At 44.6% G+C, this 71,849-nt stretch overlaps 3 protein-coding genes and 1 long non-coding RNA gene across 5 annotated transcripts; 2 read left to right on the top strand and 2 right to left on the bottom strand.

Annotated features, from left to right (window-relative positions):
• The first annotated feature begins 36,330 nt into the window (after positions 1-36,330).
• On the top strand, positions 36,331-39,581 carry LOC127330605 (uncharacterized). Its single transcript, XR_011751113.1, has 2 exons — positions 36,331-36,605; positions 39,314-39,581. It is a non-coding gene; the product is annotated as an uncharacterized lncRNA (long non-coding RNA).
• A 21,215-nt stretch (positions 39,582-60,796) lies between these two features.
• Positions 60,797-62,920, top strand: LOC127335787 (probable serine/threonine-protein kinase PBL19). Its single transcript, XM_051362519.2, has 4 exons — positions 60,797-61,337; positions 61,429-61,689; positions 61,920-62,042; positions 62,172-62,920. The coding sequence occupies exons 1-4, from the start codon at positions 60,900-60,902 to the stop codon at positions 62,724-62,726; spliced, it is 1,377 nt and encodes a 458-aa protein (XP_051218479.1). The 5' UTR covers positions 60,797-60,899; the 3' UTR covers positions 62,727-62,920.
• An 881-nt stretch (positions 62,921-63,801) lies between these two features.
• Positions 63,802-65,311, bottom strand: LOC127335786 (small ribosomal subunit protein eS28). The gene is made up of 2 exons (XM_051362518.2): positions 65,158-65,311; positions 63,802-64,265 (listed from the first exon to the last, which is right to left on the bottom strand). Exon 2 carries the CDS (start codon positions 64,262-64,264, stop codon positions 64,067-64,069), a length of 198 nt encoding a protein of 65 aa, XP_051218478.1. The 5' UTR covers position 64,265; positions 65,158-65,311; the 3' UTR covers positions 63,802-64,066.
• A 1,298-nt stretch (positions 65,312-66,609) lies between these two features.
• LOC127335785 (uncharacterized) lies at positions 66,610-69,685 on the bottom strand. 2 transcript variants are annotated; one of them, XM_051362517.2, is made up of 8 exons: positions 69,344-69,685; positions 69,169-69,234; positions 68,965-69,042; positions 68,739-68,807; positions 68,400-68,471; positions 67,261-67,878; positions 67,108-67,179; positions 66,610-67,024 (listed from the first exon to the last, which is right to left on the bottom strand). In XM_051362517.2, the coding sequence occupies exons 1-8, from the start codon at positions 69,494-69,496 to the stop codon at positions 66,788-66,790; spliced, it is 1,365 nt and encodes a 454-aa protein (XP_051218477.1). In that variant the 5' UTR covers positions 69,497-69,685; the 3' UTR covers positions 66,610-66,787. The 2 variants fall into 2 exon arrangements, with proteins under 2 accessions (XP_051218477.1, XP_051218475.1); XM_051362515.2 differs by having other exon boundaries at positions 68,739-68,813; positions 69,344-69,684.
• Between the last annotated feature and the right edge of the window lie 2,164 nt (positions 69,686-71,849).

Raw genomic sequence — 71,849 nt, 5'->3', positions numbered from 1 at the left:
CTGCATCAAGTAGGCGAAGGGCAGAGCTGAGTCGACAATCTAGAACTTCGGGTGATAGCCACAGGGAAGCTCGGAACAGAGCAAGATCAAGGTTACAAAACGTACCTGAAGGAGAAAGAGAGCACTTAGTTCAAAACCTCGACATGTCTTTTATGTCGATAGACACGAGAGGGAACATCATGCCCATGACACCAGAAGCTGGGTATATGGCGACACAAGCTTTCATCCTTGCATCCAGGCCACCCCCAGGAGATCCAAGGGAAGCACTGTACAACATGGCGATGGCAGGAGTTGGAGCCATGGGGACGGCGTTTGTATCAACACCTCCCGAAGGAACGGCAAGGCAAAATAGTCCACGACCTGCGGCAGCGACAGCAGCAGCTCCCGAAGGACCAAGTGGAGCAAGGGACACGGCAGCACAAGCAAGGGTCGACAGAGCGCGACAAAGCAGAAGGGAACATCGGCAGTCCCCAGAGTTAAACGACGAGGATATGTGTGGTTTGCCGTGCTTCACAAGGAGAGTTCGAAAAACTCGAGTCCCTTCAGGATTCAAGTTACCTGATAACTTCAAGAAATTCGACGGCCTTCAAGATCCAGAGGATTGGCTAGTTGACTACCTCGAGACGGTGAAGCTCACGGGAGGAACCAGAGCAACAGCTATGCAAAGTATCCAGGTGCATTTGAGTGGAGCCGCACGATCTTGGATAAAGAAACTTCCTCCAGGATCTATCGACAGCTGGGATAGCTTCGAGGACGTGTTCGTCAAGAATTTCTGGTCCACATGTAAAAAACCTGCGTCATTAGAGGAGCTAAGAGCGTGCCGACAAAAGCCAGACGAGCCAATGAGAAAATATATCCAAAGGTGGAATATCATCAAAAACTCGGCAGAAAATATATCTGACGAGAGAGCAATAGATGCGTTTGTCGCAGGGATCAGGCGTGGAGATTTTGTCGAGGATTTGGGGAGGACCAATCCAAAGACAGTATCCGCATTAATGGAAATAGCAAACAGATGGGCAGATGGAGAAGATGATGTTCACAACAAACGGCATAGGTCACCAGAGGAAGACCGCGGTCGAAATTATCAACCAAGGCGACGATTTCCTCGGCAGTACTCGAGTTATGACGCTCCAGGTCAAATCTCGGCTGGCTTCCGAGCAAGCGCCGGAGGAAATAACAGAGATGATTACCAGAGAAGCAATGAGCAACGAGGCGACAATAGAGATGATTCTCGAAACAATAGGCAAAATAGCGGGCCAAGGTTTCAGAGACCTTTCGTGTCTCCCGAAGAGATGATGAACGGGCCGTGTCAGATGCATTTTTTCCTCAACAGCAACGGGAAAAGACAATCAGGACATCTGCAGAAGGATTGTAGAAATTTCCAGGCAATGCTAAGGTATGCAGGGCATGCTAATGCTCAGGCAGCACAGAGAAATCCTCGAGAACCCAGGAGTGAGATTCACTTGCCACCTCCTCCCGCGATTACGGACGACAATCGACATCAGCTCAGAATAGCGGCGGCACCTGCACCACCGCCTTACATTGATCCTAACTCTAATGGAGCGGTCTCGATGATTCAGAAGGGAAGGCCATCCAATAGAGCTCAGAAAGTAATCTCGCGGCAGGTGTTCATGGCAGAGAAAATGCCTCCACCAACAGTCGAGTACCTTAATTGGTCAGGGCAAGACATTGGCTTCACCATAGCGGATCATCCACAGCAAGTTCCTCGGCCAGGGCAGTCAGCACTCATACTACCAGCAGTTATCGCAGGATTTGACGTATCTCGCGTGTTTATAGATGGCGGCAGCAGCTTAAACCTCATGTACGCAGATACATTAAGGAAGATGAACATATCCCTAGAAAACCTGAAGCCAACAGATACGAGATTCCACGGTATCACACCAGAGAAGCCAAGTTATCCGCTGGGGAAGATTAATCTCGACGTTCAGTTTGGGACCCGAGAAAATTACAGAATCGAGAACCTGGAGTTTGAAGTCATAGATTTTCCGTCACAGTACCACGCTCTGTTGGGACGACCAGCATATGCTAGATTTATGGCGGTACCACATTACACGTACCTGTTGTGGAGGATGCCTGGACCTAAGGTACCAATCACAATCAAAGGAAGCTTCGCCATAGCCGATAAATGTGATAAGGATTTTCATCGAATATCAGAAACTTTCGGGATGCAAGCTGAGTATTTGGCGTCAAGGCTCATGACTGACTACGACGTGCTGCCAGACGTTGGAAGGCCAAATAAAGAATCAACTTTCAATACTGAGAAAAATTCTAAGGAGGTGCAGATTCACCCGACAGACCCGAAAAAGACGACGTCCATCGCAAACGACATGGACCTCGCATAGGAAAGCGCGCTCATCGAGTTCCTCCGTGAGAACTGGAAAATCTTCGCATGGTGTCCAGCTGACATGCCAGGAGTACCCATGGAACTTGCCGAGCACCACCTAAACTTGGATCCACTAGCGAGACCAATCAAACAACCTTTGCGACGTTTTTCGGAACCAAACCGCAAGGCTATGCTGTCAGAAATTGATCGATTAAGAGAAGCTGGTTTTATCAAGGAGCTGCACACAGAGGCCACATGGGTAGCAAATCCAGTGTTGGTGCCGAAGAAAAACACTAAGGTTCTTCGCATGTGCGTCGACTTTACGTGTCTCAATAAACATTGTCCAAAGGATCACTTTCCCCTCCCGAGGATCGACCAAATTATCGACTCCACGGCAGGATGTGAACGTCTTTCCTTTTTGGACGCATATTCTGGTTATAACCAGATCAGGTTAAAAGAAGAAGATGAAGTAAAAACAGTGTTCATCACACCTTACGCCGTGTTTTGCTATAGAACAATGCCCTTTGGTTTGAAAAACGCGGGAGCAACATATCAGAGGATGATGCAGAAGTGTTTGGCGACACAGATTGGAAAAAATGTGCAAGTATACATCGACGATGTCGTCATAACGTCAAAAAAGGGATGACGTTGATCGAGGATCTCAAGGAAACCTTCGACAACCTCGACAAATTCTGCCTCAAGCTGAACCCGACGAAGTGCTCCTTCGGCGTCCCAGCAGGAGAACTTCTTAGGTTTCTAGTTTCAGCAAGAGGGATTGAAACAAATCCCGACAAAATACAAGCTATCGTAACAATGAGGAAACCAACAAAGTTGAAAGAAATACAGCAATTAACTGGACGAGTCGCAGCTTTAAGCAGATTCGTCGCCAGGCTGGGAGAAAAAGCGTTATCGTTCTACGCTTTAATAAAGCAAGGGGAGAAATTCCAGTGGAACGAAGAAGCCGATAGAGCTTTTGAGGATTTGAAACGCACAATCTCGACACCACCAATCTTGGTGGCACCGAAGGAAAAGGAACCTCTCCTGCTATACATCGCAGCCACACCCCAGGTGGTTAGCACGGTGTTAGTAGTCGAAAGAGAAGAAGAAGGGAAACTCCATGGAGTGCAAAGGCCGGTATATTTCATCAGTGAAGTTTTATCACCTTCCAAACAGCGGTACCCGCAGTACCAGTAACTAGCATATGAAGTGATTACAACGGCAAGAAAGTTGCGCCACTATTTTTCGGCACACCCGATAATAGTAGTCAATGAAGAACTTCTTTCAAATATACTGAACAATCCAGAAGCTACAGGGCGTGTCTCCCTTTGGGGAATAGAACTTTCCCCTCGGGACATCACGTATGAAAAAAGAAAGGCAATCAAGTCGCAAGTTTTGCCAGATTTCATTGCAGAGTGGATGGAGCTACAAAACACGGGACCCCCAGATTTGTCGAGAACTTGGACCATGAACTTTGATGGATCGAAGAGAGTAGAAGGAGCTGGCGCAGGAGTGATACTTATATCACCCGAAGGCGACAAGTTAAAATATGTCCTACGGATGACGTTCCCAAACGCATCCAACAATGAAGCAGAATACGAAGCCCTCATACACGGGATGAAGATGGCGAAAGCTTGCGGTGCAACTCGACTAAAAATCTTTGGCGACTCACAATTGGTGGCTCAGCAAGTTATGAACCAATGTGATGCAGTCAATGATAGCATGATAGCATATAAGGAGGTGTACAATGAGCTTGAGAAGCTGTTTGATGGATGCCAGGTAAATCACATCAGTAGGTTGAGCAATGATGAAGCCGACGTTCTCGCAAACATCGGGTCACAGTGCCTTCCAATCCCGCCAGGTGTATTTTGGGAAGAGATAGCTGAGAGATCCACAAAACCGAAGAAGGCGCAGAAAAAAAACAAAGGAAGAAAAAACTTCGGCACCCCTCAAAGAAGCCGTGGAGGACGAAGAGGACCAAGAGCTTGTGATGATGGTAGAAGTTCATTGGATGCAAGCGTACGTATCGTATATCCTTAGGAAAGAGATACCCGACGATCCAGTTGTGGCCAGGTGAATTATTCGACGATCCAAAGCTTTCACAGTGGTCAAAGGGGAGTTATACAAGCGAAGTATTTCAGGCGTCCTGCAAAGGTGTGTCACACCCGAAGAAAGAAGGATAATCCTAAAAGATGTGCATGAAGGAATATGTGGTCTCCACGCGAGCAGCCGAGCTATTGCGGCCAAGGTTTTTCGGGCAGGATTTTACTGGTTGACAGCAATCGAGGATGCAAAAGATATAGTACGAACCTGCGACGCGTGCCAAAGATTCACCGCAAAACCTCACTCTCCGGCGGCAGAGCTGATGTCAATACCATTGTCATGGCCCTTTGCCCAATTGGGACTTGATATGGTGGGCAAGTTGCACAAAGCTTCGCCAGGAGGATATGAGTACCTGCTGGTTGCTGTCGACAAATTCACCAAGTGGGTAGAAGCGAAGCCAATAAACTCACCAGATGCAGCGTCGGCAATAAAGTTTGTCAAAGGCCTTGTTTTTCGGTTTGGAGTGCCTCACAGCATTGTCACAGACAACGGTACTAACTTTACAGCTAAGGAGTTTAAGGCATACTGCGCAGAAGTAGGCATCAAATTACACTTTGCGTCAGTTGGACACCCGCAAACAAATGGCCAAGTCGAAAAAGCCAACGGTATCATCTGCAACGGCATTAAAAAGCGCCTACTAGGACCGCTCGAAAAGGCTCGACATACCTGGCCAGAAGAATTGCCAAGTGCTTTGTGGAGCATCCGAACTACACCAAATACGGCGACACAAGAAACTCCGTTTTTTCTCGTCCACGGAGCCGAAGCAGTACTACCAATCGAAATAGAGCATGATTCTCCAAGAGTGATAGAGTATGACGAGGAAACATCACGAAAAGCTCGGGAGGATGATATGGATGCACTCGATGAAGCTCGAGATGAAGTACTATCATGAGTCACCAAGTACCAGGACCTGAAAAACTACCACAGTCGACGATTGCGGCCCAGATCTTTCCAGGTCGGTGATTTGGTCCTACGGCTTAACCAACAAAGTACTGAAAAGCTCGAGTCACCATGGTTGGGACCTTACGTCGTCACGGAAGTCATCGACGGAGGAGCATACAGGATCAAGGACAAGAAGACAGGGGTTCCCGAGAAAAACCCCTGGAACGTGGCGCAGCTCAGGCGGTTCTACGCCTAGAGTCGAAATATAGTCTTCCTCTGTAAAAATATAATGTACTGAAACGCCCGCGAGTTTTCAAACGCACTCTTTTCCTTTTCGGGGCACCGAGTGGGGCCGGAAAGGTTTTTAATGAGGCGGGCTCGCGGTGCTGCAATATAATAAAGATAGTGGAGATATACTTCTTATTCTTTGATACACTCGGGGGCTCAACGGCTTCAAGTTACAAAATATACACAATATAGATAAACTAGACTTACCGAAATATTTCGCCTTGGTACAAGAATACCTCGCCAAGTAGAACATCGGAAGCAAAAAAACTATAAATATAGTGTACTCGTCAAAATTTTACTGCTTTGGTCTAAAAACCTCGCAACAAAATATAGAACGTCACCACCAAGACACTCGGGGGCTCGTACCCATCGACAGCAAAATATATATATCTTCTTGCAATAAGAGAAAAATCTTCGGGATAACAAAACAGTATAAACTCCAGCCAAAGGCTCGGGGGCTCGACGATCAAAAATAGAAACAATACATATTTTCAGAGTTGACAGCTTTACAATATAGATCATGTTTACAAATACACAAAGACGTATCAATGGTGAAACTACAGCAAGAAAAAGGAAAAAACCCTCAATGGATACCTAGCACATGGTCTATGGTTATTCGCTCATTGGAAAGACGAGTACTATGCTCGGCATAGCTACCCTTCACAAAGAACTCAGCATCCATCCGAAGAAGTTCATCCATCATATCTTCGGCTACAGGAGTGACCAGATCATCAATCTTGCCCATGTTTCTCTTTTTCTTCGACATCTTAGCCAGGCACGTGGAAACAATTTGATTCATGGGCAATTTTGGATAGCAAATCTTTATCATCATCATAGCAAATCTTGTGCCAGCAGAGAGTTGAGCCCGCACAAAGCCATGGATTCGAGGAGCATCTCGAAATTTTTCCATTAAAGCAGGAAGAGTTTCTGGCATCTTGTTGCGAGGGAACATGGTTCCATAAACTAAAAATAAAGTCTTCGTACAGAAGTCAAGGAAGTCACGGACCTGAGCCGCGCGATCTTGGAATCTGACAATTTGGCGGGTACGCTCAGGAGTAACCCAAAAGTTAGAACCATGTTGTGCAGCCAGTCTAAGCAGAACATTGGCTCGAGCTTCAACACGTTGATCTTCGGCAGCAGTATCCAAAAATGAGCCTGGTACAGCAAATAAATTGTCAAGGAAGGAAAAATAGCAAAAACAACGTCCAGCATTGTTATGAACAGGAAACATACCTGTCATGTCCAGACTGGCGTCAGTCATTAGCTGAAGCATATAATTTTCTCGAGAAGAAGCTTCGGTAGCCTCAGCAACAGCAGCATCCTTTGCAGCAATGGCTTCTTTCGCCTGTTGAAGAGCAATTTTCTCTCTCTCGGATGCTTGTCGAGATTGCTCCATCATCGCAAGAGTTTGTTTCTTCATGGATTGGAGTTGTTGGCGCAGTTCTTGCAAATCTTGCGACAAATGTTGTCTTGAAGAACCTTCGATGAGGTTATCATTGACTAGTGTTTTCTTCGAGAAGGAGGAAGCGGGAGAAGTATTGGCAGAATGAGGATTGGCAGAGTAGTTATCAAATATCAACTGGAAAAGAAAATTTCAATATCAAATGAGTGCACAAGAAAGAATTCCATTGATCTTCAGGAAATTTACATGGATATTACAGAAGGAGTTCTTCAAAGGGACTGCTAAGGTAATTGTCACCAAAGCTAATATGGCGACAATAGCAAAATAAACCGAAAAAACAAAGAAATAAAAAGAAGGAGCATTCAACTAGACCTCCGGCTTCGACGAGCTAGGAGTCGAAGTTGGCTTGATTCCAAGATAGGCAAGAATTTTCTTCGTATTGGGCTTTGCCGCCCTGATCAGTGCCCGCCACTTCGTGGTCTCCATCTGTTCGGTGTCACCAACCTTCATCCAATCGATAGTTTGTTGGCTGTCAGCGACCAAGGCAACAGTGCTTTCGATAGCAATCTTCATGTTTTCTTGGCGCATCTTCAGTCCAAGATCCTCTGGTGGATTGAAGTCCTTGGCAAGAGCAAGGAAAGTCTTGGGTTCCGCTTTCTTCGGGAAGAAGTAGGGGAACAGCCGTGACAATCCTGCGTCAGCCTGTTCAATGCCTTCGCGAGCTTCGGTTCCATGAAACTCAAGGACAGAGAGCGCGTCAAGAAGAGGATCGTTGTCAGGATCTTCAAGCTCAAATTCTTGGTTTGTTTTACCTGTCGTAGAAAATATATGTTGGTCGACAGTAAGTAAAGAAAAGCAAGTCTAAGAAAAATGGAATGGATCAACAAAATTACCGACAAAGCGCCGATTCTGCGTGTTCAAGCGCTTGATGATCGCCTTTTCACGAGTAGCCTGCACGGCTTTGTGCTCGTTCAAAGCAGTTTCGGCATCATCAAGTCTTTTTTGCAGATCTTCGACACCAGCAGCTTCTGCCTTGGCTTTATCAGCCTCCGCTTTAGCTTTGCCAGCATCAAGTTCAGCCTTCTTGCGAGCCGCTTCACTTTGCTCTAATTTCTGAGCAAGCGTGTCGACAAGCTTGTTGGCTTCCGCAAGTTTTTCTGCCAAAATAGTTAAGAATCGTCAAAATTGCGACAAAACAGGAGCAAGAAGTTATAAACAAGGGCCAGCAAAAAATTATTACCTTCAGTCTTGCCGGCATATTCACGGTACCCAATGAATTGGGCACCGATGCGAATAAGCTCTTTGATCATAGGCTATCAAAGAAGGATAAAGAAAGAAAACGTCGGTATGGGGAAAATATGATGGCATAAAAAGGCAAAGAGAGGAAATATAGACAGTTACAAGAAGATTAAGAACTTACATCATCCAAGAGAGGACTTGAGGAGCTACCCAATTGGAGGGTAGGCTCCGGGATAGTATCAACCCTTGTCCTTTTTGGTGAAGGGACAAGGGGGCTTGAAGGAGGAGTAGGAGCATTGAGGTTTTGTTGAGGAGGCGAGGATTCCTCTCCTTCAACTGGCGTCTCCGAAACAACTAGAGTATGTGACGTACTCGTTCGAGCAGCCACATCAAAAGCTGGTACTTCTTCCTCATCATCACTGCGATTAAATGTCGGCAGCATAAAAAGCAAGATAGACAAAAATCTTCGAGTACAAAAATAAAGGGAAATAAAAAGTGACTTACGAGCTGATGAGGGCCTCAAGGTATGGATCATAAGCTGCCTTCTGGCGTGAAGGAACAGCTTCTTCGGCTTTGGAGGTGCCGGAATCTTCGACATCATCCCTTTTCCTTTTGTTCCTTGGAGAAACAGCAGGAGGAGGAGATTGTGCCGATGCAGTGCCTTCGGAGACAGCCTCCTTTTCAGAAGATCCCGCAGATTTTTGAGAATCTACAGGTTCATTCACAAAAGAGGGGGCATCTTGGTTGTCGTCGGTGACAACGGCCCTTTCATCGACTTCTCCACCTTTAGGAAGGGGAGGAAGCGAGACAAGATTTGGATGGTTCTATACAAAAAACAGGGGAAGATGTCAAAAAAGGAGTTACAAAATGATAGCAAGGCAATAACAAATCAATCCACAAAGGTTACCTTGGGAAGCGCATTGGTGGCGCTATATGGTTTTACACGGCAAGAAGAAGGGACAGGATCTTTTTTGCTGAGGGAGGAGATTTTTCGGACAAGCTTCTCTAAGTCCTTGACCTCTAAATCCGCCGACAATTGATCTGTGTCCTTGTCGCCAGCGTACTTCCAGAGAGGGTATTTGCGAGCCTGAAGAGGCTGCACTCTGGTTCTAAGAAAATACGCCGTGATTTGAATACCTGACAGCTCTTTGCCGCGAGTATTTTGCAACTCATGGATGCGAGTCATCAGGGCTTCTGTCGATATTTTTTCTTCCTCGGTAGCCTCTGCATCCCAGGAGCGGCGGCGAAGGATTTTCTCGGCACCATCAAAAGGAGGGATCTTGTCTTCAGCACATCCATGGTTCTCCTCCTGAATGTACAACCACTTCTTGCGCCACCCTTGAACTGAGTCAGGCAGTTTGACGTCGAAGTAATCGACTGTGGGGCGAACGGAAATAACAACGCCGCCTATATTGTAGGCGACATTGGGAGAGCCATTGCGGCGACAAAACAAAATGCGCTTCCATAGCGCCCAGTTAGGCTGGACGCCAAGGAAGGCCTCGCAGAGGGTGATGAAAATGGAAATATGGAGGATAGAATTGGGCGTGAGGTGGTGAAGTTGCAGACCATAAACAAAAAGCAATCCATGAAGGAAAGGATGAATGGGGGCGGAAAGACCGCGGATGAGATGGTCGACGAAACTTACCCGATACCCCATTGGAGGGGTTGGGTAGCTTTCTTCACTAGGGAAGCACAGCGCTTTGGGCTTCTTGCTGATCCCCAGCTTCTTCAAGAGATTGATGTCCTGGGTGGAAATTTTGGACCTTTCCCACTCCGCGCTTCCCAGATCTACGGCAGCCATTGACGATTCTGGCGTGCTGTGTTTGATCAACCGACGCGGTGGCATCAACAATGGCGCAGGAATGCAGCTTGGAGAAGATGAGCTCAGGGAGTTGTGGGGCGCAGGAGGAAGTTTTGCAGAGGAAAGCAGGAGAACGGCGCGAGCGGAAGTGCTCGAGGAAGAAGAAGGGGATCTTATATAGAGGTGCGGCGAAGCGGCGGACCGTTGGATGGAAAAAGTGTGCGGCAGATGATAACCACATGGAAACAGGGGTAAAAAAGTATTTTAACATTGGAGAAGTTACGGTACGTGCGCCAGGAAAAGTGGAGGACGTGTGTCCCCCACCTACACGACGTGTCAAGATAATGTATAAATTGGGCCCGCAAGGCAGCGGGAGAGGACTTCTCGCGATTTTCGGACTTGCAATCGTGGCTATCGTAAGCAATAACGTCACTTTGGCAGGAGAAAAATTCGATTCAGCAGCTTCATAAAAAGGCGACATGGAAAAATATTGAAGAGCCTTTGATCAAATACAAGTTTTTGATCAAATGCTCGGGGGCTACTTTGAAAAAATGAAAAGACAAGAAAGACAAAATAGAAATGGCGTGAGCCTATGATCAAATACAAATATTTGCTCATAGCCTCGGGGGCTACTCCCATCGGAAGCGCTGTTCGCGCACCCGAGAAATTATAAAACTTCGGGAGAAGAAAGAAAATATAGCAGCATAAGGCGCGGAGCCTACACCCAAGCACAAGTCCTTGGTTGTAGCCTCGGGGGCTACTCCCATCGGGAACGCTGTTCGCGTGCCCGATGAAATTATAAAAAAGAAAGAAAGAATGAAAAGAAGAAAGATAGAAGAGCAAAAGAGTATATTTCTAGTTATAAATAACTCTGCATATACTCCCATCGGGAGAGCAATATAAGTCATCTTTGACTCGATAAAATGTGCCATTCCAACAGCCGAATAAGCACTCGACAATATATTCTCAGAACGCCAAAGTTGCGATCAATTTCTGAATGCCGCAAAACTTTGCGAAGGTAAGACCCCAGATCCGTTCTGTGTGGCGTGGCCCCGTCTCTGACGTCGGTTTGCTACTTTTATCCGTATCAACAGATACGAAGAAAAATCCTAACGGACGCGTTAGGTACCCAATAAATATGACTGGGACTCGACAGAATGGTAAGACCTTAAGCGGCACCTGTCGAAGTTTACACCAGTATCCCGAGATCATGTCCAGGGACGTGATCTTGAAGTAGGTTTTTGCGGATTGCCACTAGAGCAGTTAAATAGTACCTGATCCGTCAGATGAACTAGCCCCAACTACCATTATCCCTGTACAATATAGAAATTTATGTGAAGAAATATAGAAAAGTTTTAAGTTGTCGAGTAAAAATAAACAGTGGAGATTTTCCCTGACTCTACGATTCAAGCAAAATCTCGGGGGCTACTGACATAGGCATCCCCAATGGGCCTGCCGAAGATAGTACCCGGGGTTTACTGAAGGCCCACTACCCGAAGAATAAGAAGATTCGGAAGCCCAAGATATTGTTAAGGAAAGCTAGAGTTGTAATAGGAAGCATTATTTGTAATCTTGCGGGATGAGTTAGAAACCTTCCCGGACTCTGTAACTTGTACAATACGAATCCCTCGGCTCCGCCTCCTATATAAGGGGGAGTCGAGGGACAAAGAAAGCATCGAATCATTGTTTCTCAAACCCTAGTTTCATAATCGTCGAGTACTTTTCGGCTGAAACCTTCGAGATCTACTTGCCCTCTACTTCCAACTAAACCCTAGTCTACAACCCGTAGGCATTGACAAGTTGATACCTTGTCACTTGGTTTCTTACTGAGGGAAAACTTGCCGCTGTACGCATCACACCTTCCTCTTGGGGTTCCCAACGGACGCGTGTTGTACACGTATCAGTGGACGCTCCCGAACGTCATGTCCAACCCTCCTTACAGATCCGAAAAGGTCGGGCGAGAGGAGCTGTCGTGCGGTATGAATTCGAAGGACCCGAATCAAATCGAGTTCCCCGAACTTGGTGATGAAGGAGCCGATGATACCGTCGGTGATGATGACGAAGTTGCTGATAGCATGGCTGAGGGAGCCGATGCCGAGTCTTGTGCCAACAGGGTTCCCACAGACGACACCAACTGTCAAGGGTACACCTCGGCAATGCCCACCTTTTGGTGCTTAGGGTTGACGGAATCCTGCAGGCTAACACGAGACATAAGATACTAAACAAACGGGGAGAGAGATTTACCCAGGTTCGGGGCCCTCGGTGAGGTAAAACCCTTACTTCCTGCTTGTCTGATCTTGATTATTGAGAATATCGGGTTACAATGGGGTGCTGAAGGCTTTTTCTACGATCTCGTTGAAAGGATAAGGTTTCGTGTGTTCTAACTCTCGGCTTGTTGTGGTTATGGCGGAGTTGATTGTGTGTCCCTCGGAAGACCCTCTCCTGGCCCTTATATTGTGAGCTAGGTCTCGAGAGATCTGTCCGGGTACGACTAGGTTACAAAGAGTCCTATGCCTTAACTTTCCTTGTTTTCTTCATCTTCTTGCCTTGTTCTTCAAGAATCCTTCTTTGGAACCGACATAATGGCCCACCTTGATCGATGGATAATCTTCATGGGCCCCTGGTTGGGCTTTAGGAGGTAGCGTAATATTAGTTACCCGAAGGGTAACGCCCACTTTCGCGACCTCAGGATCCTAGATGGGAGAAGGGTTGTGACCCCCATCTTTCAATCTTGGGTTTGACAGTCCATAGAAAAGTCAACAACAAACTCCTGTAGTTGCATCATCTGCTGGGATAACACAAAAATCCTTTAGGTCCTTTGGGTCACCAATTTTCGATGATTATGAAGATAATTGGAGTCTAGAACTGGAGGAAGAAGAAATTGCTTTATGTACCAAGGTAGAAATGGAGAAGGGATACCTGAGGGCAGAAGCACATACAATGGGTGTAGGGCATCAATCTGAAGCTGAACTCCAAACACCAACCCCTGTTGCCAACAGGGTCACACCTTCCAAGGATGCTTCTGGAAGCAACTCAGATGCAGCTCCTGGCCGGATCATCCGACAAGCCGCATGTTATAAGTCACCCTACATAGACTTTTCAATCAAAAACACTTATGCCTGCTCAGCTGATGTGAAAGAAGTCTATGATCTAGTTACCTCGGGTGCTAAACGAAATGGAAGGGGTCAGCACAAGGACAACACCCCAATCATTGTCAACTTCGAGAAGTTTTTTGTGTCCCATCAAGAACTGGCAAACTCAATGATGCCTCGTGCTTAGTTAGATAACACAGTTTTCGAACTAGGTCTCGAATCAATTATGCTGAGGAAAGATAAGAATGACAAGAAAGTTGTGATGCCTTTAAGATTTATGGTTAGCACCACAACACCTATTTGTGTCTTTTTGTTTCTTTTTACTTGTTAAGCACAAATATTCCAAGCAAACTAACTACGCCCTTAGGAATTTCTAAAATGTTTTCTGTAGACATTATTGCAAGAATATGGTTGGAATCACAAGGATGTCAAGAAATACTTGGCGAAGAAGGATGCACATCTCGACAAGAAAGACTTGGTAATCTTTTTTTTTTCCTTTTTTTGCCTTTTTGTGTTCCTATTCTTTTGTAATCAATTTAATTTGTTGGAGCTGATTTTCTTTCTCTGTCAACCACACAAATAGGTGCTGATGCTAGTGTTGGAGAACATGAGCAAAGACAACTGTGAAAGTGAACCATTACTGGTTGCTTGTTCTCAACATGAAAGACAGAAGATTTGAAGTTTTTGACTCTATGAGGACAATAAATGATAAAAAACTGGCCCTGCTTGTGAAGAATCTTCAGGCAGCAATAACGTCTCTATGGAATGAACACTACCCAAAGTCGCACATCAAGCTCGAGAAGTTTGACCTCAGCGACATTTTTGCTCCAAAGCAGAAAACTAAGTAAGCAAATAATACCATTCCTTATATTTTTTGCTTCAAAGCAGATAACTTGCTTTTAGTATTGTTCCTTTATTTGCCTATTGCTGCTTTGTTAAGTACCTTTTCACTATCCATAGTTAAGTTATTACCTTGCTTTATTACCATCTAAGTTGCTCCTACCGCCATCATCATCATCAAAGTTGTGGTACTAACCGCATCTAAGTTACTTTCCAAAAGTAGGCTAGTTGTTTTTATTTTGTTAGCATGTAATTTCCTTTTGCTTTTTTTTACTGCACATCCAAGGTGCTTCCAACAAATACCTTTATTGTTTCACTAAAAACATCTTAGTTGTTTTAAAAGAAGTTTACCTTAGTTCTTCTTCGGTACCATCTGTTTTGCTGTCTTACACTCATAATCCAATTTGCTTTTCAATTTTAGCATAGTTGCTTGCTATTTTTTAGCTAGGGTTGCTTCTACTAGCCTCACAAAATTTCTTCTCAAAATGTGTCCAAATTCTCCTTACCTAAGTTGCTTCCGCACAATCCATTTTTTGCATCCTATCAAATGCGTTTTTTGCTCTTTAGTACCACCTAAGTTGCTTACTCCGCATCCTCAAAATAGTTTGGTGAAGTACTTGAACTGAAGTAGGCTAAGTTGTTCTTTTACTTCATATAGGTTGCTTCTTACTAGCTTCATAAAAGTTCATTTCCAATTCCTTTCCAAATACATCTAGTTTTTCCAAGCATAATATCTAAGTTGCTTACTTTAATTGTGTTAAGTTGCTTTGCTGGAAACATAACTTATCTTCATACTTTTCTTTTCGCAGCAAGGAATGTGGTGTCCACGCACTTATGAACGCTGAGCACTGGACAGGAAGGTCTCTCCCAAACTATGGAGGGAAAGATATATCAAATATCAGGAAAATCATGACACACACATGAGTTACTTCCACCCACAACACCATCGACTGGAGGAAAGCTCTCAAGAAGAAAGGAAATTGATGTTTATTTTCTCCTTCTAAATATTGCAGTACTGAAATTCAATTTCAAGCAGAAATTACATCTTATTACTGATTTTTGTAGACTGTGCCATAAGTGCCATGTCTTGCAACACTTTTTACAATCTTACACACGCATAAAAAATCTGGAACAAACATAACTTTTGATTATCCTTTCAAAGAATTAATGCATGTTGCCGAATTATGTCCAGGCAAACTGCACACCGAACACATAATTGTCCTTTTTTGCTTGCAACTCAATCCCACTAGGGCATCAATTCTTCTTTATTCCTTTTGTATTCGACCTAGGAGGATCAAGAATAACCATAGGTTCTTCACTTGGCCCAACCATATCACTTGCATGTTGCACATATGGAAAGTCGTGCTCTGTGGTTTTCTTTTTCTTTCTTGGACGTCCTTGGCGAGTAGGGGCAGACGGTGCAGACTGTGCCATAGTAGAAGAGTGAGGAGGTGTTGTAGGACCTTGCTGGGAAGTTAATGGTGCGCGTTGAGCTGCTGATGGCACATCACCTATAGCATGTGTTGTTGGCACATGGCCTAGAGATGACCAAGGTGCCTGTTGCCTGGTTGATGTTGTAGGTGGAGGTGCTGGTCCTGTTCAGGTAGGCCCTGAAGAGTGTTTCTAATGCGTACTAGGTGCTGAAGTAGATGTCCTATTAGAATTAGGATTTGCTGATTGTTCATGTGCATTAGAGGTTGTTGATGCACTAGTTGTTTTCCTCTTCCTCTTTACCTTGTTTAGTTGTGCAAACTCAGTTGTCATTTCCCTGATGTGTCTACGAGCAATCGCGTCATGTTGGTCTGAGGCACTTGCTTGCTTAGCCAAAGCCACAAACGTAGTTGACAAGTTTGCAAACCGTAGTTTCTGGCGTGATTGTTCAGGCATAACATCATCTTTTGCTGGGACAGTTGTCTGAACCACAGTTTCCAATGCACCTGGAGTCCACCTTCGCAATATGTATTGCTCTGGTATAGCATTAACACCAATATGTGTAAACACTTTTAAGACATGACAACATAGCAAACAGTCACGCTCAAACTTGCAGCACTCGCAGTTGAATTGCCCACCATTAGCATTAACCATGTAGTACCTTGCACCATAAGGATAGCACTTCTCATTGTTAGGAACTAGTTGGTAGAAGTTATTGCCCTGTGGTTGGACATTGTAACAACCAATGAGCGCGAACTCCAGCCTGAACTTATGGTAGATGGGACGTGTGTACACAGACAAGGCTTGCTTCTCAATCGGAAACATGGACCATGGCTCTAGCTCAAGCTCATCTGTGTGAAAATCATTGTGGGCCTCCTTACCCAATATCCTTTGTTGTAGCTTCTCATATTGTTTAACAAAATGCTTGATTGAGTTGTGAGGGTTGATGTAACGTTTTAGCATAATGTTAAACCCCTCACTCCTCTGAGTTGACTGCAAGAAGGGGAAGAATCAATGTCTGTAGTAGCATGGAACCCAAAATTTGCATACTTCTTCAACCATAAAAATGTTTCATGCTCAACTAACTCCCACTTTGCAAACATGTATGCCCATCTTGCTTCAAATTCATGCTCACTCATACTTTGATTGATGCATTCATTAAAGTGTTTAGCCAAACCAGGGTGCCTACCTAGAAATGGCCTGAGCTTCTCATTTTCTTTCTTCATAATGTGCTAGCGACAGTTGCGGTGCACGGTGTTGAAGAAAACTTCACTGATTGCATTCCTCATAGCCTGGTCCTGGTCTGTTATAATATTTGTTGGCTGCAAGCCATGCATAGCATCAAGGAACTGGGTGAAAAGCCATGTAAAACTTTCCTCTTTCTCATCCCTTAGGGAAACCACAACGTAGAATGAATGACTGTCCATGCCTATTTATCCCAATAAATGGAGCAAAAGGCATATTGAAGAGGCGGTTCCTCGACAATGCCCACCATGAGGGGCTTGGGTTTTAGAGAAAGGCGACGATGGAAGTTCCGGGAGCGAGGCGGTACACGACGTACCCAGGTTCACGTCCCCGCGGTGGAGGATCGCTACGTCCTGCTAGCAATCCAGTATATGAAAATATGTGTACAGGGGGCCGCCATAGGCGGAGTTGTTGTATCTAGTCTAGTTCTAATCTGCGGGTTGCGATGTCTAGGCGTGTCGCCTCTAAGTTTTATGTTTCTGATTGTCCATCCCTAAGGGGTGCCCTTACCTAGCTTTATATATCAGCCAAGCTAGGGTTTACAAGAGTCCTAGTAGGTTTCGTATTGGAGCCTTCTTTCCTTGTAGTCCAAGTTGAAGTGCGTGCAGGTCTAGCTTGTCGAGTCCTTGTGCTGGTCCAGCTTCATAGTTTGCACCGGGTATGGCAATGTCAAGTACCCAAAGGGTTATGCCCACATCACATATTGAATTGATTAGTCAAGAAAATTGTATCAAATGACACACAATCATGATATGCTTATGTGCAAGCCTTCCTTGCAGCACTGTCAACCCAGAAAATGTGTTCAACTCTGTTCTCTTCATCAAAAGAAATTTGAGAGTAGAAAATCGGGTCCTTATCCTTCAACTCTGCAAAATAAGCCACTATCTCAGCAATGTCCCATTCCTTGTTCTCCTTCCTCAAACTTGTTCGCAGATTTGTTATAGCCTTGGGATCATAGGGGACAAAACATTCTTCACCATCAAAAGAAGACATCACTGTCACCATACGCCCCGTTTCTAAATTGCAATCATGTATGCATTTAAGGAACCCCCTTTCATCTCTAGGTATGCCTTTGTGTGATCTCAGGTACTTTGACAGTGAAGGCTTCACACACATTGGGTGATTGTGTTCTGCAACAAAATATGTCACTTCACATTTGTTGTTAATCAACTTCACAAACATTTTTGCAGGACACTTGATTTGCTTTATTTTTTCCCTATTGCGCTTAACTCCTGCAAATTTTTATTTCTTGGATGGTCCAGCTTCTTCTCCGTCCCTGTTTTCATCATCTAGCTGGACAGGGCTAACATCTTCTAGAAATTTGACTCTCTCCTCTTGAATTTGCTCTTCTGTTTTGGGTGGCTGATACTTGTTGCACACAAATTGTTGCTTTCACAGTACCTTAGTAAAAGGTTGTCTCTACGATGTGTTTGATTTGATAACAAACCCCAGCCTTTTCGAGTAAGCATTGTAGTGCTCTATGGCATCTTCGATTATGTAAAATTGCATACCCAGGAAGGGTTCTTGAGGACTAGATGCAACTTCTTCATTAGGAGCAACTCCATCAGCACCATGATCCACCAAGTCAGGGTTAGAAGAACTAGAAATGGTTGTAGTAGGCATAGTTGTGGTGTTGAGGTTTTCAGTGCTAGGATTTGCTGGAGGTGGTGCCGCATTGAATTGCTGCCCTCTACCGATGTGCACATCGGAGTCGCCACCTTGTCCACCTTGGTCAGCAAGGAGTGGGTCTGGAGACTCATCGACAACCTCTGTCTGGGAAGCTTGAGTGCAGAAAAAGGGCTCACTGCCATTTATTTCTGCATCTTCCATGTCGACATCATCTGGTTCTAGGTTCTGGTCCAAACAACTCATCTGCAAAACAAAAGTAATTTCATTTTGTAAGTAAACTTGAAAACTTTGTTTATGAATGCATATAAAGTTGCTCCTCTGACTCATCTAAGTTGGTATACTAGGGCCATCTAAGTTGTTTTTCTCTGGCAACTATTCTTTTCTAGGGCCATCTAAGTTGGTATACTAGGGCCGTCTAACCTAAGTTACTTTTCCTTAATCATATAATTTTCTACCCCAGAACTACTGAATTGCTTATTCAAACTTGCATGACATAGGCTACCAAATTAATTGTTGTCACCACCATTCACATCTTTTCTCTTACTTGCAATTTCAGGTACTGGAGGCTCACATGGACTAGATCAAGGGTCACTTTTGCATCACCGATCAGCTACGGAGAACGGTGCAACATCTCTGTTTAGCACTATGACGGAAGAAACAAGACCTTTTTCTTTGGATGTCAAACGGTAGCTAAGTCGAACATTTTACTGATTAGTTTTGTTATGTGACACTACTAGTTCCTGTTCAAACATAGTTTGTTGTTCGGTGAACTGGTTGTCTAGATAGTTTCGAAAAACTATCAGTACCTAGTCTCACTATAGAACCTTTTTCAGTACTATGTGACCATCTAAATGCATTGCTAGTTCTTGCTTTTTATTGTGGCTTATTCTATGGATAGTTATGCATCAGGTCAACTAACTTAGTTGCTTGCAAGGTGGTAACTTGAGTAAACCTTAACACAAAGCTTGCGATTTTTTGATCTACATGTTCATGATGATATGACAGGTTTGTGCCCACAAAGTTGAGATTTTTTATCTACATGTTCCTGTTACAAGTATTTTGCTACATTTTTGGTGTACATGCTGCTTTCCTGATCTACAAGTCTGTAAAGATCTACATGTTCATGATGATATAATAGTAAAGCTGCACTTTTTTCTCAATTTGTATGGATGAGGAAGATTTTACAGGTTTCTTGCCAAATACTTATGCATCAGGAAGCTATTTTGTGTATGAATAGTTGTGTTTATGCATTAGGCAGAAGCTGCACTTCTATTTTTTTGGTGTACATGCAGCTGGAATTTCCTCTTTGGTTCAGATGATATGGATCTGAACATGTAGATCTGCCTTTTTTGTTTGGTGAATTTGTGTTCTTGCTGAGAACATGTTCTTTGCTGTTTGGTAGGGAAGGAGGGGTGTGGGGAGCGTGCAGCTGGGGAGAAGGAAATAGGGACGGGGGGCGATGGGGTGGGCCTATCGGGAATTGTTTTCTATGCGGCTGGTCGGGCGGGGGTCCACTTTCCTTTTCTAGAGCGGGTCGGGCGGGCGAGGGGGGGTCCACTTACCTTTTTTTGGACCGACGGCTGGGTGGGACTAACAAACCAACGATTGCTCCCTAGACGCGTCCAAAGAAGATTTGTAAACTTTCCTCCACATTTTTTTGTTTTGTTTTGCTAGTTACCATCCATCGAGATATCTCCCACATTTTACATACATCTGAATTAAAGGGACAATTTATATTTTCTGGAGATCAAATTATAAGTTTATTAATCAATGAGTTACATCAGATAGAGTGAACCGCAACAGAAACTGTAGGCAAATTACATCGATAAAGTTACACCAAAGCACTGCATTGACCATCTCTATCTCTGCCAATCATATTTCGATGTTCTTGCATGCACCATGGTAAGGAATCTGTGGAAGGTCATGCCTACACAAGGTTGACTAACTTCAAGGTTTTGAATAGCCCCGTGAATCTGAATCACCTAACACATAGGGTGGGAATCTTAGACCGTTCAACCCACCATGGCCGAGAAAATGCCCTCACGAGACTATTTGATAACCTTCTACTTCATCACCAGGATGTCGAAGGAGAAAACCATGATGATCATAGGATGAAACGAGAAAAATTGTCACTAGTTCCCCAACATAAGATGTGAAAGCTAGGCTAGGACGGGATGGAGCAAGGAAATCATTACATCACAAAACACCGCTTGGGCAAGGATGGAACCAAAATATCATTATTTCACTCAAATGGTGCTTACACCATCGAGTTGTTGCCGCCAAGGGGAGACAAACTAAGACCAAATTGCACTGCATGTAAGGGTGGAGGCTGAAGAACATGGTTGTTACAGTTTGATACCAACGATCGTTCGTCTTTCAACAAACACAAACTAGGCTGAATCTCCATAACTCGCTATACTATAGCATGTAGAGATAACATACAACTAGTTAATGAGAAAAATAGACACACATATGATAGAATTCTCAGAAAAATGTGTTTTCAGTCATGGTTCCAAGCGATCGAGATCCATATGAGCACGACAACACCATCCAATGTTTTGTGACCATTTCGTCAGCACATGCTATTGACGTATGCCCCATTTGTGACCATTTTGTCTAAGCATATTTAGTCTTATATTCTCTTGATCCATAAAGATCACAAAACCTAGGTAGTGGGCTATTATATTCAACAAACATGCACATCCTTCAAGGCCACAGAGTATCTAGTGCCCAACAATTAAACCTTGTGGATCACATTCAAGTGTGGCACGCACACACGTGTGTCTTCTAACGTGTTTTTATCATTTGTATATGCTTAACCTTTCACCGGATTTAAATTTTTTTGGTGGCTTTTATGCTTACTGAAATTAAGATCTTGTTGTGAAATATTATGAATTCTAATGTAAAATTTACAAAACACACGCAAGCAACACGAAAATATAGTGAAATTTTTATTTGTTTTAAACTTCATTTATTTGGTTTGTATGTAGTCCCAAAATATAAGGTGTCCTTAAATTTCGCTAGTCAATGACTTATAACTTTGACTATGATTTATATTTATAAAATATACATAAAATTGATATCAATATATATGAAAGGAAAGTGAACTCCAAGAGAATGCAACAATGATGTTTATACATTCCCAATCCACATATTTTAGTATATATTAGTGATCAAATTTTTGCATCAAAGACTTGTGAAAAAAGTGTGCCTTATATTTTAGAATGGAGGGAGTAATATAAGTTTATTTTTAAGATAATTCAAAAACACAAGAAAACATATTCTAAAAATTGTTCTATAATCCCTAATACTTTTTACATATTTTCAATTATATATATATATAAGTTCTATAAAAACAATTGCATAATATAGTTAAACTATTGCTATACGTACTAAAATCTTTCAGCCATATTATAACTAATCAATATGGTGTCATTAATTTTTCACAAAAATGTAATAAATTCCGATTGTCATTTTTTCAAATTATATATAAAACAATGGCTAAACAATTTCTTAAGAAAATCATATACTAATAGAGAACAAGTGCCTCACGTGCATTGATTATGCTAGAGAGAAAACATTTACTTTATGTTTTTTCAAACAAAATCCAATAAAAAATAGACAGAAGAAGGTGTATCGTGTCATGTGCATTGACTATCTTTGGGTGGGTGAGTTACTATGTTCGTGTGTGAAGGGGTGTATGTGTGGGGGCGAGAGGGAGGGGGTGGAGGTGAGCGTAAAGCACCGGCCCAACGTTTAAGTTAGAGGTTGTCCTTTATGTTATGAATAAATCTTGCTTAATGGAGTATTTGACTGTTTTGGGACAAGCAATACTAATATGTAATTCAGTTCATGGATTAGTGACTGCTTACCTACTCGTGGTAGTATTATTGCATGGTTGTCGAACATGATGATGTCCGTATCTGTTAGTTTTGATGGTACATATCCTACAAGTCAGTGTATTCACTTATGTATTATTTATGGTATCTCTACTACATCATCTCTTACAACGTAACATGTTGTATTGTGCCCAATTCTCAAAGTGTGAAATAACAACCTATATTATCCTGGTCTAGAACCATGATCTAAAAATATGGTTCGAAGCATCTAACCTCCAACTAACAATGAGACCGTAGCCAATGGCAAAACCCGGATCTTCTTTATTGACACACGCAAGACCACAAAATATTCCACGGTTTGACCTCAAATGCTACTCCCTTAATTTGTAGTCAGCATACAACCTTGATATGATTATCCATAAAAACAATACGTGCCTAGGATACCTCTTGATGCTTCTTGTTAGATTAAGATCTTAATACTATTTACAACTTTGAGGTTGAGATCTAATGATTATAAGTGGTCATTTTGCATGTTGTCTTGTAAAGGTTGTGTTGTTGGTGCAATGGTTTGCCCCTTTCAAGTTTGAAATTATTGCGTTGAGCAGATCATACGGCCCATCGATCTTTTTTGGTTAGTACATCAAGTACATCGTTGGCCTTCCACCCCATTGAAGAACAACATCACTCACCTTTTTCTTTGACATTCATTTTCATCTCGTGTCAAGTGACTGGCCTTATTATCGTGATGATTACATTTTAGTATTTGTGGCCACAATAATTTTTGCAATTTTATAATTATAAGGTCTATAAACACAATTGCATAATATAGTTGAACTATTGCTATATGTACTAAAATCTTTCAGACATATTAGAACTCATCAATATAGAGTCATTAGTTTTTCACAAAAATGTAATAAACTCCAATTTTTATTTTTTCAAATTATTATAAAACAATGGATAAATAATTTATTAATAAAATCATATACTAATGGAGAACAAGTGCCTCATGTGCATTGATTATGCTAGAGAAAACATGTATTGCATAATTTTTCAAACAAAAATCAATAAAAAATACACAGAAGAAGGTGTACCGTGTCATGTGCATTTATTATATGTGGGTGGGTGAGTTACTATGTTTGTGTGTGAAGGGTGTGTGTGGGGGCGAGAGGGGGGGTGTGTGGAGGTGATCGCAAAGCACCGGCCCAACTTTTAATTTGCAGGTTGTCATTTATGTTATAAGTAAAGATTGCTTAATGGAGTATTTGACTCTTTTGGTATAAGCAATACTAATATGTAATTTAGTTCATGGATCAATGTATGCTTACCTACTCGTGGTAGTATTATTGCATGGTTTCCGAACATGATGGTGTCTATATCTGTTAGCTATGATGATACCTATCCTACAAGTCAGTGTATTTCTTCATGTATTATTTATGGTGACTCTACTATATCGTCTCGTACAATGTACCATGTTGTATTGTGCTCAATTCTCAAAGTGTGGAACAACAACGTATAATATCTAATATCCTGGTCTAGAACCATGACCTAAAAATGTGGGTCAAAGCATATAATATCTAACCAACGATGAGACCGTAGCCAATGGCAAAACCCGGAACTTCTTGATTCGCACATGCAAGACCACAAAATATTCCACAATTTGACCTCAAATTCTACTCCCTTAATTTGTAGTGATCATACAACCTTGGTATGATTATTCATAAAAATAATACGTTCCTAGTATACCTCTTGATGCCTCTTGTCATATTAAGATCTTAGTACCATCGACAACTTTGAGGTTGAGATCTAATAATTATTAGTGGTCGTTTTGCATGTTGTCTTGCAAAGGCCATGGTGTTGGTGCAATAGTTTGCCCCTCTTAAGGTTGCAATTATTGTTGAGCAGATCATACAGCTCATCGAACTTTTTGGTTAGTACATCAAGTACATTTTTTGGCCTTCCACCTCATTGAAGAACAATATCACTCACCTTTTTCCGTGACAATCATTTCCATCTCATGTCAAGTGATTGGTCTTATTATCTTGGTGATTACATTTTAGTATTTGTAGTCACAATAATTTGTGCAATTTTATATTTATAAGTTCTATAAAAATATATGCATAACATAGTTTAACTATTGCTACAGGTACTGAAATCTTTCAGACATATTAGAACTCTTCAATATAGTGTCATTAATTTTTCATAAAAATGTAATAAACTCCGATTGTTACTTTTTCAAATTATATATAAAACAATGGCTAAAATATTTCTTAAGAAAATCATATACTAATAGAGAACAAGTGCCTCATGTGCATTGATTATTCTAGAGAGAAAATATGTAGTGTATAATTTTTCAAACAAAAATCAATAAAAAAATAAATAGAAGAAGGTGTACAGTGTTAAGTGCATCGATTATATGTGGGTGGGTGAGTTACTATGTTTGTGTTTTAATTTGCAAGTTATCATTTAAAGTTATAAATAAAGCTTGCTTAATGGAGTATTTGACTATTTTGGTATCAACAATAGTAATATGTAATTCAGTTCACGGATCAATGACTGCTTACCTACTCGTGGTAGTATTATTAAATGGTTTTGCGAACATGATGGTGTTCGTATCTGTTAGCTTTGATGATACCTATCCTACAAGTCACTGTATTCACTCATGTATTATTTATGGTATCTCTACTATATCATCTATTCTGCCCAATTCTCAAAGTGTGAAACAACAACCTATAATATCTTGATCCAGAATAATGACCTAAAAATATAGCTCGAAGCATCTAATAGCTAACCAACGATGAGACCGTAGCCAATCGCAAAACCTGGATCTTCTTGATTCACACACGCAAGACCACAAAATATTCCACAGTTTGAGCTCAAATTCCACTCTCTTGTAGTGAGCATACAACCTCGGTATGATTATCCATAAAAATAATACATGCCTAGGATACCTCTTGATGCCTTTTGTCAGATTAAAATCTTAATACCATCGACAACTTTGAGGTTGAGATCTAATGATTATTAGTGGCCGTTTTGCATGTTTTCTTGCAAAGGCCATGTTGTTGGTGCAATAGTTTGCCCCTCTTAAGGTTGCAATTCTTGTGTTGAGCAGATCATACAGCTCATCAAACTTTTTGGTTAGTACATCAAGTACATTGTGTGGCCTTCCACCCCGTTGAAGAACAATATCACTCACTTTTTATGTGACAATCATTTCCATCTTGTCTCAAGTGATTGGTCTTATTATCTTGGTGATTACATTATAGTATTTGTAGCCACAATAATTTGTGCAATTTTATATTTATAAGTTCTATAAAAACAATTGCATAACATAGTTGAACTATTGCTATACGTACTGAAATCTTTCAGACATATTAGAACTCTTCAATATAGTGTCATTAATTTTTCACAAAAAATGTAATAAACTACGACTGTTATTTTTACAAATTATATATAAAACAATGGCTAAAACATTTCTTAAGAAAATCATATACTAATGGAGAACAAGTGCCTCATGTGCATTGATTATGCTAGAGAAAAAACATGTACTGTATAATTTTTCAAACAAAAATCAATAAAAAATACATAGAAGAAGGAGTACCGTGTTAAGTGCATCGATTATATGTGGGTGGGTGAGTTACTATGTGTATGTGAAGACGGTGTGTGTGGGGGGGGGGGGGAGGAGGCGAGAGGGGGTTGTGGAGGTGAGCGTAAAGCACCGACCCAAATTTAATTTGCGTGTTGTCATTTATGTTATGAATAAAACTTGATTAATGGAGTATTTGACTGTCTTCGTATAAGCAATACTAATATGTAATTCAGTTCTTAGATCAATGACTACTTACCTACTTGTGGTAGTATTATGTCATGGTTGCCGAAAATGATGGTGTCCGTATCTTTTAACTTTGATGATACTTATCCTACAAGTCACTTTATTCACCCATGTATTATTTATGGTATCTCTACTATATCATCTCGTACAACATGACATGTTGTATTGTACGTACCCCAATTCTCAAAGTGTTAAACAACAACCTATAATATCCTGGTCTAGAACCATGACCTAAAAATATGGTTCGAAGCATCTAACCTCTAACCAACGATGAGACCGTAGCCAATGGAAAAACCTGGAGCTTCTTGATTCACATACGCAAGACCACGAAATCGTTTTGCATGCTGTCTTGCAAAGACCATGTTGTTGGTGCAATGGTTTGCCCCTCTTAAGTTTGTAATTCTTACATTGAGAAGATCATAAGACTCATAAAACTTTTTTGTTAGTATATCAAGTACATCGTTTGGCCTTCCACCACGTTGAAAAACAATATCACTCACCTTTTTCTGTGACAATCATTTCCATCTCGTATCAAGTGATTGGTCTTATTATCTTGGTGATTACATTTTAGTATCTGTAGCCACAATAATTTTTGCAATTTTATATTTATAAGTTATATAAAAACAATTGCATAACATAGTTGAACTATTGCTATACGTACTAAAATCTTTAAGGCATATTAGAACTCATCAATATAGTGTCATTAATTTTTCACAAAAATGTAATAAACGTCGATTGTTATTTTTTCAAATTATATATAAAACAATGGCTAAAAATATTCTTAAGAAAATCATATACTAATGGAGAACAAGTGCCTCATGTGCATTGGTTATGCCAGAGTGAAAACATGCACTATATAAATTTTCAAACAAAAATAAATAAAAAAATACATAGCAGAAAGTGTACCGTGTCATGTGCATCGATTATATGTGGGTGTGTGAGTTACTATGTGTGTGTGAAGGGGGTGTGTGGGGGGAGGCGAGAGGGGGGTGTGGAGGTGAGTGTAAAGCACCGTCACAAATTTAATTTGCATGTTGTCTTTTGTGTTATGAATAAAGCTTGATTAATGGAGTATTTGACTGTTTTGGTATAAGCAATACTAATATGTAATTTATTTCATGGATCAATGACTACTTACCTACTTGTGGTATTATTATTTCATGGCTGCCGAACATGATGATGTCCGTATCTTTTAACTTTGATGATACTTATCCTACAAATCACTTTATTCACCCATGTATTTTTTATGGTATCTCTACTATATCGTCTCGTACAACGTGACATGTTGTACTGTGCCGAATTCTCAAAGTGTGAAACAACAACCAATAATATCCTAGTCTAGAACCATGACCTAAAAATGTGGTTCGAAGCATCTAACCTCTAACCAACAATGAGACCGTAGCCAATGGAAAAACCCGGAGCTTCTTGATTCACATACGCAAGACCACGAAATATTTCACGGTTTGACCTCAAATGCTACTCCCTTAATTTGTAGTGAGCATACAACCTTGCTATGATTATCCATAAAAATAATACGTGCCTAGGATACCTCTTGACGCCTTTTGTCATATTAAGATCTTAATACTATCAACAACTTTGAGGTTGAGATCTAATGATTATTATTGGTTGTTTTGCATGTTGTCTTGCAAATGTCGTGTTGTTGGTGCAATGGTTTGCCCCTATTAAGTTTGCAATTCTTGTGTTGAGCAGGTTATACGGCTCATCAAACTTTTTTGGTTAGTACATCAAGTACATTGTTTGGCCTTACACCCCGTTGAAAAACAATATCACTCACCTTTTTCTGTGACAATCATTTCCATCTCGTATCAAGTGATTGGTCTTATTATCTTGGTGATTACATTTTAGTATCTGCAGGCACAATAATTTTTGCAATTTTATATTTATAAGTTATATTAAAACAATTGCATAACATAGTTGAACTATTGCTATACGTACTGAAATCTTTAATGCATATTAGAAATCATCAATATAGTGTCATTAATTTTTCACCAAAATGTAATAAACTTCGATTGTTATTTTTTCAAATTATATATAAAACAATGGCTAAAAATATTCTTAAGAAAATCATATACTAATGGAGAACAAGTGCCTCATGTGCATTGGTTATGCTAGAGTGAAAACATGCACTATATAATTTTTCAAACAAAAATCAATAAAAAAAATACATAGCAGAAGGTGTACCGTGTCATGTGCATCGATTATATGTGGGTGAGTGAGTTACTATGTGTGTGTGAAGGGGGTGTGTGGGGGGTGGCGAGAGGGGGGTGTGGAGGTGAGCGTAAAGCACCGTCACAAATTTAATTTGCATGTTGTCTTTTGTGTTATGAATAAAGCTTGATTAATGGAGTATTTGACTGTTTTGGTATAAGCAATACGTAATTCAGTTCATGGATCAATGACTACTTACCTACTTGTGGTATTATTATTTCATGGCTGCCGAACATGATGATGTCCGTATCTTTTAACTTTGATGATACTTATCCTACAAATCATTTTATTCACCCATGTATTTTTTTATGGTATCTCTACTATATCGTCTCGTACAACGTGACATGTTGTATTGTGCCGAATTCTCAAAGTGTGAAACAACAACCAATAATATCCTAGTCTAGAACCATGACCTAAAAATGTGGTTCGAAGCATCTAACCTCTAACCAACAATGAGACCGTAGCCAATGGAAAAACCCGGAGCTTCTTGATTCACATACGCAAGACCACGAAATATTCCATGGTTTGACCTCAAATGCTACTCCCTTAATTTGTAGTGAGCATACAACCTTGCTATGATTATCCATAAAAATAATACGTGCCTAGGATACGTCTTGACGCCTTTTGTCAGATTAAGATCTTAATACTATCAACAACTTTGAGGTTGAGATCTAATGATTATTATTGGTTGTTTTGCATGTTGTCTTGCAAATGTTGTGTTGTTGGTGCAATGGTTTGCCCTTCTTAAGTTTGCAATTCTTGTGTTGAGCAGGTTATACGGCTCATCAAACTTTTTTGATTAGTACATCAAGTACATTGTTTGGCCTTACACCCCGTTGAGAAACAATATCACTCACCTTTTTCTGCGACAATCATTCCCATATCGTGTCAAGTGATTGGTCTTATTATCTTGGTGATTACATTCTAGTATTTGTAGTCACCATAATTTGTGCATTTTTATATTTATAAGTTCTATAAAAACAATTGCATAACATAGTTAAACTATTGTTGTACGTACTAAAATCTTTCAGACATTAGAAGTCATCAATATAGTGTCATTTTTTTCAGAAAAATGTAATAAACTCCGATTGTTATTTTGTCAAATTATATATAAAGCAATGGCTAAACAATTTCTTAAGAAAATCATATACTAATGGAGAACACGTGTCTCATGTGCATTGATTATGCTAGAGAGAAAACATATGTATTGTATAATTTTCCAAACAAATATCAATAAAGAAGAAGGTGTACCATGTCGTGTGCATTGATTATATGTGGGTGTGTGAGTTACTCTTTGTGTGTGTCAAGGGGTGTGTGTGTGTGTGTGGGGGGGGGGGGGGGTGTGGAGGTGAGAGTAAAGCACCGGCCCAACGTTTAATTTGCAGGTTGTCATTTATGTTATGAATAAACCTTGCTTGATGGAGTTTTTGACTATTTTTGTATAAGCAATACCAATATGTAATTCAGTTCATGGATCAATGACTTCTTACCTACTCATGGTAGAATTATTGCATGGTTGCCGAACATGATGGTGTCAGTATCTGTTAGCTTTGATGATGCCTATCCTACAAGTCACTCGATTCACTCATATATTATTTATGGTATCTCTACTATATCGTCTCGTACAACGTAACATGTCGTATTGTGCCCAATTCTCGAAGTGTGAAACAACAACTTATAATATCTTGGTCTATAACCATGACCTAAAAATGTGGTTCGAAGCATTCAATATCTAACCAACGATGAGACCGTAGCCAATGGCAAAACCCATATCTTCTTGATTCACACACGCACAAGACCACAAAATATTCCACGGTTTGACCTCAAATGCTAATCCCTCAATTTGTAGTGAGCATACAACCTTGGTATGATTATCCAAGGGACCTCTTTGATGCCTCTTGTCATATTAAGATGTTAATACTATCGGCAATTTTGAGGTTGAGATCTAATGACTATTAGTGTTTGTTTTGCGTGTTGTCTTGCAAAGGCCATGTTGTTGGTGCAATGGTTTGCCCCTCTTAAGTTTGCAATTCTTACGTTGAGAAGATCATACGGCTCATCAAACTTTTTGGTTAGTAAATCAAGTAGACATCGTTTGGCCTTCCACCCCGTTGAAGAACAATATCACTCACCTTTTTCGTGACAATCATTTCCATCTCGTGTCAAGTGATTGGTCTTATTATCTTGGTGATTACATTTTAGTATTTGTAGCCACAATAATTTGTACATTTGTAGAGTTATGCTTGGAAGATTTTGTTGTGTATTATTCTATTCAGATTTTTTGTTTGTTAGTTGTTTATCATCATCATCGACTATCATTTGATTTACTGGTACATTACATTTAGTATACCATAATAATATAGAAAAACCCATTTATAGATAAAAGTATGCCTATGAAAAGCATTAAACTCTAATGGACTTATTTTCTTCCTGCGTAATACTGATGTTCTTTGCTATCGACACCCCGTTCCAAGGTAAGTGCAACTTTTTTTCAAAGATGGGAAATATCTCAACCTCTACATCAAACGATGCGACAACCATAGTTAGTGCAACCAATAGCTACTTTACTCCGTTGTAGACCTTTGAGATTCGATATGGTTTTCTTTGTAGGAGTGCAATACGAGATAGTGAAGGCAAAACAAGAAGGCGTGGACGGCTGTAACAGTTGAACCAAAGGATTCCTAGAACACGTTTGACAATAGGAAATCGTCGATGAACTGGAACTCCCTTAAGGACCCAACTCCTGTCGATGTCAACGAACTCATGTAGATGATAAGAAAAGAGGAGGCCACCTTGAGGCTGTGTTAGCGCATGATTCTCATTTGGTAGGGAGGTGGATTGATTATTTTCTTTTCTAATGCCGTAGGCTTCTTGGCATTCAAACTCCATTCAAGACAAAAGCATGAATTTACATCACATATTTGTGATAACGAATGGACAAGGCCTCCCTTCCCGACTGAATTTTCCCATCAGATATAGTTATCCAATCATGCAATGTTGCCATTACAAGAAAAGGTCCATGTGTAACGGTGCACATGGCCTGGCTAGGGGTAGTGACTACCACTCCGGTAGAGAGCAATCCTTCTATGGCATGGCCGCATGAGACATGTCCTCGGTTCACCCTCAAGTTCTATGAAATATCATAAATCATAAATAGATTGTGATACAACTTGTGAGATTGGATTCTTCACCAGAAATGTGAACTTTTGTGGCTTGCACAATGAAGACAAAACATTGTGCAAAATGTTTTCGTATGATAAAAGTAATGACATATTTAGATTTTACATGATACAACTGAGAACTTCTCTTGCTATCTGATATAGTTTAATGGTATTGCTTCACTATAAGTTATATGATCTTGCTATCTGATATAGTTTTGGCATCACTATCGTCAACCAAATAGCTTTCCCAAATGGATAGATATCGCACGGCATCCAAATATACTTGCTCTTCACTATAAGTTATCAGATTATATATGCCCCCTCCAGGACACTTATTCTGTATCTGCGAAGACATATTGCATTGCATATACATAATGCCCTGATATTTTTATCCTAAAAGTACCACTCATATACATTCCATCTGAGAGTATTAGCTTCCGCACGTTACATTTGCAAAAGCTACTAATATTTGCAAATTTTCAAGTTACCATGTCACTATGGGAAAACGTTTCTTTGCTGAGTGTTTCGGTCTTTGACGAGTGTCATATTTCGTGGTACTCGACAAAGACCTCCTTTGCCAAGTGTTTGCCAAAATACAATCGGCAAAGAAGACACAGACGGTAAATTTCGAAAATAAACTCAGGCAAAGAAAAAACACACGAGGCAAAGACTTTTGCCGAGTTTTTTCTGGCCTTCGCCATGTATTTTTGATACACAGCAAAGATCTGTTCTCCTGTAGTGAGTTCTTTCCTTCTTACATAGGTAAACAACGAGGGATCACAACCATGTTACAGATTTCATGAAACACAAGGTATATATCAAATGACGAAGGCATTTCATGTTGCAACAATACTCCAGTACGATCAATCCAGCTCCAAAAAGTACATGATGGTTCGCACAACAACAACAACACTCTCATACGGAAAGCAAATACAAGTCACCAAATTTTAATAATATGACAAGCAATCAAGCTGCAGACCAAGTCTGCATGAATTCATGATACCGACGACTCTGAAAAACCCAAGTGCATGGTTTTGTAGCTGTAGGAAAATATACCAGATCAGTGCTACTTCGTGCGCCCCCCAAGGTCCTTGCTGTGGCACGAGCGACGGGGAGACAGCGGCGAGGTCTGGGTCCGGCTTGCGACTCTCTTGTCCTCAGTCTTCACTAGTTTGATTGCTCGCAACTTCCTGCTCGTCGTCGCTGTCGCTCTCACCACCCGTCTCCACGGCAACCTGCGGCTCGTCCTCCGTTGCAGCTGCCTCTGCCTCTTCCTCTTGTACTTCTTCTTCACTGGAATCAGTGTCCGACAGAACCACCAACGGCGGCTCAGGTTCCAGCTTGGGAAGCACCTCCGCCTCATTTGCAGCCACAACCTGCTGCTGGTGACCATTATAGTCATCTACAACCCATTGCGACTGTACCTCATCCTCCGAGGCATTCATTTCATCCATCTCATCGGTTCCATGCATCTCAGCCTCCTCCTTTTCTTCTTCCTCCTCTGACGAGTCTGTTTCAGTCTCTTCCTCAGATTCATCTATCTTAGTCTCCTCCAACACCTTGTCCCCCTCATCCTTCTCTCCATCTTCCTTCTCGTCTTCCGATGAGTCCGTTTCAACCTCTTCCTTCTCCTCACCCTCTTCTTTTTCATCCTCTTCCTTTTCCTCTTCATCCTCCTCCTCCTCCTCCGATGAGTCAGTTTCAACCTCTTCCTCATATTCATCCATCTCAGACTCCCCCTCATCATTTTCCTCTTCATCCTTCTCCTCTTCATCTTCCTTCTCCGATGAGTCCGTTTCAACCTCTTCCTTATATTCATCCATCTCAGACTCATCATCCTTCTCACCTTCTTCCTTTTCCTCTTCATCCTTCTCCTCTTCATCATTCTCCTCCGATGAGTCCGTTTCAACCTCTTCCTTATATTCATCCATCTCAGACTCCTCATCCTTCTCACCTTCTTCCTTTTCCTCTTCGTCATCCTCCTCCTCGTCTTCTTCTGGGACATAGTCCTCATCATATTTGGTATGATCTTCCTCATCCCCTGACTCCTCTTCCTCCTCCATCTCTGCGTCCTCGACGCTAGCGGCTGACTTCTTCAGGACCATGTCCCCGATGGCCATGTTATTCTTCTTCTGGATCTCCACGGAGGCTAGGTGCTCCTTCTCCACACCGACTTCCTCCTTCACCGCCAGTTTCTGGTCCTGCCCCTCCACATCGTCCTCCTCCGCCAGTTTCTCACCCTTTTCCTTTTCCTCTTCATCCTCCTCCTCCTCCGATGAGTCAGTTTCAACATCTTCCTCAGATTCATCCATCTCAGACTCACCCTCATCCTTTTCCTCTTCATCCTTCTCCTCTTCATCCTTCTCCTCTTCATCTTTCTCCTCCGATGAGTCCGTTTCAACCTCTTCCTTATATTCATCTATCTCAGACTCCTCAACCTTCTCACCTTCTTCCTTTTCCTTTTCGTCATCCTCCTCCTCCTCTTCCTCTGGGACATAGTCCTCGTCATACTGGAAATTATCTTCCTCATCCCCTGACTCCTCTTCCTCCTCCATCTCTGCAACCTCGACGCTAGCGGCTGACTTCTTCAGGACCATATCCCTGCTGGCCATGTTTTTCTTCTTCTGGGTCTCCAAGGAGGCTAGCTGCTCCTCCTCCACACTGACTTCCTCATTCACCGCCAATTTCTGGTTCTGCCCCTCCACATCGACCTCCTCCGCCAGTTTCTGCCGGATCTCGACGGAGGCTGGCCCTTGATCTTGCTCATCTTCCACGCCGACCTTCTCATTCACTGTCACAATTTCCTCCTCCCCCTCCTCCGCATCCATCTCCTTCATAGCCACCGCGGCCACGAGCTCCTCCTCCTCCTCCTCCTCCTCCATCTTCTTATTGATAGACACCCCCTCCTCCTCCTCTTCCGTATCATCAGAAGAAGACGACCAATTTTTCTGTTGCTCCTCCCAGTAACCCTTCGGAAGCTTCTTCTTCCGGGGAAGCGACTCACGAGTACGCGAACTAGGCGCTGGCTTGGAGCGCGAGGCGCGGTGGCGACCTTCACTACCCATCTTCCTTTTCCGCCCGCTTACACGCCGGCCAATTTCGGCTCTGGCTTGTACAGCAGCAAGAGCAGCGCCGCCGGAGCCCTCGCCCCCAGAGACGAAGGCTTCCATTTCGTTTCCATCACCGCCTTGCCGCAGATCACCCCGCGAAGCACCCACGTCGAGACCAGGCCCGGACAGAGAGTTGATGCTCTTCTCTGCCCCTTTTCGCGGCGAGATCTCCATGGCTCGACGCGCGCGTACGGTCGTACACACGCTCGACGGGGTGGCAACAGAGAGATAGCTAGCTACAAGCCTACGGCCACGTACCTCGCGAGGAGTAGATGGGCTTGGCGTGGCGGCGCGAGAGAGAGGAGGCAAGATCTAGGGTTTAGGTCTGGGCATCTGGGGATGAGATAGGGGAGGCGACGCGAGGGTTTCGTAGGAGCATGGAGAGCGCCCAGAAATGGAAGCTTTGCGTAGGCGGGTGCCTGGTACTCGTGATTCGTGAAGAAAACGACGATGCGTAGCTGGTCAGATGCGTTCATGCGTGGAATTTCTCTATGACCAACTCTGACATGTGGGAACTGGTTGTGCTAGGGGCCACATGACATTGACCTGGTTGTTGGATATCGAGGTAGACGTGCGGGAGGTGCTTCAGCTATACTCGCTTCCCTTTTTCAGGCTACAATTTATTGCTGCGAGAAAAACTTTTCCAGGCTGTGCTCGGGGAAAAAGTCACTTATCCAGCCTACATCTAATTACTAAAAAGATTCTTCGTCTATTTTTTTGCGAAAAGATATCCACCAATCTATTAATAATCATTAAAAACAGTATAGAAAATAATCAAAGTAATAAAATTATGAATAGGTCACTGGGCCACCTAACGATGACTACAAACAATGGTGTAGCTGTAGGTGCGCCGCGGTCCCCGCCCCTTACCAACCAGAGTCCGATAAAATTTATTGTAGTAGACATACTATAAGTCATCGTGCGACTGTAGAGTAAACACCTGAGTTTGGTGTCAATGTGATATCTCATACTCCAATTTATTTTATTGTACATATTCAATGTGATATATCTATAGCATCTAAGTGATTTCTCTCAACATGCAGCCTATCCACCTCATCAACATGCCCATTCAACAATTCTTGTTTCCATCCCGTTTATTTTCCCTAAGATTTCTCTAAGATATTCTTTCAGTTTGGTCCGGCTTTGAAGTAATAGAAGCCCAAACTGGAGCAACCCACTAAGGCCCACTACCAAATTCCGAAACTTCCTTGGAAGCCCGTTTACTTCTCTGATTTTTCGATTGTTATACCGGCACATCCTGAGAAATCCCCACCCCAAACTCGCCGACACCTAGACCCCGTGTATCTTCTTCAAGGAACAAAGCTAAGCGAGAGCGAAGGAGGCGACGACGTGGACGCCGATCTGGGGACCGGGACGTCGCCGCCATACGTCGCAGAAGGACACGGCCGAACATTCTCTTCGGTGAGTCCCTCCCCTGCAACTTCACCTCTCTCATCTCCCTAGGGTTTCTTGGCCGCCGCCATCCTCCGCCTCAGTCTGGTTCTTCCAAGTCCATCGATGGAGGAAGATGTGACACTGGGATGAGAAGAGAGAGATAGAGAGGAGAGAGACATCAGTAGGGTGTCAAGTTGGATCCCATTTAGCACTAGTAGGAAACTAGCTATAGATGGGATGTTATTCTGTGGCGCACCGGTTTTGTGTGCGCTTTCTGTGGCGCACCAGATGTGGTGCGCCACAGAAGTAGCTTATTTTTGTGGCACACTGAAGAAGCATGCACCACAGAAATAAGGTGGGCCCTACAACTGGCGAGCGCCAATCATTGGGTACACTATTTTTGTGGCGCACAGTACCACGTGCGCCACATAAATTAGACATCCAGTGGCGCACCGAGGTGGATGCGCCACAAAAATAAAGCATTATGTGGCGCACCAAGGTGAGTGCGCCACAAAATAAGGGATTATGTGGGGCACCAAGGTGGATGAGCCACAAAAATAAGGTCCTCCCAGTATATCTTTACCCGTACCCTCACAAATCCCCCACCCCCACCAAGGAGGATGGTGACGCGGACGGCGACGAGAAGGAGAAGGAGGGCGTGGAGGTGACGCCGCCCCGATCTCCATCACCGATCCTTTGCGCCACCGTCGGTGTGATCCCCTGCCTCAACGTCCTCCGCACCGTCGTCGGTGAGCCTCCTCTCCCCCTCCCCCCTCTCCCCTATGGCCCCCTCCCTCTCCGGACACCGTCGGTGAGATCCCCTGCCTCTCCCCTGTGCCCCCTCCCGCTCTCCTCTCTGGCCATGATCGACCATGAATTCGTTGCTAAGTACTGGCATCTTAATTCTTCTTTCTCAAGTAGCTAAGTACTGGCATCTTAATTAGATGGTTATACACTTGTGTTCATTGAGGGTATGCTCTATATATGATGATGCTTATCATGCTATAGAAATAATTCTTACAATAGCAGTGGTGATGATGCTACTGCCTACTATTTGATGTTGGACAATTACATATGATTCCTTGTTATTTATCTCTGTTGGAGAATGGTGTGAATGTATGGTGCTGGTACAAGCATATGATTCTTTGTTATTTATATCTGTTGTAGAATGGTGATGAATGTATGGTGCTGGTACAAGCATATGATTTCTGGAGAATATTAAATGCTCCAGGTTTTGATAATATATGCTCTAGGTTTTGAAAAACTGTTGTAGTGCTAGCAGTATATATATATGGGCATTTTCAAGTTCTTTTCATTTCTTCTGTGAGCATTTCATTTCTTCCGTTAGCAATTCATTTCTTCTGTGAGCATTTCATATCTACCAGTACTTGGAATATATGATGATGAATGTGTGGTGATGATTAATGTGTGGTGATGATGATGAATATAGATGATGAATGTGTGGTGATGATGCTACTGCCTACTATTTGATGTTGGACAATTACACTGATAAGAACATATATAGCCTTGTTATCTTAGCCTAGCCAATGATCCATAGGTTGAGGCACAAATTTGTAAACTAAGAACAAATACTATGACTTGGCTTTGAATTCTCTGTGATGATTGTGAACAGCACCTTTGTTCAAGACTGAGAGAAATAATCCTTCAAATCCCCCTAGGCAAGGTCTAGTTGAAGGGTAGATGGATTTGACTGCTTTTATTTATTCCCTGATGTGAACTTGCTGGTTTGCTAGATGTGGCTTTGTTGTGGCTATGTACTACATAGTTGGCTTGCTCTATAAGCTTGTATGCTTGTTTATGGTGGCCTGGCTGTTGGATATAGATGATCATTGATCATCTGACTTTTATTTATGTGTGGTGCAAGGTGATGATATCCAGCCCATGCATGGTTAGAAATGATGTTGGACAATTACACTGATAAGAACATATATAGGCTTGTTATCTTAGCCTAGCCAATGATGCATAGGCTGAGGCATAAATTTGTAAACTAAGAACAAATACTATGAATTAGATTTTAATTCTCTGTGATGATTGTGAACAACACCTCTGTTCAAGACTGAGAGAAATAATCCTTCAAATCCTCCTAGACAAGGTCTAGTTGAAGGGTAGATGAATTTGACTACTTTTATTTATTCCCTGATGTGAGCTTGCTAGTTTGCTAGATGTGACTTTGTTGTGGCTATGTGCTACTTGGTTGGCTTGCTCTATATATAAGCTTGTATGCTTGTTTATGGTGGCATGGATGTTGGATATAGATGATCATTGATCATCTAACTTTTATTTATGTGTGGTGCAAGGTGATGATATCCAGCCCATGCATGGTTAGAATTGATGTTGGACAATTACACTGATAAGAACATATATAGGCTTGTTATCTTAACCTAGCCAATGATGCATAGGCTGAGGCACAAATTTGTAAACTAAGAACAAATACTATGACTTGGATTTTAATTCTCTGTGATAATTGTGAATAGCACCTCTGTTCAAGACTAAGAAAAATAATCCTTCAAATCCTCCTTGCCGATGATTAGAATGTTTGGTCACCCGTACACTCTGGGGTGGGGCCAGTAAACCTGGTGTGATGGCACAAATATCAATCTCTTTTGCATCCTACTTGCCTTCGCTGACCCCATCCCTGAATTTTAATATTTGCTTCGATCAACAAAGTAGGAGGCATGCTATTTAGTTGATACTACTTGACTCGTATTTGAGTTGGCATTCTTTGTTCATTTTGGTCTTTCTTCTATTTTAGTGCCGATGATTAGAATGTTTGGTCACTTGTACACTCGGGGGTGGTGCAAGCGAGCCTGGTGTGATGACACAAATATCAATCTCTTGTGCATCCTACCCGGCCTCGCTTACACCATCTCTGAGTGTTAATATTTGTTTAGACCAACAAAGTATGAGGCATATACTATCTAGTTGATACTACTTGGCTCGTATTTGAGTTGGCATTTTTCATTAACTTTGGTCTTTCTTCCATTTTAGTGCCGATGATTAAAATGATTGGTCACTTGTACACTATGGGGTGGAGCCAGTGAGCCTGGTGTGATGGCATAGATATCAATCTCTTGTGCATCCTACCTGGCCTCACTAACTCCATCCATGAATGTTAATATTTGTTTCGACCAACAATGTATGAAGCATTTATTTATTTGATCCTACTTGGCCTTCTTCGCTTATTTTGGTCTTTCTTTGAGATAGTGCCGATGATTAGAATGCTTGGTCACCGTACACTCTGGGGTGGCGTAAGTGAGCCTGGTAAGATGGCACAAATATCAAACTCTTGTGCATCAGACTTGGCCTCACTTAAGCCGTCCCTGAATGTTAATATTTGTTTTGACCAACAATGTACGAGGCATTTATTCATTCGATTCTAGTTGGCTCTTATTTGTCTTGACCTTCTTCGTTTATTTTGGTCTTTCTTCCATTTTAGTCACTACACACTCGGGGGCGATGCAAGCGAGCCTGCCGGGAGAGAGGAGGGAGCAGAGGAGGAACCGGATGAAGACCACTTTCATCGCGATGATGCTCGTAGTGACTCTCATCTATTTGTATCTTGAGATGATGAACTTTGTATGAATTAAGATTTGTATGTAAAAATTTGTATGAATCGAGACTATATGTGTATCTCGATCGGGCTCTAAGTAATGTGATGATGATGTTTATATTATATTTGTGCAATATACATGCTACTTATATTATATTTTTATACTGCTATATATAACATGTGTAATATATCTATATATTGTTGTATATAACTTGTATGTGTATAGCAAGCAGTACAAAATCGTGTATACAGGTGACTAATTCTGTGGCGCACCTGAAATTAATTCTGTGGTGAACCTATTTCTGTGGCGCACCGAGACATAGGTGCACCACAAAATGTCTTAATTTTGTGGCGCATGGGCAGGTGCGCCATATAATCCTTATTTTAATGGCGAAGATTCTGTGGCGTACCGCCCATACGACACAGAATATGCATTTAGGTGCGCCACAGATAAGCCTTTCCCTACTAGTGTAGATCCCACTTGTAGTGCATTTTGCTTTTTTTACTATAAATTTTAAAAGTAAAATTTTAACTAGAAAATAAAAATAAACTATAAGTGAAATCCCCGTGGGGTCCCACCTTGACACCTTAGACACCAGAGAGAAACACCACGATGGAGGAGGATCGAGAAATTGCTTGCTAATTATTAATGTTGGTTCTTCTGTCTTTTGTCTGATTTCAGTATCCCCTGCACCTTCTATGCGTGGTTAGAGCATCTCCAATAGCATTGCTATAATAGCAATGGAAAATTTTGGTATAAAAAAGGGGAGGGGAGAGAAGGTATAGCAATCCTAGTCAAAATGTGCTTTGCTAGCATTGCTAGAATACCAAGCCAAAACCAGCACCACCATGCCCACCTCATTTTCTCTGTTTTTTCTTTATTCCCCTTCCTTCTCTCTTTTATTATTCTCCTAGTAGGGTTCAATCCGGTGGGAATCAGCCAGAATCGACAGATCCGGTCGGAGTGGTGCGCACGGGGTGGCCGACGGCGTGTCAGCTCGCAGAGATGGTGGGCCGGTTCACTGCATAGCTCTGGCGCTAGAGGATTCATGGGTAGCGGCGAAGGATGGGCGCGACCACCATGAGCCGATCGGACCTTCTCCCCTACCGGCGACGACCTTCACTGGGCCGAACAGGCCGACAAGTCTGCGGGGCACGAGAGGCTTGATTCCGCGTCCGAGCAGCGAGTGCTTGAGGAGAAAGGTGGGGAGGGGCATCGAGGACCGCGAAGGAGGCGGCGCCATGTCGACCGACAACAAAGGTGGCGGAACAATGGTCGGGCTGGGAAAGTCTGTAGGGCAGAGGGACGCCTACTGGAAACTTCAGCAAAGAAGATATTCTGTATCTCGAGCAAGGTATACAAAGTGGATACATGCTTCGTAAATATACGAAGTGGAGGTCCTAGCATAGCAAGCTTCCTATATTATTGTATGGGGGGCACGGATATAAATGTTGTTGGAGCAATAGTTTGAGACCTAGTTGCTATATTTTCAGTTTTTGGCAATTCTAGAAAGATATACAAAGGCTCTTGGAGATGCTCTTATAGGGGTGCTAGGAATCTCTAGGCTCCCTTGGCTACGCGTTGGCATGTTGCGCTTCTTTGGGCAGGTTGGAATTTTTGTGTATGATTTTGAAGATTTTTCCTCGTGATCTACATACCGACGAACTCCAAGATGGCCACCTGCAGCAGAGCGCACATGTTAGGTTCACCTCCATGTAGTACCAAGAAGGCCGTAGTCTAGTTTTGGTTTCCAACAAAACCACCGATGTTATCATCTGTATTTTTTGTTATACAGCTAGGGTATGATTGGTTGCTCGCATGGGATTTCTCGCGTTTCTTCATTTGGCCCGTTGGATGCCGTATGAGGGGAAACAGAGCTTGGGCCATGTTGTGCACTATGTTTGGTTGCCAACAATGTTGCTAGCTGCATAAGGGGAGAAGTAAAGGCCGGCATGTTTGGAAGGCCACAAATCGTGTTTTTTTTTGGCTCCGTTCATGCAAAGCATAATGTGGGGCAGCCCGTATAAGGCCCAATATGGTCACCTTGCACGCACCTTTGGTGAGGTTATCATCGACGATTCAAGGGTTTAGGGTATTACAAGTGATCAGACTATTTGATGACCGCATGCGATAGATGATCCAAATCAAAAAGACCGCGATGATCAAGTTTTTCAGACTGCTCCCTTCACCGTGACCTACGATTTTAGGTGGAGATTCAGGTACCTCGACTTATGGATGCACGTAGTAGCCTGCCTGCTGCGATAAGAACTTCGAGTAAGCTTATTTTTCCTCCTCCCTTGTCTTGTACCCTTTGTGGAGGTTATTCTCGTATCCATTCACAAGAGGCCAACCTCCTCCGAGAAATTGTACACTCGGAACTCTTCCATAGTAGACCACATACCAGTTGAACTTCTACCAAGAAAGAGCATAAGAGTGACATCAAGGAACATAGAATTGCAAGACAAGTGAAGCACATAAGCTAAGCAATGTAATCATGCATGATCATGTAGGCAAAAGCATCACACAAGTTCAATCTACTTGCTAGCGTTATCTGACTAACGATCACACTAGCCCCTATGGTGTCATCCTACCACCACATAAAAATTGGGTGTAATCCTACCACCCACAACACCACAAGTTTTTAGCATCATGTGAGGGGTTAGTATACCACCTCACATAACGTACAAGCCCTAGAATCATTCTTCATCAATCCCTAGCCACTTCAAAATCTACAACCAACATCACCGCCGTCTTCATCATGCATGCGTCATCACCACCCCATCACAAGGGAGCACTACACATAGTAGTGCTTGGCCGGGAAGATCTTAAACTAGAGCTCCATTTGGTCCTCGGCCATCTGGACAAACCCGTTGCCCTAGGCCCTGTTGTCGAAGAGGTGGCTTAGAGCCACATGACGAGGTAGCTCCTCGGCAATGCCCACCATGGGGGTTTAGGGTTAGTGGAAGCCTGCATGTTAGCACTAAAAGTCGAATTCGAGACAAGCGGGAGGCGAGATTTACCCAGGTTCGAGGCCCTCGTAGAGGTAATACCCGTACGTCATGCCTGTCTGATCTTGATTATGGATGGAATCGATTACAATGGGGTAGTTGATGGACCGCGTGGATGTGTTCTCACCCAGAGCCAAGGTGGCTAGGGTTTGGTTTATGCGTAAAAGGTTGAGAGAGAGATCTGGCAGCCCTCTCCTGGCCTTTATATAGAAGGCCAGGTCCTGAGAGTCCTAGCCAGATTCGTTAACAATACAAAGGTAATCTATCTACTTCTTCCATATTTGAACCTCTCCTCGTCTTGTGCTTCAAGAATTCGACACTTTCCATCTAATCATCGTGCAACCGATGTCCTGGACCTCCTTGGGCTACGGTGCTCCAGATGGGCCCCTATTGGGCTAGACGAGGTAGGACAATGTCGAATACCCGAAGGGTAATGCCCACATCAGTTTCCCCCGAGTGATTGGCTGAAGCGAAGCTTCGGGTAGGGACTGAAGTGGACACCAGCCGATTGATGGCTCACAAGTGCAGGAGATCAATTGTAGTACTTTTCAATAAAGAAAGGTTTTCGAACCAACGAGGAGCTGAAGGTATTGGTTAGAAAAAATAACAAGAAAGCAGTAATAATAAAGTAACGGTTTTGGTGTTTTGGGTATATAGGTTGCAATAGAAATAAAGTGCGGAAAGTAAATAGCAAATAAGTAAATGCTCTCGATGAGAGAAAGTCCAATCCTCTATGCACCTGCTTATACCAGACCAAAGTTTCTGAGGGCGGCATGGATTCACTAGCATCTGAGTTCTAAAGAACATGGTAAATATATTGTCAAGCTTTATTCAATTAGGGGCGTAGCCTTATTTAGGTGCAGCGAGAAGCATGTGAAAATACACCCCTTATGATGGATCCTAGAGCCATTTTCATGTGCAAGTGTAGGAATTACTAAGACATAAATTTCCCATCATAGCCATAAGATTTAGGGTCCCCGACGTAAACCCCTCTAATGTAACCCATAGTGTTGGAAGACGATTTCTGTCATTCCGACCCCTCCAACACTAATGCATTAGATCAAAGTGCATCCCTATGAGCCCATATAGGTGAAGTAATATGCAGTCAACATTCGCATAAAACCATCATAGAACAACATAAAAGATAGAAAAGTTGACCAAATACTCATGGTACATCATATAGAATCATAGCCAGACCATCCTATGCCCTCAGGAACGTGGGGAACTACTCACAAGTGACAAACATGATATGGACCAGAGGTATAATGGTTCCAACACAATCTGAATATATAATATCACCACCAAATAATGAAAAATCACAAATCATGAACATGCAATTAATAGCACTAAAAACAATATCCGGGGTTCAATTCAACACAAACTATGAGGGGGATGGCGTCGATCTCGTAGATGGAGATGGTGGTGATGATGGTGCTGGTAGAGATGTCGATGGAGATGCCTCCTACCAAGCCAAGGAGGAGTGGGGATGTCGATGGCGTCGCTTTCCCCTTCACCGGAGGCACCGGTGCAGAAGGATCTGCCCTTTCCCGGAGTAGGAGGGGACTTTCGCCTCTGCTGCCACCTTAATAAATCTCGGGAAACATATGGCTTAGGTTTTTGGGCGAAACGGAGCGTCTGGAATAAAAGGGAGGGGGTGAAACGATGCCCGAGGTGCAAACGGGCATGGGTGGCACGGCCAGAAGGTTGGGCCATGCTACCTGGTGTCGTTTGCACCCCATGGCCCCTCTCGCGTGATTCTTTCGCTCCCTGCCCTCCTTCAGGTGAAAAAATGATCAGGTATTTTTCCCTCGAATTTTGTGATCCAGAAAGTCCTGAAACAAATAAAATACGAAAAAGGAGGTTTTCTGCCTCCCAGGAATTAAATACCAAAGAAGGGGACTTTGTAGGAAAGTCCCCGAAATCGTCTAAAAATCCATAAAGAACAATGTATGAAGGCCAATAACAATGAAAACTAACACTATATGTAGCAATAATGATGATGCAAAATGCACTGCACCGATGCTTTCCAATCTATCGGGTCTTCAGAAAATGTAGGCTCGGTAAATGCTGAGCGGTCAAGTATGCGTAAGGTATGGAGTAATGAGCCCAGATTTACTCGATAAACCGAGACTTGTTAACTACCGGAGCAAAACATTGTTACCCTACACAGATTCGAGTCCCCGGGCTCGACCCCGGATTGCCAGAACCTTTGGATCTATAAACAAATTTGAAACCTTCGGGTCCGTCGAAGTTAAAGCCCGAACCTTCGGGTTCGTTTCTTCCTTGGATGTGGAATTTCGAACTGCTAAGTCCGTTATTGTCAGCGAGGATTCAATCAACGAGCCCGGTGGGAGTAGCCCCCGATCCTGTGGATGGCTGTGTAATAGCCATGTATAGGTTGTAAATGGCTGAGTCGAATACTGTAGATTTCTTCAGGTTCCAAAATTGGTCCAGGTGCTCCACCATGGAGGGAGTCGATACTTTTGATGACGTCATCGCCGACGTAGCAACCGATGCGGCGCAACTGACGAGACATGACTTGGTGGGCCCAACCCATGACTGGGCGGTCAGTTTGGAAAAGACCAATCACCACGCATTAACCGATGCATTTCCATGATCCTCGTGCGTAGTGGAGGTAGTAGGCCGCTATTTTCTCTCCCACTGTGACACGTGTAGGGTCAGATTCTCTTCTCGGTTTTAACGGCACAGATTTAATGGCTAATATTGAGAATTATAGCTCTTTATAAACGGAAGGAGGAGGCCGGTTCGTCACTTCGCCGCTCATTATCTTCATCTCCTGCCTCCCAACTTCACTCCATTTCCACCACACCAAAGCTCTCGGAGCAGTGAGGAAAGCATCCTCCGACGAGATGGGGAAGAAGAGGGTAGACACCTCCTCCAGCGCCGCTGCATCAAAGCCGGCCGCCGTTGCGTTGAGGTCCTCCACCGCAGCGGATGCCGCCGCCAAGGGTCCCCAATGGGACTGGAAGCGGTCTAGCATGACCAAGCGCGAGGAGAACAAGATGCGCCACTTGGGGTTGATCTCCGGTAACGAGAAGAACATCAAGTTTCCAGGTGCAGAATCTCGCCCCAAGCCTCCCGCCGGATTCGTTGTGATGTTTTCCGCGTTCTTGTACCATGGGCTCTCTCTTCCAGCCCACGAATTCCTTCGCTGCCTTCTCTTCACCTACGGTATCCAGCTCTGGCAGCTGACGCCAAATTCTATTCTGCATCTCGCCATTTTTATCACCAGGGCGAGAGTTTCCTGGGCATCGAGCCAAACTGGAGCTTGTGGAAGAGAATATTCTTCTTCAAGCGCCACTGTGGTAACAACGGCCCCTACATTCTGGGCGGAGTTGGCTTTGCCGTCCGCAAGGAGGTGAAGTATTTCACTTCCCGATGAAGGAGTCGGTCCAAGGCTGGAGGCAGAAGTGGTTTTGCCCCAGGGAGCAGCAGGCTCCGACCCACCGCTCTGACCTGCCGAAGTTTTCGGATGTTCTAGAGGCTAAGCTGAACAAAAACCTGAAGGAATATCCTGACTGCCGAAGAGAAGCTAGCAGCCGATGAGTTATATGAAAGGGTCCTGGATCTGAAAAACTCTAGGGGTCAGACGATGCTCGGCACCGAGTTTGCTTCCCTCTTCTTGAAGTGTCGTATTCAACTAGGGATGGCCATGAGCCACCCGATGTGATTGTATACCAGCCCCAAGGACTCAACCCTCTTCAATGCCACATCTTATTCAGACAAGGAGCTCTTGGATGAGGTCATGCGCTTGACTCGCTTTAGCCAAGAAGACACCATCCCCTCGAATCCATCCTGGATCGTTGTGACGCCCATCATTTGCCCACTGACATAGTTCTATTGCCTTAGCATTCTGTACTCGATATAATTTTGTACTCGATGCATTCTTTCTTAACTTAGAATTTCCTTTGACTTGGCAGGGCACTACTGTTGTGAGGTGCTATCCTCCTTCGCCCGAGAGTGGGATGGAAACTGAAGACGATGAGTCAAAGGAAAACTTAGAGTAAGAAACTGACAACGAAGCCACAAACAAAGATGAACAAGATGTCGAATGTTTCACCATCAAGCGTCGAAAGCAGGCTGCCGAAGAACTGGTTGACACGACAGAGTCGAGTTCGAGCGAACACCATGACGACGATGCTGATAATACTGTGCTTACTGATGCAGCTACCGAAGCGTCGGCTCCTCAAGCTCATAAGCGGACAACAAGGGTCTTTGCCGATGAAGAGGAGAAGTTGTTTGACTCATAAGTGTGCTTATCCTTTACGCTATCGATTCTCTTGATTACTTCGTCTGCATTTCTGATATGTATGGGTTTGCATGGCTAGTGATGAAGGAAAGGTAGCTCCTCTTCTAAAACCAGCTCCGAGAAGACGGTGACCATGGGAGCCGATAGATCGGCAAAGGAAGCATCGGCTCTGCCGGAGGATTCACTTGCAGCTCCTCATGCCGTGAAAAGGGTGTTGAGGAAAAAGAAGGACAATGTCTTGGCTGCTGCTCCTACACCTTCGGCTGCCCAAGGGCATGCAAGTGCTGCTGTAATTTTAGTTTTATTTTGTGATGATCCTTACCTGAGTAGCCCCTGAGCCTATGCTTGACTGCTTGTAGCCGAGCATTGGTTGGCGAACGTTTGGATGCCTGAATGTTACTTCGTTGCTTTTTGTCAGCCTGTCCTCGCCATGGTCGACATGGTGATGGACTTCGCCGCTTAGTTCGTGAAGATGGAAGCCGAAACCGCTCAGCTTTGCAAAGAACTTGCTGCAGCCAAGTCTTCGGCCGACCAGGTTGAGACTGCGAACAAGCTGGCAGCCGAGGCCTGAAAAAAAGCTGAAGATCTGGAGAAGGAGCTCAAGGAGGTCAAGGCGAAGCTGGAGGAAGAGGTGAAGCTAAAGGAGGAAGCACGGTCCCTGGTAGAGAAGAGAGAAGACCGGCTTCGCAAATCTGTTGAGTCTTTGCTAGGTAAGCTACTTCGCATATCTCATCGGCTTCCTTTTTCGTCCTTGGTTATTTATGTCTTATTTCTTCCTTTCATGTTCTACTCAGGTACTGCCGACACTTTCGTGGATCATTCGAACAAGCTTCGGGTTGATTCCATGGTCGATGTCATCTCCTTCGCCGTAGATTCCAGCGAGCAAGTTCAGGGGCTGTTGGTGAAGATGAAGGTAGCTCATTCAAAGCTACATGCCCTCGTGTTTCCAAAGCTAAGCCAGGAAAAGACTTTGCGGGAGCTATCAGAGACCTTTTTCGTCGACACCAACGATGCAATCGAGGTACTAAAGCGCAATTTGCGTTCAGCTTATGATGGGGTACGACATCGAAGCCGATTTTGAGGAGTTGTCGAAGGCTCTTCCTAAGGAAGAAGATGGCACTGCCATCGAGTTGAGCTCGTTCACCAAGTCTGCTTGCACATGTGCACACCAGCTGATCGACTTGGTGGAGGCGAGCAAGAAGAAGGGAACCGCCAAGACTGCCCCGAGTACTTCGGGGCGGACCTTGATTCTTTGAGCCCCGAGTACTTCGGGGCGGACCTTGATTCTTTGAGTTTGCCGATGAAGTTGTAATCAATACTTTAAAGTAGTTTCCTTCAAGTGTGTTGTAATGAACTACGTTGACCGTGATGTTGCTTGCTTTGGACAAACTTTCACTTTTGCTACTCAAATTGCCATTTGCTTGGTGATCCTGATTGGAGATGGAATTCTTCGACTTCCCTTTTGCTTTTATGAATATACGTGTTTTATTCTTTCGCAGGTGGCACCAGTTTCTTTGCATGCGGCAGGTTCTTCTAGTCAGCCGGTTGGCGACGAATCCGTTCTTGTACAGCAGCAGCGTCGTAGGATATCTCGGCTGGAGAAGGACCTAATGACTATTCATGCCGGAGTGGCGGTAACGAAGAAGAAAGGAGAGCTAGCCACCAAGATTGAGCAGTATGCGCAGGATGAACTGATAAAGGCCACCGAGAGATTACACTGAGAGTAGCCGATACTTCTTCTTAGAATTATCGAGTGATTCTTCCTTATAAATTTTTTTTCCTTTTCCGGAAGTTGTTTGTCTGAACAAGTCGGAAGAGAACGAGCGTGTGCGCATCAGGGTCCATGTTTTGACCGATCTTTCGCAACCACATGGCGTGTTTTGGACCGATAAATCAAAAACCGATGTTGTCGTGAAGTTTCAGGATCGGGTTGAGCAGGTTCATGCCTTCTTCGAGAGGTGCCGCGCGTCTTTGGCCATGGTATGGGGAACGTTGTTTCCACTGAATCCGCAACCACCAACTTTGCTTGCTCTGATGAATAAATTCAAAAATGCTGGTAAGGTTCAGACTCTGGTGCGAAATCAACTGGCTTCCGAGGCTGAGATTGTGTTTGCCTTTGTGCAAGCCCGTTACCCGAAACTTGATTTGATGCTGATTGCCAGCGGACCTCCTTTGGGATATAATGGAGAGCCTGTGGACCTGGAGCAATATTATCCCCTTGTTAGAATTCTCATTGTGATTGTCATCGACAAGCTAGATAAGAGCACCGAAGCGGCACTGCTGGCTCGAGCTGAACAAGGTCAAATTAATATGAAGCAATGTAAAGTGTATCTTCTGATCGTGTGAACGATGTAATGTTTATGTGTAATTGTAGTAATTTATCGTCTGCTGCAGGCCCCGAGTATTCGGGTGCATTGTAGAATTGGGTTATAAGAACTCATAGCACTTTTATCACTTATACAATGTATGATGTTGAGCCGATTGTTCGTAGTTGAAGTTTATCGATGGCAGCATCCGTGTAATCGGGTGAGACGCGGTCTCGATTGATTCATAGTAAAACCTATCGCATGGACGATGTGTAATACGGAGCCGTTATTATAAGTGTTTACGCGTCGGTGGCAAACCCCGACTAATCGGGTGAGCCGCAGGCTCGACGAAATCGTATCACAAGTATCGCAAACACGATGTTATGTACGGAGCCGAAGGTTTATTTGTAATACGCCGGTGGTAGCTCCCAAGTAATCGGGTGAGCCACAGGCTCGACGGACTCATAGCTCAAGTATCGTGTGTAAGATGTTCTAGCGTGGAGCCGTTGGTTTATGTGTATTTCATCGGCGGCAGGCCCCGAGTAATCGGGTGCGCTGGAGGCTCTATGGACTCGTGACATATTTATCGTGATTATGATGTTTTGTGCCGAGCCGATATTTTTTGTAAGTAGGAACTTATCAGATGTAGCCCCCGAGCATTCGGGTGCGCTACTGCGTCGATAGTTTTAATGACTCGTGGCAAGTATCGTGTATACGATGTTTTGCACGGAGCCGATGTCTTGCTTTTCTTGTTGTAGGATTTTCAGAAGCCCCCTGAGTAACTTCGGGTGTGGCCATTGGGTGAATCAATGCTTGCACAGAGGAACACTAAACTTTATTGATAAATCATGACTGGTGTACATACTGACTTGCTATGGCTAAGTAGCCTCATTGAATGAAGTAAAAAAAGAAAACCCTAAACGTAGAATCGTCGAACCTGCACAACGTTCCATGGATTGCTCTCCTCCAATCCTGTTGTGGCGTCCTTGATGCGGTATGCGCCCCCTAGGATTACTTCGGTGATGATGTATGGTCCTTCCCATGGGGACTCGAGTTTCTGGTGGCCTTTTTGTTTCAGTTTTAGAACTAGGTCACCTTTGTCAAAGCTTCGGGTGCGGACCCTTCGGATGTGGTACTTGCACAACCCTTGCTAATACACGGTTGTCCTAGCAAGGGCGATATCGCGAGATTCATCAGCTAGATCCACAGAATCCTCGAGTGCCTCTGTAGACGTCTTCTCATCGGACTTCGCAGAAGTCATGGAATTCTCTCGAGACGAAGTTGCTTCCATTGTCGGTGATGATACTATGCGGCATGCCGAAACAGCAGGTGATGCCCTTGAAGAACTTGACGGCTATGGCAGCTGTTTGATTGGTGACGAGTATAGCTTCGATCCATTTGGTGAAATTGTCGGGTGCAACTAGTAGGAAGGTGTGACCACCTGGCGAAGATTTCGGTAGAGGTCCAACTGGATCGAGTCCCCACTATCTGAATGTCCAGGCGAGTGGTATCGTCATCAGGTCTGTGGCTGGGGCATGCGGCTTTGGCGCGAAGCGTTGGCATGCGTCGCATTTCTTGACCAGGTCTCTAGCGTTTTGGCATGCAGTTGGCCAATAAAACCCTGCTCTGAAAGCTTTGGCGATAAGTGCTCGGCTGCTCGCGTGATGACCACATGTGCCTTCATTTATCTCCCTCAGCAACCTCTTTCCATCTTCGAGTGCGATGCACCGTTGAAGTATACCCGATAAGTTTTGCTTGTGGAGGTCACCTTCCACCATAGCATATGCTTTGGCGCGGCGGGCGATGGGCCGCGCCTCTGGTGGATCTTCAGGTAATTCTTGCCGCAAAAAATATGCAAGGAATGGTTGAGTCCAAACTGGCTCGATGAGAAGGACCAGCTGGCTAGGGCCAACCCCCGAGTGTGTGTGTGTGGGGGGGGGGGGGGGGTTGCATGAGGTTTGACCATGACAGACCGTTGATTAATTACCTCATAGAAAACTACGTCCGGAATTGCAGAGCACGTGGAGCCGATGTTTGCCAGGGTCTCAGCTTCTTCATTGCTAGCCCTGACGATGTGCTTCAGCTCGCAGCCTTCAAATTTGCCTTCCATCAGATTATACATCTTGCGGTAAGAGACCATGTTGTCATTGAACGCATCGCACAGGTTCATCGACTGTTGTACGAGGAGTTTCGAGTCCTCATAGATCTCCAAGTGCAAGCTTTCGCCATGCGCATACCGTGCAACAGGGCCTCATATCCGGCTTCATTGTTTGTCGGCAGCGGGAAGTTCATCTGTATAACATACTTCATCTTGTCACCCTGTGGTGATATGAGGACGACACCGGCGCCGGCGCCCGTGTTACGCTTTGAGCCATGGAGGTACATGGTCCAAGAACCCGACGTATCTGGAGTAGCCGGTGTTTGAGATTGGATCCAGTCAATGAAGAAGTCAGAGAGCACATGTGACATGATAGTTGTTCGGTTGACGTATGTGATGTTGTGTGGAGCCAACTCTATAGACCACTTCAATACTTGACCTGTGGCATCTGGATTGGTGAGTATGTTCTTTAGAGATGCTTTAGTGACGATGATGATCGGGTGCTCCGTGAAGTAATGGCGTAGCTTCTATGCTTTCATCCATACGCGTACGCCAACTTCTCATGATGCGGGTACTGCTGCTTGGCTGGTGTTAGCACCTCGCTGAGGTAGTAGACGGGGCTATGGGCTCCATGAACTTTTCCTGCTTCTTCGCGTTCGACGATGAGCACAGTAATGATGACCTAGTAGGTTGCGGCGATGTAAAGTAACATCTGCTCCCTATCCTGAGGGGTGGCGAGAACTAGCGAAGTCGATAGAAAATTCTTGAGGTTTTCGAATGGTGCTTGAGCCTCTGAGGTCCACTCGAACTCCTCCGATTTTTTCATTAGGTGGTAGAAAGGAAAAGCCTTCTCACGCAGTATGGCGATGAATCTGCTGAGAGTTGCTACCCGACCCGCCAGTTGTTGTACCTACTATAGGTTTTTGGCGGCTCCATGTCGAGGATGGCTTTTATCTTGACGGGTTTAGCTTCGATTCCTCGGGCAGAGATGAAGTACCCGAGTACTTGGCCTCCAAAGACCCCGAAGAAGCATTTCTTCGGGTTCATCTTGATATTGTAGCGGTCGAGGTTGTCGAACGTTTGCCGAAGATCGTCGATGAGCGTGGCACCGTCCCTGCTCTTGACGATGATGTCGTCAATGTAGACCTCGATGTTCTTGCCGATCTAATCCTCGAGGCAAGCTTGCATGCACTGCTAGTAAGTTGCGTCTGCTTCTTCAAGCCAAAGGTCATCGCGTTGTAGCAGAAGACACCGCACAGTGTGATGAACACGGTGAGCTCATGGTCCTCTACTCTCAGCTTGATTTAATTATAGCTGGAGTAAGCGTCGAGGAAGGATAGGTGCTCAAAACTCGCCGTGGAGTCGACGATCTGGTCGATACGTGGCAGCAGGAAGTGATCCTCCATGCAGTGCTTGTTGATACTGGTGAAGTCGATGCACATGCGCAGGATTGGGTTGGCTACCCATATGGCTTCTTTGATCTCCCAAATGATGCCGGCTTTGCGGAGCCGATTAATTTCCTCGCCGATGGCCTTACGCTTTGTGTCCGAGAAACGGCGAGTTTATGCTTGACAGGCTTGGCGTTGGGGTTGACGTTGAGGACGTGCTCAGCTAGTTCCCTGAGATACCTGGCATGTCGGATGGTTCCCATGCAAATATTTCCCAGCGCTCATGGTGGAATTCGATGAGCGAGCTTTCCTATGCGAGGGCAAGATTTGTCGACGTGTTGATAGTTTTCTTTGGGTCGGTGGGATGCACTTGCAACTTTTTTGACTCAGTGTTGACGTCAAATTGATCGGACTTGGGCGTCCAATTGTCGGTTGGGGGTAGCGTGTGGTCGACATTCACTTTCCAGCGCGTTGAGCTCCTGCTTGACCCCGAATTTGGAGCTGATCTTCGAGAAGTCTTTGTCACAGTTGTTGGATCGCTATAAGCTTCCATGGATAGTTAAGGATGTGTCATTATTTCCCGGCATCTTGAGCTTCAGGTACGCGTAGTGAGGTACGACCATGAATTTGGTGTATGCTGGCCTCTCGAGGATGGCGTGGTTCTGCGACTCCCAGTTCACCACCTCGAACTCGAGCATTTCCTTCCTAAAATTATCGGGTTTGCCAAAGATGACATCCAGGGAGATCTTGCCGACAGGTTATGCGGGCAGGGTCGTCATAATGCTGTGGAAGGCCGTAACAGATTCCTTTAGCATCTCGGGCGTGATACCCATCACCGTTAGTGTGCTTGCGAATAGGAGGTTGAGGCCGCTCCCACCATCCATGAAGACCTTTCTGATGTTGAACCCGCTGATCTGTGCTTCAACCACCAGCGCGGCATGGCCTAGCCAAGGAACTGCAGGCGGATGGTCAGCTCTGCTGAACAGTATGTTCAGTCGATGTTCTCTAGTATGTTTGCCATGGTGACTTCCACGAGGTTCAGCTCTCGCGTGAATTTCTTCAGCTCCCTTTTGGTGATTCCGGCCTTCTGGATCATGTTCATCTGCCCCCGCGACGACAGGAAAGGTTTGGGTGGAGCGCGCTGCTGAACTTGTTGTATCTAGAGCTGCGGCATAGGTGGCGGATTTGGTGTGGGTGCACCATGTGCCATCGGCTACGCATGCACGTTGGCGCATGGGTAATCGCCTCATAGAACTTTTGAAGATCGAGGAACTTTTGACATTCCTTGAGTAGGTGAGTTGACTTCTTGACGCCATCCTTTGGGTCGATATAGGAGTGCATGTAACATGGAGCATTCTGCTGCTCCGTGGCCGGAAAATCGGCCACTCGGGCGGGACGCGGCTGCAAATTTCCGTGGCTACCTCCAAATCCAATGCAATTATCGTCTCTTCGATTGTCCTGACGGTCGTCACGTCAGTCGCTGCATCGGTCAGTGTAACCAGCTGCGACCATGTCGGTATCATCGGCTGCGTTGTAGCCGCGGTCTCTCCTCTTCTTGCAGCGTTCGTTGTCGCGATCTCGTCAGTTACCCGAGTCATTCGGGTGTCTCCGATCGTCTTCATCGTCATCACTGCGCGGGCGAGGCTTTCACATGTGTTCTTCGCCATCAACCCAACTGTTCACGATTTCCATCAGCTTGGTGATGGTTTTCGGCTTCAGGTGGCCGAGCTCCTCGATGTAGGATTCCCGTCGGATGCCGCCACTGAAGGTGTCGATTTCCCTGTCGATGGAAAAATCTTCGGCTGCATTCAAGAGCTTGGTGAAGCGCCCGGTATATGAGCGCATTGATTCCTTCTGCTTCTGGTTGCACTGGCGCAATTCTTTGATTCCCACGGGCCTCTTATATGTGGCATAGAAGTTCTTCACGAAGGCGTCGACGAGGCCGTCCCAGGACTTGATGGACCCGCGTGGCAGGCCTCTTAAGAACGCGCGTGCCGAGTCCTTGAGATATAACTGGAGACACTACATGGCTACAACCTGGTTCCCTTTGTACAATATTATAGTCTGTAGGAAATCTTCTATCCACGCTCTCACCTCCTGCTGGCCGTCGTACTTGTCTACATCAGAGAGTGATGGTTTGAACCTCCGTGGTGGCATCGACTCCCGAATCTTGTAGCTCAAGCATTCGGTACCGGGAAGCTCGCCATCATACTCCTGAGATTCTTCGGATTCATCACGTTCGAAGCCGACGCATGCGGCGCGTCGGTGGCGGGCCTTGTCGACCTTGCTCTGTGTGATGTCTTCGCGGGTGTCATTGACGGGTGACCGTTGTCGGGAACCGCTACTTCGATGTGGAGATCTGTCGGGTGAACGCAAAGATTGTCGGCGGGAACCACTCCCACAACGCGGCGATTTGTCGGCTCGTGCAGGAGAATGCCGAGCAGAGCCTTTATCTTTCCTGGGCGTGATGGACTCATCCAGGATCCCGATGCTTTCCAGGGCAACCCGATGAAGCGGTACCTTAGGATCGTTGGGTGTTGGGGGATTGTTAACCAGATATGCCGCGAGGGCGCGGCTGCCCCTTCCGTTGTTTTGGGCCTGATGATGCCAGCGGTATCCATCGTCATGAAGGATTTGGAGAGGTTCGATGTGATGTCGGCTGCGTCCCTCTCCGAGAGACGCGGGATGTGCGGTCGGTACTTGCCGCGATGATGGTTGCTCTTGGAGCCGATGTTTCCGAGAGAGGAAAGATCCGCCCGACGCTCGCTCGAAAGGTCAGCCGCCCGCCGACGCCGGTCGAGTTCTACTTGCTCCCTAGGCAGCCGAACACAATTCTTCTCGAGGATAGTGTGGCCGGCGTTGATGGGGTGCCTTGCGATACGCCAAGAGGGAGTCATGTGTTATTGACCACAACATTGTGCGCTTCGTTCTACTCCTCCTGAGAGACCGTTACGGTGGTGCCGGTGTTGCTGCCGCTAGCTTTGGCATCCCTCCTTGGCCGATTGTTGTCATCGTGCCCAGTGTTGCCATCCGGAGGAATTTCGGCTCCGGTCACGGGGTCGATAGCGGAGATCTGGTAGCGCGCTAGATGCACGGTTGGCACGTGGGTGACGCTGCCAATGTTGCCGATGCTTTCCTCGCCGGAGGAGTACTTGATGCCGCATATGGAAGGGAGGGCATCCGACCCCAATTTGTGCCTGGGGTCACAGTCGAGGCAGTAATACGACGTTAGATCCGAAGAACCTGAATCGTCAGATCCAACTGACATCGTGGAAGGTTATGTGGCTACGCATGATGGCGATGCCGATGGTGATGAAGCGACCGACATGATCGGCATCGCAGGCGTGGTCGATGAAGTTGCAGCCAATAGATCGGCTGCGGTTGGCGATGAAGCAATGGACGTAGCGGCCGATGGAGCTGTCGATGCCGCATGCCCCAGGAGGATCAGGTCGGGAAGACAAAGAACTCCCCTAGCGCTGATGTTGAGGTGGACGCTCCGGATAACCAGATCCGTCCCGCCACACATACCTGAAAAGATCGAGCGCGGCGGAAGGGGTGCGGGGTGAACTCGAAGGATCCGAAGCAAATCGAATCTTCCAGGTCCGACGATGTTGGTGCCGGCGAAGACGAAGCCAACACGAATGGAGCCGACGCGATCAGAACAGCCGAGGTTGCGCTTTGAACAAGCAGGTTCCCCACAGACGGTGCCAAATGACGAGGTGGATCCTCGGCAATGCCCACCATGAGGGGTTTGGGGTTAGTGGAAGCCTTCATGTTAGCACTAAACGTTGGATACCAGACAAGCGGGAGGCGATATTTACCCAGGTCCGGGGCCCTCGTAGAGGTAATACCCATACGACATGCCTGTCTGATCTTGATTATGCATGGACTCCATTACAATGGGGCAGCCGATGGACTGTGTGGATTTGTTCTCGCCAACAGGCAAGGTGGATAGGGTTTGGTGTATGCGTAAAAGGTTGAGAGAGAGATCCGGCAACCCTCTATATAGGAGGCCAGGTCCCGAGAGTCCTTCCCGGATTCGTTTACAATACAAAGGTAATCTATCTACTTATTCCATATTTGAACCTCTCCTCATCTTGTGCTTCAAGAATTCGCCACTTTCCATCTAATCACCGTGCAACCGACGTCCTGGACCTCCTTCGGTTGCGGCACTCCAGATGGGCCCCTATTTTGCCAGACGAGGTAGGGCAATGTCGAGTGCCCGAAGGGTAATGCCCACATCACCACCATCTCCGCCTCCACGCTAAATGTAGATGAGGCATCCATGACGGCGGCGTAGAGGGCATGGTGGACGTCAGGAGGGGAAGCATTGGTGATGGCCTGCGCCACCGCTTTGACAGCTTCTGTGATGAAGTTCATGTGTCCAACATCCTCCTCTATGAGGACATACCTCTTCATCTTCTTGTCGGCTTCAGCTGCAGCTCCATGATGAGGATCAGCGCTGGCGCCAACACCAGGATAGGAAGGCAGGTAGTCGTCCTCAAGCACAACCGTGCCGTATCATATTCATGAGTGTCAGGATCTTCTACAATGGGTGTTCCCAGAGGCTCATTAGAGCCCATGGCGTTCTTGCCGCTGGCTAGGCCTAAGGCAAATATCTGCTGCATCTAGAAGTAATTGTGAATTGGCTTGTTGAGGAACTCGACGCCCTTTGGGTGAGCCTAATACAGGGGGACAAATAGCTGGTTAGCAAACATGTCATAGTTGTGCAAGTGAAGTAGTGTGCAATTGAATTAGTGTGCAAGTGAGAGGCCTAATACCGAGAAATGGCCTATGTAGTGGTTGTCGTCAAGGAGGATGTTGTGCGTTTCCTCATCCCATCCGGCGCCGCTCAGGTCCCTCAGCTTGCTGATATGGATCCACCTGGACCTCCACTTATGCAGGTGGTTATACACCTGCGTTGATGACACCTCCTGTTGGCATTACTCAAAGATCTTTTTGGCAACATCATTGAGATGCACCTCCTTAAACCCCTTCTCTTGTCCTCATGCCACTCTTGATGATGGAGCACATCCGGTTCAGAACAAAGGTGGAGAGGTAAGCTGGCCATTTCATTGTGGACTTGCCCAACTTAGCCCCCCCCCCCCCCACACACACACACACACACATATGGTGTGTGCTTTAGAAACCTTGGTCGCCTTGTGCTTGGTGTTCAAAGTTTCATCTGCCTGGTGTTGTTCGTCGACAAGCATCGAACGCAAGGGTGGCATCGGTCTCACTTCCGCGTCCTACGGGTAAGTTAGTGCTAGCTGGGTCTCAGGAACTAAGGACATGTTATCTTGGGTATCAATTAGGGCCTGCTCGAACTCATCTTGGGTGAACACCTAGGTAGTGATCATGTATAAATGCGACATCAATCAGTCAAGGTACAACGTTAATACAGTTCAGAGGTGCAAGTATAAAAGTAGATGTACATCAGAACCTTGTAAGTTGCCACCATTACAACTAGATCTAACACGAATGGTTACTATTATGACAAGCAGGAAGTGTAATTCATCTAGATCTATATATCCAGTAGGGAAACAACATACGGACGAACAACCTTCAAGCACACATCATCGGCTAGAAATCGCACCAACAGAGACCTTAATGTGCATGTAGCAATCAAGATTGAGTAAAGATGGCTATGCACTCCCTACAATCTGGCTCAGATCTACGAAATCGACCACTTCCATCAACGACATGGTCACAGATCGTACTGAGCTAGGGTTACGAGACTCACCCCCATCGGAGAAGAAACGGTTGCCGAGGTCGGAGAAGATGAAGAAGCCCGCTTACCGCCAGCGTCTAGCTCCTAGAAGGGTTGTCGCCTTCTCTTACCTTGCCGTCGATGAAGCTCTGCGTCCGCTCACAGACCTAGAATGGGGCGAAATGGAGATGAGATTTTCAGCGGTGAGCCGTGCGGTGATATAAGCCGGACAATTTGGCGGGAGGTGATGAAATTTCTCCCGCCGGCTTTTCGTGGCTCCGCACGTGCTTTCCCCTTTTCAGCCGCCTGGAGCTTGGCTCGCGAAAAACGGAGGAGTTGAGCGTTCCTCCGCGTGCATCGAAAATGGTGCTTTGAGGAGCGTGAGAGCCAAGGTTTTGAGACGGGTCGGCCTACCAAATGCGCGGATTTTGTTCAAATGGATGCGAGAAATGGGATTGTTGGCAACCAATCACGCTCTTAGGCAATAGGTGGCATCAACTATCCCTCGATGGCCATGGGCCATGTAGTATATAAGGCAGCAAAGCCAGTCAAGATCACTACCCTAGAAATCTACTGCTACCTTCATTCCAAAGTTTTAGGCTTATATTGTTTCTAGAAAGTCAAACTATGTTAAATTTGGCTAATTTTTTTTACCAAAAATCATTAACATGCAAAATACAAAATCAATATCATTAGATAGATAATGAAATATATTTTCGTATGGTATCTACAAAATGACATATTTGTTGATAGATTTTTTTAAAAGTTTGGTCAAATTTTACTTGATTTGACTTTAAAAAATATAAACCTTAAACTTTGGATGGAGGTAGTATGTAAGGACCTCTTTCTGCGCCAATGTTTATCTATATTTTCTAGGAACCTAAGGTCCACTTATTCTTCATTTTGCTCACCGCACATCAAACTACGAACTGCTGTTTATTATTCGAAATTACGGGCAAGGGCGCCTATCTTCCTAGTGATCATTTTAAATCAGGGAAAAAGTGGGGATTGAATGAAAGAGAGGGTTCACCAAATCCCCTTTCATTCCTAACCCTAGGATTTGAAAATACTTTACGAGTAAACAATACCTAAGTGATTTCTCTCAACATACAGTCTATCCATCTACAGCAATTTTTGTTTCCATACTGTTTATTTTCTTTTTTCTCTAACTTTCAGTTTCATGCGGCCTGGATGTAATAGAAGCCTAAATTGGAGCAACCGGCATCGCCACCATCACCACCTCGCCTTTCTCCTAGGCGCTAGCAGCACACTGGCCAGAGGTGGGTGTCAAGGAGGATGGACTTCCTCTCCTCGTCTTTGAGGTCTTCCTCGTTGGTGCCACGAATCCCGCGATTGCCGGGCTTCCTCGTCCCAAAGGAGGAGCAGGCATCGCCTCCACGGAGCCGACACCGCACTAGCGGCATCCACATCGGCGAGCCGCGTTGCCTCCATGCCGCCTCGTCAAGCGCGAGCCCTTGCCCTCCTCGACAAGCCGTCGGCCCGTCAAGCTCAGGAAGAAGTTGTCGCCACATAGAGGTGGCAGGAGGAGGAGTACACGTGGAAGGTTGCGGCGGTGCGCAACAGCAACGACCCCGAGCTTCTTCAAGCCCTGGCCAACTCGATGAATGACCAACGCGCAATGTCGGCGCCCCTCTCCGTCGGCATCGCGTGGTCGGTGACGAAGTCCGGCAAGTTCGTCGACCTCACGACCAGTGAAGGGACCAGCACCGCCGACGGGAGCAGGAGCAGGAGCCGCCACGACAGCGCATGCGGGAGTTGGAGGGGCTTGGCATATTGGCGCCCGTCAAGAAGGAGGAGGAGGAGGAGGAGGCGGAGGAGGAGGAGGAGGAGGAGGCGGAGAAGGCTCGCATCGACATTGAGTGGTTATGGTGTGCGAGCCAGCGCCGTTAGGTTTAAGTTTAAAGTTGCCAAATTTCGTTCAAATTTATATTGTATAACGAATAACGGAGTTTGAATGAAAGCAGCCAATTTCGATGAATTTCAGTTAATTTAAGATTTTTAAAATTTTACAACCCGTTTGGGGAGGCCAGCTGGGATGCTCTTATCTGCTTGAGACGCCAATTTTCTGCGTTTAAGTGTATGGGTAATAACCTTTGACGAGTCCTCTTCGGCAGTTCTACGTGACAGAATGGTCACTGCCATCCCATGCATGCAGGATCAACACATTGAAACAAAGTCAGCGCCTGAATAGCTGACAGTGACGGGTCTAGGTCAACATGTTGCAGTGCTCAACATTTCTTGGCAGCCGGAGCGTGCTGTGAAGTCAATTGGGCGCGCCGTGTGCGACGCGATTGGCTGCGGCCGAGAGAGATTACGAGAAGTGGCGAACTGGTGGTAACTGGATTCATGGCCGTACAGGAGCGAGAAGGTGTTCGTCGCCGTCCATATCGCTTCATGTACTTATGCCAGCCGTATAGTTTGAACTTTGAAAGTTATACATTTGCAACTAGCAAACCGCGTGAGTGTGTGTTTCAGTGTACTTCTGGGGAACAATAAAAAAAAGTGTACTTCTGGGCATATAATAACGAGAAGCGTAAGAAATCGGCGACAAAAAAAATTCTCCGTTTTCTGTCACCAAATCTTGGTTTTTTCGGGCAGGCTGCAAACTACTGCTCGACGTGCTCGTACGATCGAGCTGAATTCCACCAGCTTGCTCCTCCTACCCAAGAAATGGGCTGCCTACGCCTGCTGTTCCAGGACAGACGGAGGCGCAAGACACGGCCGGCGCCGACATCCCCGGCAGCAGCTGCCTTCAACCACAACGTGCCCGTGCCATCCGTCGCTGCCTCAAGCGCGTCGCCAGCCTGCAGCGCCACTGCGACGAGCCCGTCCGAGGCCTCCGGCGGCGCGAGGGCGGCGTCCAGCAAGTCCTCGTGCACGGGGTCGTCGCCGCGGAGCATCCCGGAGCTGTACGAGGAGAGGGGCGCGCGCACCCTGCGGGAGTTCGGCCTCCGGGAGCTCCGCGGCGCCACGGCCGACTTCAGCCCGCTACTCATGGTCGGCGAGGGCGGCTTCGGGTGCGTCTACAGGGGCGCCCTCCGCCTCCCCGGCGGGCACCCACACGGCACCGCGGTCGCCGTCAAGAGGCTCAACCCCAACGGCGGCCAGGTATCGGTCGATCGCAGCACACTTGGGAACCATCAACTGTGTCGACTCCGGAGACCAGCCACATCTAACTCCGGTCTCTGTTGTTGTTCAGGGACACAAGGAATGGCTGGCCGAGGTCCACTTCCTGGGCGTCGTCGACCACCCGAACCTGGTCAAGCTCGTCGGCTACTGCGCCGCGCAGACTGATCAAGGCCCGCAGAGGCTTCTGGTCTACGAGTTCATGCCGAACAAGACGCTGGACGACCACCTGTTCAACGCAGCGCATCCTGTTCTCCCATGGGACATCAGGTTGCAGATAGTACTGGGTGCCGCGCAAGGGTTGCTCTATCTCCATGAGGGCCTTGAGCTTCAGGTCCGGAAACAATCTGCCTTGGACACTGCCCATCACCCCCTTAGGCTTGGGTGAAGCTGATTATCTTTACCTTTGAATGAGTTCTGCTTAAAATTGAGCGACAGTAGGCAAGAATTTTTATACTGGCAGCTCTCATCATACCTGATTTATGATCTAAGCCGAAAAAAGCAGAATATTCACTAGGCATCACAGCTTTAACCATTTTACATAAAATCTTTCAATATCTGTAGATCATATACCGCGATTTCAAGGCTGCAAACATACTGCTGGATGAGGAGTTCAGACCCAAACTGTCGGATTTTGGATTAGCAAGAGAGGGGCCATCAGAAGGTCAGACCCATGTTTCTACAGCGGTATGTGCAAACTTCACCGCAGCGACTGAACTTCAGTTTGTTGCATAGACACATTCTGCATGTTTTCATATGGATCATCACTTCTGCAGTTCTAAGAAACCCATTTGGCCATTTCCTTTGAAAATTCAGGTCATGGGAACCTACGGCTATGCGGCTCCAGACTATGTCCAGACGGGGCATCTCACCACCAAGAGCGACGTCTGGGGCTTCGGAGTGGTACTCTACGAAATCCTCACAGCTAGACGCTCGGTAGAGAAAAAACGCCCCAAGAACGAGCAGAAGCTCCTCGAGTGGGTGAGGCGGCACCCTGCCGAGAGCGAGCAGTTCGGCGACATCATCGACGCAAGGCTTGAAGGCAGGTACTCCATGAGAGGAGCAAGAGAGATCTCCAAGCTAGCCGACAGCTGCCTTGCGAAGTATGCCAAGGACCGCCCCGCAATGGTGGAGGTGGTTGAGAGGCTGAAGCAGGCAATGCAGCACAAGGAGCTGGACGGACACGATGTCCGTGCAATGGAGGAAAGTTCGGTTCTTCAAGAGACACCGGCTGCGCCTATCATGGAGGATGCGGATGTGGTGTCAGCGAGGCGGCGGATGCTTCATTTGGCTGCCCTAGGTGAGAACGCAAATGCTCGTGCCAGGAGAAGACTAATGCTCATCAGGGCTGCTGCTGCTGCTCCAACGTGATACTGCCATCGTTGATGCTCTTGACTTTGAACATTTTTTTGTTTTTTTCTGGGAAACAAAAATCCCATTGATTTTGTTGTTTTGTTTTTTATATACCTTTTTCTTTCTTCTAGGATATCAAATTTTGTAGACTTGATAATAATATCCCCTTGATAATGATATATCAGCATCCGAGGTGCCCTAGCCCCCTACAAGTGCTTCTCCTCACGCCACTTTGAACAGATGTTGTCTGGATATGCATCCCCTCTCGAAAAAGCCCGTGCCACTTCTCCTCGTTCCACGATCTTCTCCATCACCGCCACTACTACTCCTCAGCCATCGCCAGTCGCCACCCGGATTTGACCACCGTCCTCAACAGGCATGGCCACACCAACCAATAGATCGATCAACATGTGATCGCACTCCTCCTTAGGGGCGGCAGTGGGAGCCCTAGGACCGTGGGATCCTGGACAACGGTCAAGTTCATCAGACACCTACTGCCTCATGATTTTGGTACATTCAGTCAGCATACCGAAAGGAAAATTTAGACAGGTACAGCCTACAGCTGGCTTCTTTGTGTACCTTTTATGGTTCATTTTGTTCAGCATTATAATATCCATTTGTGTGCACATAATACAGTTAAAATATTAGAGAAACAAAAAAATTGTGCGCACCAAATAGGGTTTAAATATTACAGAAACGGAAGATGTGCTCAAACGACTAGACTGCAACATACGTAGTAGAATTTACAAGAGACAGCTACAACTCTATACTTCCTACTTCCAGTAAAGTATTGCAATGGACCCCTGTGCAGTTTATATACGATTATTTAAACTCAACATTCTATACTCAACTAAGGGAATTAACTTTCAGTTACTTTTTTACTTACAAAGCATGGCAGTATGAAGAATGACATATCAAGGCTTCCATCAGATCGCACGTTAGCACCATGATCTTAGAACTATTGAAACAACAAATACTTTGCTCCAAGAGCAATCCAAAAGAAAAAATCTGATCAGCTACCAATATTACATTTGTGTAACGAATTCAGACACCAAACAAAAAAGGAACAGCATGAGTCCATTAGAACACAATATGCACTCAAGAAGATTTAGTATAGCATTCACCAATCAGTTCATTTTTACTGCAATGACAGGGCACAATTTAGACTCACAACACAAAGTACCCTATAATTTAGGCAATATACCACCAGGTAAGTACTCATTACATCTCAAATGCTACCATCTCGTACCAGACAGCTAGCCAAGGCATAACCAGTGACAAGAACTTGATTAGAAAGTAGTACCCTAAAGAAGGTAACAACAGAACATTTTACTTCTGAAGACAGGAACCACAGATCATCACCGCAGTCTCCTGGCTTCACGCTCCGACTCAAGCAGGGTGAGGATGTCACCCTCGCGGACAGGGCCCTTAACATTCCTCATGATGAGACGGTTCTGGTCATCAAGGAACTTCACTCTGACCTGGGTCACCTGACCCCTGGATCCAGTGCGGCCCATCACCTTGACCACAACAGCAAGCTTGACCTGGGTATCCATACTGCACAAACACAAGGCTCTGGATTAGGCAAAAGAATAACTGCAGTTTAAAGCAGCTAATTTACATTCCATAGCACATAATTTAACCGCATGTAAATGCACAAATGTAAACACTGAAAGAAGAAAGTACATAAGGTTATGTACAATGGGAAGTGCTAAGAGGGGCACTTTGAAAAATAAACCAGTTTTTGTCTAAGCACCAGTGCTTATTTGTACTACATAGATGCCTAACTAGGCACCTCTCATGTATAAATAAGAACCAGTGCTTAGAAAAAGTTTGGTTTATTTTTCTAAGCATCTCCCATTGTACATGGCCTAAATCTAATTGGTGCAATTCAAATGGTGACCAGTTATTCAAGAGATGATAAGCCAATGAGCACATAGCAATTGACAATTATATTGCTGGTAGTAGACCCGCATCAAGGTACACCTTAACCCTCCGTGAATGATACCCTCAAAACAGGAAACACGTTTAGAGCCAAACACATAAAGATTAACCACCGTAATCATGATTTTACAATGCTACCAATTCATCTTTGAGACACAATATTCAACCATCAAGAACTCGTCACCGAAATGCCCCGAAGGAGACCACACATTTGCAACTACGAATCCGAGGCTTACTTGAGATCTAGGCAGTTAGAATTCAGCTCCACACAAACCTAGAGGGATTAAGCTTAACAGCCCGGCATAACAAGTAAAAAAAAGAACCATCTCCCCGGATCATTAGCGTGCCAATAACAAAAACAGATCGGAACCTAAACTCCCAATGAAGCTACGGGACAGCATCAACACACAACAACTAAATCGCCTGCAGCATCGCCGCTCGTCGTCTCTAAGGTGCAAAGGTAACTCCATGATGTGGAGTATGAGAACAGGGAGGGGACCCGAACCTTTCGTCGTTGGTTGGCACCGGAGATTGCTGCTGCACTGACGGCGACGACGAAGGCGGCGGCGCGAGTAGAGCGTGGGGCGAAAACCCTAGGGTGCCGCTTCGTGTACTTATAGAAGCTAGAACTGCAAGCCGATTTAGGGTCGTGGGCTGTAAGCGAGTTGATGATTTGTTGGGCCAAGAGCCCAGAATAGATTATTGCTTTTTCTTCAAATTTCCTGCAAAACAAATTTAGGATAAGGCATTTTTATCACGGTATTTTGATTCACAACTTTAACCACTAATATGTATCAAATTATGTGAAATAGTACTATATAAATGGAGAGAACCAATTTTTTGTGGGATGGTTAGGACTTAGGAGGGCACTTTGGCGTCTGTGGTTATTTCAACAATCTCAAGATACGTAGATCAACTTTTAGACTCATTATCTTGGAGGTGCTTACAGGGTAGAGTAAAGTGTGTGTGCGTTCATAGAGGTAAGTGTATGTATGTATTTGTGGGCTTCTGCGTCTATATATTTACACAAATTTTATGAATATATTATAAGAGCATATCACAACGAAAATCTCAAATGTAGCCCATGCTACATGTAGTCCAGTTTTGTTTTCCATTTTCAAACTTGTAATTTTTTATTACTTCAAAGTTTCAGAAATTTTAAAAAAATACATAGACATGGAGAATGTTGTAATTTATCAGTGTGTAAATTTTCAAATTGAAAGATATTATATTTTTCCCTTAGTAAAAATAAGAAAGTTTCACAAAATGACAAAATCTAGATTGTAGTGTATTGTTCATTATTGTTCACCAACGATGAAATCAAGATTTTTTATATTTGTTGAGCCCAAAAAACAACATATTTCATTCTGAAAATTTAACATTTGTAGATTACAATATTATCTATATCACAATATATTATTAACGTTTTCAACATGTTTAAAATAAAAATTTCATAGATTCATAAAAGGCCTGCATGTAGCCTGAGCTACAAAAGTCCATTCTCCATATCATAATCAAAGTTGTAAGTTGCTGATCTACAAAATTTAAGGGCGCCTTATATTTTAGGACGAAGAAGGTATGAACTTCGCGTTTTTTTTGTGTAATAACTAACTAATAAGTATTGTACTAAATCCGAGTCAATTAAAAGAGACCGGGGGAGTAATACCCATGCGTTGCAAACTTGCAATAGAGCACGAGGTTAACAGAAAAAGGTCCCGAGGCCAACTTTTCCATCAAAGGCGACCGATGATGGCTGCATATTCACTTTCGGCTCCCATTGTCATGATGTGTGTGTTCTCTAGCTGGCTCTCTAGTATCACTCGTAGTTGTCCTAAAATGATAAATGGCAGCATCCATCGCATTCTGTCCCATGACGACTTGTACTTACTTCTAAGTAGACCCTCAACTGATCAACTAGATGTTGAGGTTTCCACGAAAATTCAAAAACAGAGAAAGGTAATCAACATCTCAATCAGCGTCCTCTTCAGTAGTGTATACTGTAATGTAGTGCCATTATAACAATGGAATGGACAGTATGGTTCCTTTCATAAACAACGGTATTAATTTGAAGTTAACAGGAAATTGAAATCAAAGAACTACACAAGCCTGCAGAAGCAGGTCATCGCACACACAAATCAATTCTCTGCAATGGGAAAGGCTGATCCAATCTTGTTGTTACCCATACGGTAGCACTTGACGTTCACTGTGTATGGGCCAATATTGACGCGGTTATCCTCCCCTCCCATATAGAAGCACAGCGTGTAGAGTGCCAGTTCAAACTCAGGGCTAACACCAATCAAGCTGCTTGATACTGATTTCAGAACACCATGCCACTCAAACTGAACGGTGAGTAACTGTGTCTCCGAATCAGGCTGTCAAAACGAGAATGGAACATGTTAGCTCAATTACTTACACCATACACAAGTATATCTTATGAACTAGACTATGCACTCACCGATTCCCCACGGCGTCTTGGGAATATGTAACCTTTGTAGTCCACATTTCCCTTGGCTTCTTCCAAATAAAACTGCAAGTTAGACATGGAGTTTTAGTCGGATGTAATTACGTAAAAGGATACGAGTCTCCTGATGTATTAGAGAGGGCTTACCTGAATCCAGTTATGGAAGCCTGAGACCTCATTCTCTCCTTGTCTCTCTCCCTTTATTTCACCAACAAACACATGCTCAAATGCAGAAGAGCAGCTAGAGTTGCCACATCTTCCATACAAGTTAAACCAAAGGGATGTCAACATTGTCTTGAAGTCATCGTAGTCTTGAGATGCGACTCCCTTCATCACTAAATACTGATGCAAGTACTTGATCGGCGCTGTCCTGGCAATCTCTTCAATAAATGCTACTTCTTCATGCTTTTCCTGCTGAGTAACAACTTCTTTGTACCCTTGGTGTGGATTGTAATTATCAAGAAGCGCACAGAAGCGGGAGTACGTGGGCTTGGTAAACACATCATCGCCTAGCCAGCTGAACAAGTTTCCATATGCCATATCATCCTTCTGATAGACCTTCTTTCCCTCTCCACAGTCAATTCTGTAGTCCTTACCAGGAACAAGACGGTTCATATCAAGCTCCCACAGCCGGCTACATGCTTCGGACAAGCTGTTGAGCTCCTCCCTGGTAGGCTCTAGATTTAGACCATTGTGGATCCGACCAACATCTTCAGAGTACTCTTGTTCGGATGGTGGCCTTTTGTATGCATTCCATGCTTCAGACTGTATCAAGTAGTTATGTAGGAGCTCAGAATTCAGACAGGATAAGAAGCTTCACAATATACTAGTATAGTACCATCATGACCTCTTACCAAAGGGACTCTACCGATTACGATTAGTTCATATATATTGGGGTGGAGATAACAGTGGTAAACGCAAATCCAACTATAAATGCTCAGAAAAATTGAAAAATATTCCTGGTGTTGGGTTATTGTTAGCTTCTATTTTGATGACGGGTAGGCTCAAATATGATCTCCATAGCTTTCAAACACTAATTTCTTAAGAGTTAGCAACAGTGACAGGAAAAGATAATGGAAATGCATTTCAGAAAATCATATATTATGCCATACATAATCTATTTATTTGAGGCTAAGAAGAGTAGTAAACTTGTGATTGATGTTTATAACTGTTGGATGAGACCGATTGAAAAAATATTAAGCTACCTAAACACTAACATAATCAGATAGAAATGTATAGGATATTTGCAACAAACTAGACTGATTTTTAGGTGACTAAAAGCGAACCTGTTGCGGCCTTCCATGCTTCTTTTTCTCCCCTACTGTTTCCCAACCTTCATCATTTGTTTCTTCTCCCTCCTAAAATCCCAAAATTCAGAGAACATAGTAAGAAGTCCATCACAATTTCGAACTAATAATGAAAGCACTAGAATACAATCAGAAGAACTATAACACATTTCCAATTTCCTACTGTGGTAGATCCACAAATACATTGTACTGTATCAGAGAAAAACATTCGCTCTTCGGCATAACGCACAGATATTACTGCATCCTATGACTAAACATCAGTTCAACTGCCCAAATTCATGTATAGAAAAGGTGGAACACAGCAGAGCAGAAGTAAACCTGTTGCTGCCTCCTGTTTGCTGGCGCCTGCTGCTGCGGCGGCCGGACACCATCCCTCCTGTCATCTCCCTGGTACTGCCGAAATAAAGCCCAAGGCAACTACATCAGCATACTCCAACCCAAGCGCCCAACAAGGCAACTACATCAGCATACTCCAACCCAAGCGCCCAACACGGAGATTCAAAGATATGAACTGAAAGTATCCCTAATTGTGTGAGCAGCAAACCTGGCTTTGACCTCCACCATGCGCGGAGGTTTGCTGCTGCTGCTGCTTCCGGCCGTCCGCTCTCTCCCAGCCATCATGCTGAATGCAGTTAGAAAATGAAATCAGCAGCTGCTAATCATACATAGTAAACTAACGCGAATTCTGAAGTGCCGTCTGCCGAAGAAGCATGTGCAAAACCGTGCAGCCAAAAAGGGCAGCACTCACCTGCCTGGAGGGCCGAGAACCCCGGCGCTCCTCCTCCGGCTCGCCGCCCTTCTTGTCGGAGACCACCTGCCAGAACCAAATTACCAAAACCGTCCAGGATTCCCAGACAGACCATCAGTTCCACGCCATGGTCTGGCATAATCCGCAATTGCGCGAACAGCCGTCGCGGGCGCACCTCGGCCCACGTGGAGCGGTCCCGATCCTCGCGGCCCTCCTGCTCCTCGGCGTCCTCAGCAGCGGGGCGCTGTCTCCTCGGCGCCTCGCCGTCGCCGCCGCCGTCCAGGGCGTCGATCGCCGCTTTGGCCAAACCCTTGATGAGCCCCTCCATGGCGAGAAGCTGGAATGGATCCGACTGGCTGTTGGGATCTGGGAGATGAAGATTGAAGAAGGCGGGCGGGCTGGCACGGGGATTAGTGCGGCGTGAGTGGGACTAATTGGGTGGTTGAAAAAGGGTTTGGACGTGGTGATCGCGGATCGGGCTGGTCGGTGGCGGTGGGCTGGAGCAATCAATGACGACGCGGATTGGCCGACGAGTGCCCCGGTCTGACTGTCTGTAGGGTCTGTTTGGATAGGAGCCCCGTGCTGCCAAGCCAAATAATTGGCGTTAACCAAGTTGCTGGCTATCGTTTGGATTGAAGCCTAATATTTGGTATGCTCAGGCTGCCATCAGCTTTCTAGTATACAATTTTGCGCCCATGAATTGGCAAGATGGGGGCGGTGAAAAGGTACGCCAATATTTTGGCTAGCCCATACGTTGGCAGGGCTAACATTGGCGAAAACCAAACACACCCTAATTACCCGTCGTTGCCGACAGTCAGTTCAGTTCAGCCAGCGTATCGCGCTGGCACAGACGACCCAAGCTTTGCAAGTTGCGACAACTGCGACGGGCCAGCCAGGAAGTTTAGATCGTCAGGAGTATTGGGCCAGCCAAGCCCATTTAAGCAGTCTTCACGCCAGGTCGTACATTACACGCCCTTAGTGTTTGGGGAGCGCTCAGCGTCGCGCGACGGATGGGAGCTCAATAATCGGTCGTCCTCCGCGCCGTACGTTCGCGATCGGACGCTCAGAATCAACCGCGGTGTATGTTTTGCATTTTGCCCCTCAATTATCTGAGACTCGACCCGCAGTCCCAATCTCTCCATATAAAACCAAATGGTATCTTGCAATTTAACTCCCTCAGTTCTTGCAAAATCAACCCGCAGTCCTACGTTTCTCCTCTTAAACCAAAATGATGTATAACTTTGACTTCGTCATCTCAATATTTACAACAAATATGCTACCTTATTACAACAACAAAATTCACCCGTGTATACAAAAAAAAAATTCTATCACAATAAAATGTCCCGGCATTTCTACAAAAAATAATGTTACAATAAAGTGATTAAACCAACAATTTTTTCTGCATATCTATTTACAACAAAACTTGCAAACACTATTCGCAAAAGCCGTAGACAATTACAATAAAAATCTATATGCCACCGTGCTGATTTGTCCCTAGGGTAGAGGGTGTTACAATAAAAATAGTCACCCCGTATACAAAAAAAATATTCTTTTACAACAAAAAGTCACAACATTTTTTAAAAATAATGTCACAATAAAGTGCTTAAACCAACAAATTGTTTGTTGGAGATCGATTTACAACAAAAGTAGCAAATATTATTAACAAAAACCGAAGTCTATTACAACAAAAATCCATATGTTTACAAAAATAGAAAAGAAAATATTAATTTGCTACATATTGAATTACAACAAAAGTCACCAACTTCTTTTACAAAAATTCACAGACGATTACAATAAAAAAATCAATATGTTTGCAAAATGATGGAAAGTGGTCAAGCGACATTTAATTTGCTACAGATTGAATTACAACAAAAGTCACAAACTCTTTTTATAAAGGTGTCGAACGATTACACAAAAGTCTATATATTTGCAAACACTGCAAAGTGGTAAATTAACAATTAATTTGCCACATACTGAATTACAACAAAATCCACCAACTATTAATACAAAAGTCAAAAACGATTAAATCAAAAAAAAAATGTTTGCAAAACACTGCAAAGTGGTCAAGCAAAATTTATTTGGTACATATTAAATTACAACAAAAAACACCAACTATCTTTACAAAAAGTCACACATGAATACAACAAAAATTAGATGCAAAAGAAGCGAAGCAGTGCACCAGCAAATTGGTCTCTATGTGTGTTCAGTGCTGGGCCAAATGGACGAACACGAGATGGGCTATGCGGGCAAACTGCTAATGGGCCAAATTCCAGGCAAGCCAACGAGCCGCGGGCCCAGCAGCGACGCGAAACCGAGCGACCAGCCCGGTGTAAGCGCGCGGAGCGAGAGCAACCGATCGGGCGACGGGATCGGTCACCCGATTAGAAGTGTTTTCCTTAGTATTTCCGATCGATAGCCTCATTGTGAGCCTAGTCTATGTTGTTCATCGTGTCAATGTTAAACCTTCTTGGTGCGTAGTGCGTACAATACAATAAGTCAAAGACATCACATTACAAGCAACTTACTACCTCCGTCCCGGTTCACAGGGCTTGCACGTATTTCTAGATCGTAAATTTAATCAACATAATACAAAATATATATTATAAAATATATATCATTAGAAAGCTTAGATGTTCTATTTTCTAATGATATAATTTTTGTACTATACAATAGATATTATG

The sequence above is a fragment of the Lolium perenne genome, chromosome 2 (genome assembly GCF_019359855.2).
Source record: "Lolium perenne isolate Kyuss_39 chromosome 2, Kyuss_2.0, whole genome shotgun sequence".
In the NCBI taxonomy this organism is placed as follows: Eukaryota; Viridiplantae; Streptophyta; class Magnoliopsida; order Poales; family Poaceae; genus Lolium; species Lolium perenne.
Note: the sequence above shows the minus strand (reverse complement) of the source record. Positions and strands in the feature narration are given on the sequence as shown.

What these genes read in the sequence shown, in the direction of transcription:
- LOC127335787 (XM_051362519.2), top strand. Translation starts at nt 60,900, where the DNA reads ATGGGCTGCCTACGCCTGCTGTTCCAGGACAGACGGAGGCGCAAGACA. An exon ending in TCAACCCCAACGGCGGCCAG is followed by an intron (nt 61,338 to 61,428) that starts GTATCGGTCGAT and finishes GTTGTTGTTCAG; the next exon opens with GGACACAAGGAATGGCTGGC. An exon ending in ATGAGGGCCTTGAGCTTCAG is followed by an intron (nt 61,690 to 61,919) that starts GTCCGGAAACAA and finishes CAATATCTGTAG; the next exon opens with ATCATATACCGCGATTTCAA.
- LOC127335786 (XM_051362518.2), bottom strand. Translation starts at nt 64,264, where the DNA reads ATGGATACCCAGGTCAAGCTTGCTGTTGTGGTCAAGGTGATGGGCCGC.
- LOC127335785 (XM_051362515.2), bottom strand. Translation starts at nt 69,496, where the DNA reads ATGGAGGGGCTCATCAAGGGTTTGGCCAAAGCGGCGATCGACGCCCTG. An exon ending in AGCATGGAAGGCCGCAACAG is followed by an intron (nt 67,879 to 68,399) that starts GTTCGCTTTTAG and finishes TACTTGATACAG; the next exon opens with TCTGAAGCATGGAATGCATA. An exon ending in CAAGACGCCGTGGGGAATCG is followed by an intron (nt 67,025 to 67,107) that starts GTGAGTGCATAG and finishes TCGTTTTGACAG; the next exon opens with CCTGATTCGGAGACACAGTT.